This window comes from Macaca nemestrina, chromosome 7, assembly GCF_043159975.1.
Source record: "Macaca nemestrina isolate mMacNem1 chromosome 7, mMacNem.hap1, whole genome shotgun sequence".
In the NCBI taxonomy this organism is placed as follows: Eukaryota; Metazoa; Chordata; class Mammalia; order Primates; family Cercopithecidae; genus Macaca; species Macaca nemestrina.
In genome coordinates this window covers 47,835,253-47,896,200 of record NC_092131.1, presented here as the reverse complement: position 1 = coordinate 47,896,200, position 60,948 = coordinate 47,835,253, and the positions used below count along the sequence as shown (strand labels likewise).

Here is a 60,948-nt window from a genome sequence, read left to right as displayed (position 1 = left end):
TTTTAAAAATAATATACAGTTTAAGGAATATTAACTATATAAAATAGTCTTCAAGGTTAAAATAAATAATGTTAAAACGTGACAATAATATATACATTTGGTCCAGGAATTCTAAGGTCCTTACAATTATCAGAAAGATTATAAGTAATATTAGACTGCTGTGTCATCTATAGGGTAACCACTAAAAGAACAGCAAAAAGCAAAATAAATCATATAACTACAAAGCTAATATAGGGCGAAAGTGGAATAATAAAGCAAAAAGGAAGAGAAAATATAGAACAAATAGGACAAATAGAAATCAAATAGATTAGGAGGTTTAAACTTAAATATCAGTTACAACATTTATATGAATAGACAGTGTACCAATTAAATGCAAAGATTATCAAAGTGAAAAGAAAACCCACAAAGTACCTTTATGCAAGAGATGCCTTAAGTATAGGAGTACAAGGGTTGGAAGTAAACAAGAATGGAAAGAGTTATAGTATGAAATACAAAAACAAAAACGATAGGGCAGGAGGTATGGTGGCTATTGCAATATTATTTAATGTTGACCTTAAGGTGAAAAGTATTGTAAAGAGAGACAATTTGTAATGATAAAAGATTTGATTCACCAGAAAGTTTCAACAGGTCTAATATTTTAATGATTTAACAATATAACCTCAAATATATAAGCTTAAATGAACAGAACTAAAATGAGAAAAGACAAATCTGCATTTCCAGGTTTTAATACACTCAGTAACAGAACAGCAGCCATGCAAAAATATGTAAATATGTAAAGATTGGAATAATATTTTAAAACTTAACCTACTTGGCATATATAAAACAATACCCCCCAACAACTGCAAAATACACATTATTTTCAAATGCAGGTGGAATATTTATCAAAACTGACCATATTCTAAGTCATAGGGATGGAATATATTCTTTGGTCATGTTCATTCACTTAGAAATCAATAATAATTTCAAAAACAGAAAAATTCTATTAAGTCCATTAATTAAGAAATATACTTCTAAATAACTCATGGATCAGACAATAAATTACAATGAAAATTAGAATATATTTGAACTGAATAGTAAAAGTGCTACATGTCAAAACTTATGGTAGACACCTAAAGCCATGCTTAGAAGGAAATGTATAGTCTTAAATGCACATTTAAAAAGATTGAAAATGAACCTAGTAGTTATCTCAAAAAATTCTAAGAATAGCAAATAAAACCTGAAGAAAATAAAGGAAATAAGATAATAACAAGAATTAATAGAGTAGAAAATGAAGATAAAGTTGGATCAACTAAACCAAAAGTTGATTCTTTGAAAGGATAATTGATAAGTGTCTGGTAGACTGAAAAAGGAAGAAACAACCAATATCAGGAATGAAAGGATATTACAAATCCTACGGTCATTTGACAAAATATGTGCATGACTTCAAGCCAATAAATTGGAAATTTTAAATGAAGTGAACAAATTTTTTAAAATGTGGAAGAGCCAAAATTGACAAATGAAAAAATAGAAAATTTGAGTAGTTCCCTATCTGCTAAAGAAATGGAACCTATAGTTACTTTATTTGCTTTTCCATAGTGAAACAACAAGCCTAGATGGATTGATTCATCAATGGAAAAACAATCTTAAATTCTTACAAAGAGCAGCAGAAATGCAGGAACCCTCCCCAACTCATTTTATGATGCCAGAAAACCTAGATACCAAAACCTGGCAGAGACTTCCTGAGAAAGAGACCTATTTCATTCCCCCCAACATCAATGCAAAAATCCCGAACAAAATATTAGCAAACTAAACTACACACATACACACACACCTACACACACGGAATAATAAATCACAATCAAGTTGGGTTTCTTCCTGAAAAAGTGAGGTTGGTGTGATGGTTGCAAATCAATCAATATAATTCAACACATTAACAGAATGAAAGGAGAAAAATAATGTTTCAGTAGATCCAGAAAAAGTATTTGATAAACCAGTATCCACTCATAAAAAGTTTGCTTTTTAATATTCATCTTTATTATTCTTATCCTGAGTATGCACATAAGATGTTCTGGGTCAGAGATAGATTTCTTATTACTCAGGGTAAATAAGTGCACCTGCCTACCTTCACACTAGTCCATATCCCCCAGAGCAACCTGATAAGAACTCATGGGATTTTGGCTGTGTAAGTGGCCAAATACTGCCTAGGCAAGGGACAGGGAAAATTAATTTTCCCTACTTATAAAGACGAAAGAGGCAGCTGTCCTCTTCCCTGCCTGAAAGGGTCTCCTTTTACTCTAGTCTTGTGGTAGACAAAGTCTCTCCAAAAGCCAGATAGCCAGCCCCATGTGTCTCCTAGAGCTGTCTCCTACATCCCTAGGAAGATAGCATATTAGAAATGAGGAAAGATCTCAGCACAATAACCTAAGTTCCCACCACAAGAAACAAGAAAAAGAATAGCAAAATAAACCCGAAGCAGGCAAAAGAAAGGAAATAACAAACAGCAGAAATCTATGAAACTGAAAATAGAAAAATACATAAACAAAAAACTGGTTCTTCGAAAAAACATCAAGAAAATCCATAAAGCTGTAGAAAGACTGACAAAAAGAAAAGAACGCAAATCATCAAGAATGAAATGGCAAATATCACTACAAATCAGGCAGTCATTAAAAAGATAATGAGAAAATACTGTAACTTTCAGCTTATACACTTGACAACTTAGAATAAATAATCTGATTCTTGAAAACCACAAACTACTAAAACTCAACCAAGATGAAATAATCTGAATATCCTATAACCATTAAAGAATTAAATTCATAATTTAAAATCTCCTGATAAATCTCCAGACCCAGATGCCCTGGCTTCTTTGAGGTTCTTCCATGTTGTTGCATGTATCAATCATTCATTATTTTTATTGCTGAGTAGTGCTGCTCTGTATAGAATGTAACACAGTTTGTTTATACCATTCACCTGTTGGTGGACATTTGTTGATTCCAGTTTTGGGCTATTATATAAAGCTGCTATGAGCATTCATTTACAAGTCTTTATGTGGCCATAAGCTTTCATTTCTCTTGGGCAAATACCTAGGACTGGGCTGGCTAAATCATATGATAAGTGTATATTTAAATGTTTAAGGAACTGCTAAAAGTCTTTTTCAAATTGATTGTACCATTTGACATTCCTGCCAGCAGTTTATGTGTGCGAAGTCTGTAATTACATTTATGTAAAACTATAAAATGCAAACTAATCCGTAATAATGCAAGCACATCATTGGTTGCCTGGAATGGGGTGGGTGAGGGGAAATGATTACAGAAGGGCAAAGGGAAACTTCTGGGGCTGATACCTGTGTTTACTCTCTTGATTGTGGTTATGGTTCACAAGTGTAGCCATATAACAAAACTTACCAAATTGTACACTTTAAATATGTGCCATTTATCATATATCAATTATACCTCAGAAGGTGTCAGAAGTAACAGGATATTTATATTTAAATCTGCCTTTGAATTACTGATTGTGACTGAGGTCTCATGTGGCTTACTGGTGAATCCAGTAGCTGAGCAGACTAAAGCTGTCACTTCTGCTAACTCTTTTACCAACTCACCTACTGTCACCTTACACAACCCCAACTGTGTTTCAGCTTTGGACTAATGAACACACCATTTTCTTCCTACTTAAAAAGACCACTCAGGATAATGATTAAGAAATACATCGATGGTGAATAATAAATACTTTCAAAAAAGTTAAATGTGAACATTTGGCTTTCATAGCTCTTGACTGTCTTTGACAAACCTTGACATAAAGCTGCCTTTTCCATCTTGGGCTGTTGACAAAAAAAGCCTAAGAAGGAAAGAGGGTGTGTACAGAAAATTACATGCCATAGAAAAATACCATACACAGGCCAGGAGTGGTGGCACTTTGGGAGGCCAGGGCGGGTGGATCATTTGAGGTCAGGAGTTTGAGACCAGCCTGGCCAACATGGGGAAACCCCATCTCTACTAAAAATACAAAACTTAACCGGGCGTGGTGGTGCACACCTGCAGTCCCAGCTACTTGGGAGGTTGAGGTAGGAGAATCGCTTGAACCCGGGAGGTAAGAGATTGCGGTGAGCTGAGATGGTGCCACTGTACTCCATCTCCAAAAAAAAAAAAAAAAAAAAAAAAGCTATACAGATGAATCTTTAAAGATTTTAATTTATATATACCTCTTCTACCATGCATTGGCTGTAGTAGTTGAACAGACATCAGCAGGCACAATGCTAGGCAGGCACCGGAGATTCAGTGATGAATAAAACAAAACTGACCTGGAACCTGGCTTCCTGAAGCTTCTCTTCATCTGTCTAAATTCCTTTCTTTCAAGGCCCAGTGCAAGTGACACCATCAGAAAGAGCTTCCACACTATTCTATCTGCAAATCTCCCTTTTCTGAGCTATTATGCTTATAGTATGTACCAGGCCACATGACATATGTTATTTTGTGGCATTCTAAAATTATTCCAATCTTTTCATTTTTATAACTGGTGTGTTGTATTCAATAAATAATGTTATTCCAATTTTCATCACTGGTCACGCAAGAGTCCTCTCTTCATTATATTTTGTCCCCATAGTGTACCCCCAGTTTCCTCCCCATCCTAAGTAACCATTACAATACCTAAATATGTATCTAATTAGGTTGTATGTTTTCTTGCAAAATGAGCACTATCTTCTATGCACATGTATTTGTGTATGTCAACAGTATTGTGTTAGCATTGCTTCTCTATTTCTTCACTCTTTACTATGCCTCTAGTACATATCCATGTTGTTATGTATGCATTTATTCCATTGCTTCTACCCGCTATACCTCATGGTGTACCTCTACCACATGTCGTCTTCCCTCTTTTCCAAGGACAGCTACTTGGGTGGCTTCCAACTTGCCCAACAACTATTCTAGTTATTTTATGTATGTTACTTTGGCTCCAGCTTAGTTGTGAACTGCTTGTAGATAAGGACCATGTTTTTCTTTACCTGTTACTCCTGCTGATTTTCTATTAGTGCCTGTGCATGTTATCTGCTGTAAGGTGGTAAACATTAAAGTAAAACTAATTATAGAAGTAAGGAGTTGCCAGTGGAATCTTCCTGAGCTGAATCTAATCATGGCTTTACCCCTTACTAGCTTTGTGACCTTGACCTTGGAAAAGTAAAACCTTGTTGCTCTTTCTTCATCTATAAAGGTAGATAATACCATCCATCTTAGTGGGCCGTTATGAGGAATGAGTTAATTAACTAATACTAAGCACTCCAGTACAGCAGAAGACATACAACAGGTGTTTAATAAATAATAGGTACTATGAATCCTACCTACTGCTTCAAATTACAGCCATCTATACCTGTCAACTTTTCTAAGAATATAAGCATCCTGGAGGTAAGGTCATTTCAAATACTTCTTTATATCTGCTCATTACCCAGCACTCTGCTGTGTGTGAAATATTCTATACATTTATGTTGCTATGGTTTGGATGTTTTTGTCCCCTCCAAAATTCATGTTGAAACTTAATACCCAATGCAACAGTATAAGAGGATGTGGCTTTTAAGAGGTGACTGAGTAATGAATGGGATTAAATGATCTTTTAAATGCATTTTTGCCCTCTTTCCCTTCTGTCCCTTCCACCATGTGAGGACACGCATTCCTCCACTGTGGAGGATGCAGCAATGAGGTGCCATCTTGGAAGCAGAGATTAGCCTTCACCAGACACTAGTTCTGCTGGTGCCTTGGTCTTGGAATTCCCAGCCTCAAGAGCCATGAGAAACAGATTTTTCTATTGTTTATAAATTACCAAATCTGTGGTATTTTGTTATAGCAGCACAAACGGACTAAGACAAATCTGTTAACTCAGATTTTAAGCATATGTGCTAAAGTATTTTAAAAGGTTATTTTATCCAAGAATATAGTATGAGTTAATATCTTTTTTGCAAGATTCATGGCAATCTTTTATTATTTATTTTTTATTTCATTACATGTTGAAAACAAAATCATATCTATTAAAAAGTAAAATCACAAATTAGTCTTTGATTATTCAGAAGCATAAGAAGATTGCTGTTTCATGTTTTCCATTTCTCCCTCCAGTGGCTTGAAAAGTACAGGAGCTCTTTTCAGTCACGTTTTGTCTTAAAGATTTTAAAATAAGAAGAGTCTGCATCCTGTAAAAGAGGGACAGAAACATGAATCAGTACCTACTCCTATTTACCCCAGTTTTTAACATTTTAAGTCCTTCTGTTTTGAGGAGCTATATCATTATGGTTCACTATTAAGAATCTTCACAAAATTTGAGAAACCGCTTAAATTAGAATTAAAAAATCATAGCCAAAATTTTAGATGCACACAAAAGTACCTCTAATGAGTTTAGCATCATCTCTGGTTTAGAGGAGGCATAAATAGCATTGGACTGTAATGCTAAATTCTCTATAATGACTTCTATGGATCAGCATATCATACCTACACTGCTTTGCTCTAATAAATAAAAACAATAAGTCAGATTATGTAGAATTGAAATATATGGGAGATAACGCTTTAAAATTATTTGTGGCCAGGCAGGCACTGTGGCGCAGCTTGTAATCCCAGCACCTTGGGAGGCCAAGGTGGGCGGATCACCTGAGGTCAGGAGTTTGAGACCAGCCTGGCCAACATGGTGAAACCCCATCTCTACTAAAAATAAGAAATCAGCTGGGCGTGGTGGTGTGTGCCTGTAATCCCAGCTACTCGGGAGGCTGAGGCAGGAGAATTGCTTGAACCCGGGAAGCGGAGGTTGCAGTGAGCTGAGACAGCGCCATTGAACTCCAGCCTGGCCAACAAGAGGGAGACTCTGTCTCAAAAAAAAAAAGAAAAAAGAAAAAAAAATTATTTGTGAACTTTTTGTATATTGCTTAAGGAATAAAACAAGGCAACTTGATAATCCCCAAGATGTGATGTTTCTTTTGGGAAGATATGCATTTACTACTTCCAAAACTTTGCACTAAGAAAGACAAAATAATAATAATGATAATACAAAAGTCAGTGTAGCCACTGTTCTTGATCCCTAAAAATAATAAAGATTCATTAAAAACAAAGTTCCAGACATAATGTTCTTAGACTAAAGAAGCAAATTCTAGTTAACAACAAGTACTATTAGCTTGAAATAAGTTATACTAGCATTTTCTTAGATGCTTATCAATAAAATATATATATACACATATATGTAAAATATAATGGGAGAGAGGAAGAGTACAGACTATAAAGAATGAGGTATTATGTCCTACAAATTGCTTTGGGAGATGACAGAATGCCCAGCTTATCATAATAAAGAGCAACAAAGTAGTAAGACTATATAATAAGCAATATTTCTTTTTTTTTTTTTTTTTTTTGAGACGGAGTCTTGCTCTGTCGCCCAGGCTGGAGTGCAGTGGCCGGATCTCAGCTCACAGCAAGCTCCGCCTCCCGGGTTCACGCCATTCTCCCGCCTCAGCCTCCCGAGTAACTGGGACTACAGGCGCCCGCCACCTCGCCCGGCTAGTTTTTTGTATTTTTTAGTAGAGACGGGGTTTCACCGTGTTAGCCAGGATGGTCTCGATCTCCTGACCTCATGATCCACCCGTCTCGGCCTCCCAAAGTGCTGGGATTACAGGCTTGAGCCACCGCGCCCGGCCAATAAGCAATATTTCAAAGATGGTGGTAGGAAGAAAAAGGCTGTCATTTTTTTTTTTAGAAAAGCCTAGGTGTAAAAAACATGCGAGATTTGCTAAATGATGTTTATATTTTACAGTTAGATGTTCTCTAAACAAAACAAAATACCCTTCATATGGACATTTCTGAAAATACTATTACAGTGGGACTGAAATTCTCTAGTCCCTGGTCCCTCTTTCCTCTCTGAAAAAATCACTTCTATAATATATTCTTTATCTGCCCTATTATTTAAATTGAGGATGTGAACCAGTACACTCATGGAAAATATGGAAATTCCTCAAAAAATTAAAAATAGAATTACCATCTGATCCAGCAATTCCATTTATGGATATAAATCTAAAGGAAGTGAAATCAGTACCTTGAAGTGATATCTACACTCCCATGTTCATTTTAGCATTACTTATAATAGCCAGGATATGGAAACAACCTAAGTGTCCATTAGTGAATGAATGGATAAAGAAAATGTAGTGTGTGTGTGTGTGTGTGTGTGTGTGTGTGTGTGTGTGTGTGTATGGAATACTATTCCACAATGGAATATTTTTCAGCCATAAAACGATGGAACTCCTGGCATTTGTGAAAACATGGATAATGGACATTAATGCTAAGTGATAGAAGCAAGATACAGAAAAACAAGTACTGTGTGATTTCACTTATGTGGAATCTAAAAAGTCGTACTGAAAGGCAGAGTAGAATGATGGTTGCCAGGAGCCAGAAAAATGGGGGAAATGGGGAGATCTTGGTCAAAAGGTACACATTTTGGCCAGGCACAGTGACTCACACCTATGATCCCAACACTTTGGGAGGCCAAGGCAGGTGGATTGCCTGAGCCCAGGAGTTCAAGACTAGCCTGGGCAACATGGCAAAAACCCATCTCTACCAAAACTACAAAACCTAGCCAGGCATGGTGGTGTGTGCCTGTAGTCTCAGCTACTCAGGAGGCTAGGGTGGGAGGATTGCTTGAGCCTGGGAGGTGGAGATTGCAGTGAGCCATGATCACGCCACTGCAGACTCCAGCCTGGGCAACTGGGCGAGACCCTGTCTCAAAGAAAAAAAAATTAGAAATTTTCAGTTATAAGATAAATAACTTATGTTATTATAACTTACAAATTCTAAGGATCTAATATATAGCATGGTGACTATAGTTAATAATACTGTATTGCATATTTGAAATTTGCTAAAAAAGTAGATTTTAAGTGTTCTCACCACAACAAAAAAAAGGTAACTGTGGGTGACAGATGTGTTAATTAGTTTGGTCATGGTAATCATTTTACAGTGTATTAGATCATCACAATGTATACCTTAAATATATATAATTTTATGTGTCAATTATAATGAAAATCTTTGATCATTAAGGAAGCTGAATATCCTGCTATATCTGACTCAAGATGAGAAGGGGAAAAAAAGCACAATAGCTAACACTTAGAACACTCCCAGTTGTGTTTTAAGTGCTTTTCATATATTAAATTCATGTAATTCCCATACGATCCTGTGACTGGGCACTATTATCACTAATCTCCATCTTATATTAATAGATGGGGAGACTGAGTGATAGAGAAGTAACCTGCTTTAAGAGCGTGGGGCACAGCTGGGATTTGAACCCAGGTAGCCTAGCAGCAGGCTGCATGCGCTTTGCCAGGAGACTGTGCTTCCTCTGTAGTACAGTGGCCTGTCCCTCTCAACTCTTTCCATCACTGGGCACAAAGCTACTGCATCAGCTGTCCTCCATGTTTAAAACTCAGGTTTAATCTTTGATGAAGCTTTACCTTTAGAGCTTCTACCCACACTACCAAGTCCCAACAATACCAAAACACTCATAAGCGATTTGGCCCAAAGCAAACTGTTCCACATTACTACTTGGTAGAAAATGAAAAGCTCCTTTGTGATTGTTCACACTCTGGACATTTTAGTGTGTCATGACCCAGTCTGATAACCTTTTATGTCTCTTAAGCATTTTGTTGTGTTTGTAACTTTTTACCCCCTAATTCATTTTCACTGTCCTGCAAAGAGTTGGAATAAATTAAATGTCTAACAATTAGTGGATTACTTAAATATTTGCAGGTATGTATAGTATGATCCTGTTTTATAATTCTTTTTTTATCTATCAAACCCTATTGATTCATTTCTAAAAGAAGGTGGTAACAAAGTATATCAAAGGCTAACAATAAAAACTATCCTCAGCAATAATCTTTTGCTGCATAATCATCTATAATTTTTTGTTTACTTCATTACATTTCCTATACTGTCTATAAATTAAATTCTTTTGAGGGTCACAATTTCTCAGAAATGGTTAATAGTATTCCCCGACTAATTGCTATAAAGAATGAGTGCTGAAAGAATGATCATCAGCATATTTCCTTAGACAGGGGAATAGGCACATCTTAGATGTGCTGAGTACTTCAGGAATGAGGTAAAAGCGCATGCATCTGTTTTAACAATGCAGTAAGTGCTTTGACAGGAAAGCACAGGGGCTGAGGTGCACCTGGTCCTGGGGAGAAGTGGGAGGGAAGGCCAGGTACCATTCCAAGGAGGTAACATGGGAGTTGAGACTGGTAGGATGGGTAGGAGTTGGTGGGGAGAAACAGTAGGGAAAGAACATTTTGACACACACACTGGCCAAACAGTATGTACAGAAGAAAAAAATGGCAGTCTTTGATTTGATTTTACCTTGTAAAAAAACTTCTTTCTCCAAGACTAGTAATAATTTATACTAAACCAAAAGATAAGCATGGTGATAAAATATTTTTTATTTATTTTTCTTTATATCATGAGATTGGTGGAAGGCTAGAAAGGTTTTTTTGTTTTTGAAACAGAGTCTCACTCTATCACCCGGGCTGGAGTGCAGTGGCACCATCCTGGCTCACTGCAACCTCTGCCTCCCGGGTTCAAGCAATTCTCATGCCTCAGCCTCCCGAGTAGCTGGCATTACAGGCGAGCACCACCATGCCCGGCTACTTTTTGTATTTTTAGTAGAGATGGGGTTTTACTATGTTGGCCAGGCTGGTCTTGAACTCCTGGCCTCAAGTGATCTGCCTTGGCCTCCCAAAGTGCTGGGATTACAGACATGAGCCACTGTACCCAGCCAGAAAGTTTTTTAACCACTGGAAAATTCTGTACCTTCCTGCAAGATCGATACATATTATTAAGAAACTTAGAAATTGGTCTTACCACACCACTCTTAAAGTTCTCAATCCTTTTCTTCCCCATCTTGCTGGTTATCCACCAGGCCCAGGTTGGCATGTATTGCCACAAATATGTTACTAACAAGAAAGGTTGTTGTGAGATCCAAACTTCTTTCAAATCATTGGCCATGCTGATTAACATCAGCCGCACACAACGACTGGTTGCCATCTTGTGGGACTGGTCTCCATTATTGGCTATAGTCTAAGAAAATTTAAAAATTAAGTGAATTTATCCAAGCAATTTCACAGAAATTTAAGCTGGAAAGGACTCAAATGCCATCTAGTTGAGTGGTTCCTTTAGTGGAGCTTCATGCCCCTTAGGAGTCTCCATAAGTACTAATGGGAGTTTATAAACTATTTGTAATATTTCAAAAAGCCCAACAGAAACCATATGCTTACTAGATAATACAGCGCAGGCTAACTAAAAGGTGAAGATTCTTTGCTTTTAATTAGAATTGCATCACCCTAATGTGCTTAAAGACAATTACTACTTTTGTAATAAAAATCAAACTATTAAGACAATGCATTTAGCAAATGAAATTCCATAAACAATTTTCATAATGGCAGAAGTTGTTTTGTGAATAATTCACACAAAAGCAGTTCTAAGACAAAAACTGATATACAGTGATACAACACCAATATATAATGCCAATATGTAACTAGTAAACATTCAAATTATTCCCAACCAGAAATTTTTACCTTTGTGACTTCTCCAGCTAGGGAATTCTCCACAATATTTGATTTCACTGGTCCTGGGCAAATGTTAGAAACTATTATACCTGGGTATGCGGCAAGTTCTGTTCGAAGGCCATTAAAAAAACCCTAACAGGCAAAAAAAAAAAAAAAAAGGAGGAAAAGAAGGCAAATAAATACAGACACGTATCTCATGACTTATCAAAATATGTTCTAAAATGTGTGAGTAAAGAACAGGGAGTGTAATCATGCAAGCTTATTAGGCACTTTTAACCGTAGACTGGAGGCAATCTAGAACAGACATTCTCAGCTCTTTCCAGGTATAAATGGTTCACCCCCTTTGATAGTGATGGGTCTTGCCATCAATGATTTTTATGGTAGGCATGCACTGGATAGGTAAAAAAAAACTATCCCTGAAGATTCTGATATACCCTCTTCATACCAGTCCTCTCCCCACTCCAAAAGGGGTGTATGTCCTTCACTGAGAATCACTTAGGTCGGGTTTCTGTTTATTCCCCAAAGTAGTCTAAAGTGCAAATGTTTGGGACAAAGGTGAGGAAGATGGGATTAGTACTTTGCAGAAACTATCACAAAGAATGATTTCCACTTTTCCCATGTATATTGCTAATTTAACAGAATTAATTCATTTCAGCAAACATTTATCTTTTGGGGTAATAAGAGGGTACATGGCTAATTAAAAATGTAATATGATTGCCTACTGAATGACTTGTGTAAAACAGACTAGACCTTCTAGACTTAAAGATACTGACCATTTCTAAACCAATGGGGAGTAAACAGAAATCTGCCTCTCATCTCTTCCTAAATTAGGAAATGTTCCAAGACTACATTGTTATAAGGCTGGGTTATCTATTGAAAAGCCTAAACAGCTAACCCACAGTACATCTGTATATGATCCAAAAATGTTAAACCGCTATCAGCCCTGAATGCTGACCCCAACAAACAGAGGGGCTATGAGGGTTTACGATCAGAGACCAATACAGTGCCTGACTCAGAGATGAACCAAAAAAAAAAAAAACCCTTGGTAAATTAATGGAAAACTTCCATAACTTTAACCTTCTGCCTCTCTGTAGCAAAAGAGGAGAGAGGACACCAAGCAAGCCAATACATCAAACACTAAAACCTCTCCTTGTTTGAAATCACATCTAGCATTGTGTGTAAACTTTTCAATGATAAACAAGTTAATTCTGTAGCTTACTGAGAATCTGAGAAGGAAATGTGCTCTTCAAAAAGAGTTTCCTGGTAACTACAGTCTCAACCTGCCACATTTTATCATAGGATCAAATCCAGTAATAAAATAATGAGTGTTGCAGGGCAGGCCAGACAGCTCATCTGTGTTTACTGAAAGCATCCGGCATATCTTATGAGATACATGGTGCCAAACAGATGGGTGGCCGCCCTCCCCCATCTGCCTGCCTAAGGCTTGCCCAACTGCTCTCCAGGAAGTGACTGATGCCTGTTACTAAATATGAGGAAATCATCAGTGTAGCATTCTGCTTCATCACTGTCTGCAGTTGTCTGCACTTTGCTGCAGAAAAAAAAAGATGTCCTAAAGAATCAAAGCTTCAAATTTGCATGAAACCATGATAACCATGTAGCTATTGCATCTCATTATTCCAACAGTGAAACATTCTACTTAAACTGACTTCAACAGCATTAAATATAGATTTTGTGTCTTCTTTAATCATTCTTTTCCTATTGGCCTTATAATTTCTTTATATCCAGTCTTAAGCCACCATTAAAAATTCATCCATTTCTAATATTTATACCTTATAACTTACGCAGTCCAAATCAAGCTTTTCTCCTTGCCTCTGCCTTGACTAGATTTTCTTCTTCCAATGAAACCAGAGTGAATACAGTCAAAATTTTTCCCAGTAAGGATATGAGACCAGGACTAATCATCCTGTGGGAAGTACCTATTTCTGACATGCGTATATAATTAGACCAGGCAAAACACACACCAACTACAAGGGGCAAAGAAAAGAAGTCACAGAAATGGGGAGGAAAAAGTACATCCTGAAGTATATGTAGATGAAAGGAGAAGTGGACCCCCAATTTTCCATGAAGATGTGGTAGGAATAAGGACAAGGTGAAGAGTGACATGTTAACTAGATGATACACTTTTTCAGGGCAGAGACCCCATCTTACTATCTTTATATCCCCAGGGTCTGTTGTACTGCATGGCACAATGCAGTGCTTGATACATATTTATTTGTTCAACAAGTTAGAGGCATGTGTGGATCAAGTCTTTTTTAGCATCTACTGGGGGTGTCCTCTACCAAAGGTCTCCTTGGGTCTCTCTGTCTCCCCACATCACTTCCCAGCTCCAAGGACCTCACACAGTGATGGCCATATCCCCCACATACACATTTAAGTCCGTTCTATCAGAGTTGAGTTTGAGCAGCCTTACCCGGAGAGCATGCTTGCTAGCACAGTATCCAGTGGAAAGAGGTGCAGATATGATACCGAGGATGCTATTCACAGTAACAATCTTTCCTTGCTTCCTCTCGATCATGTGAGGCAGAACACATTTTGTCAAGGACACCGTCCCTAAGTAGTTAAGCTCTATTAGCTTTCTGTAGACATCCAAGCTGGTATCCATGCACAAAGAACGCTGGGATATTCCACCATTGTTGACCAGAATGTCGATCTAGTTAAATAAAATCAGAAAAGGGGTGTTTGGGGGATGTCCTGTGGATAGACTGATGGAATTCCTATAGATGGTTGGTTATATTGTTAACTTGAAGAATCAATGGAACAATGGTATATTTCCAGAAGTCAGAAATTAAAAAGATAAAACCCCGAATTTACCTGTGGAATTAAATTCCCATTTTAGGTGACTTTTTATGAAAGTTAATAATTGTCATAAAAATAAATAAAAGCAGCCAGCCAGGCGCAGTAGCCTGTAATCCCTGCACTTTGGGAGGCCAAGGAGGGTGGATCATGAGGTCAGGAGTTCAAGACCAGCCTGACCAACATGGGAAAACCCTGTCTCTACTAAAAAATACCAAAATTAGCTGGGCGTGATGGTGCACGCCTGCAATCCCAGCTACTCAGGAGGCTGAGGCAGGAGAATCACTTAAACCCGGGAGGAGGAGATTGCAGTGAGTCAATATCACACTACTGCAATCCAGCCTGGGCGACAGAGCAAGACTTCATCTCAAAAAAAATAAATAAATAAAAGCAGCTGTGAATTTTTAGCTTCTTTTGTTCTACATGGAGGAATTTGTACTTGTTAAGACATGAAAAGTACTAATTCCATAACGCCAAAGACTCAGAGATTAAGGGGCCCAACTCATGGGCCCTATCTCACTGCATGGACCCCACTTGCCTAAAGCCCTTTGTATGACAGCACCACGGATGGCAATCTCTTCTGCAGTTACTTCAAAGCAAGACTGTATCAATATAAGATGCTACTTACTCTACCAAACTCCTGGAGAACAGCTTCGGTAGCCGCTTCATGGGAACCGGTGTTGGTCAGGTCAAGAGGCAAAACAAGTATATCTTTTTCTTTTAAATTGCCATTCTCTAAATAAAGACAAAAATTTGTGTGGAAGTCATGCCATAGTTCAATCAAGCTCCTTGCTACTCCACTAACATCCACCCTGCAACAAACTCATTTCCGGGTGGCCCTGTGAGAGTTCCTCTCAGTGGTCAGGAAGAGGACTAGTGGTTAAATGATGATGTCTTACCAGACAAATGCTGGCTGGCCTCACAGGAAGCAGAATGGCAACTTGAATATGCAGTCTAACTTTACAACTTGATTTCTGGCAGAAATCAAGATTATACTACAAACTACAAACTAGAAAAGAGCAAAAATTTTGGAGCAATTTCTTTAGAAGTACAGAGGTACCTTTGTTTTGTAATAGGCTCACAAAGATGAGTTGCTCTTCTACACCCAAAACAGCTATTTGTGCTTAAAATCAGTAAGAAGCTTAGAGTCCTACAGTCAAATGACATATAGAAGCTTCTCTCCAGAGGCTAAGGATTCCTGGAAGCAAACAGGGAAAAGGACACATGCTTGAAATTCCCATCCAAGAAACATGCTGCTGAGTTGTGATTGGCTCTTTCTGTTCATGAAAAGAACAACTGAAACTAATTTTCCTGGACTCTAACTTTGAAATACAAGTAACATCAGTAAGAAAAACAAGCAAATATAGAAAATACAAGAGGTAAAAAGACTTCATGGGCAAAAGAGTTAATTGTGAAACATCAACCGTATTAAATGAAAAAGTGGGCACTACAGATCTGCAAGATAAAAGGAAACAGCCTTGTGCCAGGTAAGAAATGCTGACCTGGTTCATCTACTCCACCAGTACAGGACTTGCAAGTCACAGCAGCAGAGGAACAACTACTAAAAGAAGTGGCCCAGTGCAAAAACACAAGAGGCCTTTGAAAGAAGTATCATGAAAGAGGCCCATGGCCCTGCTGAGCACTACTGTGGCAACTAACTCTCATTTCCGGGTGATTAGCTTGATCAGCAATTAAATATTTAAAAGAATGACAGGTAGAGAGATGGCCCAAAAAATGGTCTGTTGGAAAATTCAAAATTATCTCAGTTTAGGTACTATTAATAAATGGTCCATGAAAAATAATAACTTTCCTGTTCTATGAAAAAAATAACTTAGGTACCATTAATAAATGTTGCATGAAAAATAATAACTTGAGGTTGCTTTCAATGTGAACATAATGGCTGGGCGCGGTGGCTCACACCTGTGATCCCAGCATTTTGAGAGGCCGAGGCAGGCAGATCACCTGAGGTTAGGAGGTCGAGACAAGCATGGCCAACATGGCGAAACCCCGTCTCCACTAAAAATACAAAAATTAGCTGGGTGTGGTGGTGCACATCTGTGGTCCCAGCTACTTAGGAGGCTGAGACACAAGAAACACTTGAACCCGCGAGGCGGAAGTTGCAATGAGCCAAGATCACACCATTGTACTACAGCCTGGGCAACAAAGTGAGACTCCATCTCAAAAAAAAGTGAACATAACTACACCAAAACTCAAACAAAAATATTAACACTGTTGCCCTTTATGTGAACACGAAAGTATTACCTCAAGTTCTATTTTTTAAACCTAATTCCATTCCTGTTCTTTTATCCTATATAATAAAAGTCTTATCCCATATGATTTTAATATCTGATACATTAATAAAATGAGTAAGGATTCTTCCTACTTTCTATGATCAGATACATGTATGTCATGGATAAGAACGCAACTGTTTTTTCTCTAAGACAAAAATCTAAGTCACTTGGTCACTAAAAATCCACCAGCATTAGATACAATTGTTGGTCACTCCCTAATGCCAAGAGTCAGTGCAAAAAAACCATAGAAAGGTGGCAGAAAAGAAGAAAAGGCAGGGGCAGCCAATTAAGACAAAAAGGAGAGGATCTGAGACGAAGCACTTAGAGCATCTGGAGCCAGGGGGCAATCTCACTCCTCTCTAAAAGTCCCAAAACTGTATTTGAGTTTGGATTCTGATTTATTTCTAGGAAGCACCTCTGCTATTTCAGATCTGCTTACCTAGACATCTTCTTTTCACCCTTTCCAGCTCGTGCACTCTTCTGGCTGACAGCACAAGAGAAACTCCTAGTTTAGACAACTGGTAAGCCAGCTCCTCACCAATTCCACTCGAGGCTCCAGTCACCCACACCACCATATCAGTCAGCTCCCATTCTATGGAAGGAATGACAATGGAAGGAAGAAACTAAGCAATGAATTACAATCATAAATCAAAGATTAGAAAAAAGAAAAGAAAAGAAAGCCTTAAACAATACCACTAAATATGAAGGCATGATGTATGGAGCTTAAAATTTGAACTATTCTAAGAAAGCGTCTCCTTAACTAAAAAAAAAGCATTAATACAAATCATACTAATAACAGTTATCAACATAGTATTCCTAGACTACAGAACCTCCATAACTTTTCCAGACTTTACTTCAAGGTAAGCCTTGTAACCCCATGTTTTCACCCCAAGGCTCTATTTATGACAAACAGATAAGATAAATATGATAGATAAGATAAACAGGCTAACTAAACAGGAAATCACTGCCTGGACTCACTTTCCTTAGCCATTAAATGAGCCATTCAGATTAGATGATGGCTGAAGGTCCCCTCCAGTTTTTAATTATATTATTCTAATATTTTGCAATGGAGGTTGATGAAGAATCTAAATATACCAAGTTCTGTGCTGTTGATGGAAACATCCTAGATTTTTAAAGTAATATTTTCCCCATTTGCCAATCATGCCTGATGCCTATCAGCTCAAGGTCATTTTGTAAAAATGCTCCCCAGATGCCTGAGCTTTCATCTTAGGAGAATATAGTAATTCACCCAAGAACAAATGCACATTACAGAGAGATGAAATATTGTACTCTGCTTCTCCAATTATGTTCCTCTTAACAACTAAAAATGTTACAGTACTAAAGCAATGACAAATGGTTTATTCTTTTCTCCAATGAAAAACTTGTTAGCACTGCAGGAGATGATATTCAGTGTCTCTCTGAACTCGTAAAGTCACTGTTATGCAAAGTTCCTGTGTACCTTATTTAATAAAATAGATGTTATTTATCAAAAATATTAAACAAGGTATCACTTAACATCACATTTCTGATTTTAGATCAGAAAAGTTAAAATCAGGAAATGATTGTAGTGTTTTAAACAGCTCTAAATCCTAACTGTGATGTTAACAGTACCATCCCTGGAGACTGCCAGGGTTCAAATGCCAGCTCCAACACACACAGCACTGAAATGTTCCCAGGTGAGAACTCGGTGCCTTAATTTTCCACAACTGAAAATGTAATGAATAAGAACACATCCTTCACGTGATTGTTGGGAAATGAGTTAAAACATAGAAAGCACTCAGGGCAGGATATATCCAGTACATACTCAGTGTTTAATAAACATCAATTATAATTATTGCTCAAGTTTTTTAATAGATGGACTTCGCTACAGCAAAACATAGAACAGTCACTTAATAACCTATGTCTCCTAACTTCTCCAGCCAGGGAAATGGGGTTACAAATTCTAATGGCTTAACATTTTTACATTACTTCCTATGTACTTAACACATTATCTATTAAAAGCCTCACCAGAACTGTATGAAAATGTATTATTATCTCAGTTTTACAGAAAAGGTAACTGAGGTTTACAGAGATTAATTTGTCCCCACTAGTCAGTAGATTCCATTAAGGGTAGGACCTTGTCTTCCTTGTTCATTGGTGTGGCCTCAGTGCCTAGCAAGGACTGGAATATTGAAAAGGCTCCATAAATAACTACTGAATAAACAAACACCCAAGAATCCTGGCAGAGCCGGGATATAAGCCCAGGTATATCTAGCTCCAAAGCCCACACTGTCCACTATTTCATGATATACATTTAAATATGATCAATAATTTAAAGCCCAACTGTTTCTTAGACATTCAAGAAAATACCACTTGTCCTTAGGAAAAAGGTTTCATGTAAATATCTCAACTAAGGCCAGGTACGTTGGCTCACACCTGTAATCCCAGCACTTGCCTGGAGGCCAAGGCAGGCAGATCACTTGAGGCCAGGAGTTCGAGACCAGCCTGGCCAACATGATGAAACCTGTTCTCTACAAAAAATACAAAAATTAGCCAGGTGTGGTGACGCATCCCTGTAATCCCAACTACTCAGGAGACTGAGGTGCGAGAATCACTTGAACCTGGGAGGCAGATGTTGCAGTGAGCCAAGATTGCTCCACTGCACTCCAGCATGGGTGACAGAGTGAGACTCTGTCTCAAAAAAAAAAAAAAAAAAAAAAATCTTAACAAAGGATGGAAACATCCCAAATACTATGTCTGGGCTACAATGCTTTCCTGTCATATAATGTGCTTTCGTAAAAGGCACAATTGGGCAACCTTCCTATAGGACTTTATGAAGAACAATATAACATCTATTCAGATAATAATTTATTCATTTATTGACTACTTGTTGTTCCCAAGTTCTGCAATCATCAGACTCTAAAGTGAATATCATTTTTTTTAGAAACACAGGATTTACTAACCAGCCTCAAGCTAACAAAGACTTCTTGATGTTTACACAACTAAGCAAATATTTAAAGCTGATGGTGTAAACCTTTAATGCAATCACAGTTCTGGCCTCTTCCTCCCACCCTAAAGAAACTTTTTTATTTAGCACCATTTGTTTCCCGATTCCACAGAATCTGGTATACATAATGGTCTCCCTTTAAGAGCCCCTGAAAGTAGATTCTTAGAGTTGAAAGGAAAGTGACAGTGCAACTCCCACTCCAGTTTGAGAATTCTCTTCTCAAGCCCTTGACCCATCTCTAATTCCCTCACAGGATGAGGAAGCTAATTATCTCTGAAGCTTCAGTTCCTTTTTTGGGGAAGTCTAATCATTCAAGGGATCTATTTTATACTAATGTGATAAGCTTGTAAATGCTATCAACTGGTAGCAGTATGCAGTAATCCTGCCTTGTGGTTTGACAAAGAAGAAGTCAAACTTCTGGTGTCGGTGGGTCCAAGTGTCTGGCCTGAGGCATCCTCCCCATCCCTCCCTCTCCCAGCGCCTCAAACATTCATCAAGGATTTTGTATCCAAGGCCCAGAAGTTTGTTACCCAAGATGACGAATATTGACATGGATGCACTTGATGCTGAAAATCATTTGGAACTGGAGGAAAAAACACAGCTTATTAATCAAGTGTTGGAACTCCAACATACACTTGAAGATCTCTCTGTCAGAGGAGATGCAGTTATGGAAGAAAATCTCAAGCTAACATCAGAAAACCAAGTTCTTCGACAATACACAGAAAATTTCATGTCAGCTTCTAGTGTTTTTCAAACAACTGACACAAAAAGCAAAAGAAATATAGAATTGAAGCCCTTCTGTTTTATGGAATTGCGGCTGATCTTTCTTTATATATTGGACAGATTTCAAAAGTGATAGTACCTTTGTTAGTGGTTCCATTGAATATTTATAAAGCTAATGTCAGATGTAGGCAACATTCATAGCATAACGGGAGACTTCCATAAGTTTGTGTATTCTGTTAGTCTATGAGAATGTGCAGATGTATTGGAGACGTGATTTAGAATAGCACACATTTATGAAACTTAAAGATGAATGTTTTTAAAATTTGCTCTGATTTGTGGGTTTAGCCCTGTCTTTTATTACAGGCTTAGTAAGATATACAAGAAAATAACCATCACACTGTGAAAAAGTGACCCAAATCAGGTACTGACTGTACAGCTTCATGTACCCTATCCGTCTTCTTGGGCCCCTTCTCCACTGGCTTCTTCCTTCCTATCTCCCCTCCCCTAGGGAAAAATTGGTTTCACATTTGTAAAAGCAATTTTAATACTTAATCATCTCTGAGAGTAACCTGAACTTTAATTGTTGAAACTTAACCAAATGAAGACATTTTCTCAGCTAGGGCTTCTCATTTGTGATATTTAATACTAAGATAGAATTGCTGGTTTCTCTTTAATCTATTGAAAACAAAAAGAGGCTATAAAAATGAAGATTTTTCATTGAAACTGAATTGTCAATCTGGGAAGATAATTTTTTGTTGTCAAAAACTTCTTTTTGGCCGGGTGCAGTGGCTCACGCCTGTAATCCCAGCACATTGGCAGGCCAAGGCAGGAGGATCACCTGAGGTCAGGAGTTCAAGACCAGCCTGGCCAACATGGCGAAACCCCGTCTCTACTAAAAATACGAAAATTAGCTGGGCATGGTGGTGGGCGCCTATAATCCCAGCTACTTGGGAGGCTGAGGCAGGGAGAATTGCTTGAACCTCTAGGAGGTGGAGGTTGCAGTGAGCCGAGATAGTGCCACTGCACTCCAGCCTGGGCAACAAAGCAAGACTCTATCTTAAAAAAAAAAAAAAAAAAAAAATCTTTTCTTTACAAAATTACCTACTTGGTATCTGAAAAGATATAAATTATGGTCGTGTGTGTTTAAAATAGAAAAGCTTAAGGGAAAATAGAAATAGGGTAGAAAAGTACTTGGTAAAATACTAGTAACCAACTCCAAATATTTTCACTCCAGATTTGTGTTATCTCTGGCACAGAGTAGATCTTTTGGGAAATAAATGAGAGTAGATTAAGCTCAACTAAGCTTTTTTTTGGCGGGGGTTTGGGGGGCGTGGGGGGGAGGTGGGGAGGGGACAAGGTCTGGCTCTGTCACCCAAGCTGGAGTGCAGTGGCATGATCTTGGCTCCCTGCAACCTCCACGGCTCAGGCTCAAGCCAACGTCCCACCTCAGCCTCCCAAGTAGCTGGGACTACAGGCGTGCACCATCACGCCCGGCTAATTTTTTTGTGTGTATTTTTTTGTAGATATGGGGTTTTGCCAGGTTGCCCAGGCTGATCTCGAACTTGTGAGCTCTAGCGATTTGCCCACCTCAGCCTCCCAAAGTGCTGGGATTACAAGCATGAGCCACCACACCTGGCCAACTTTGACTAATCTTAATATACCACATCTGGAAGAGAACAGTTACAAAGAGTTTGGTCTTAAGGTTTATTTCTCGTCAGCAGATTAACTTTTGCAAAATTCCTTAAGAATGTATTAGTATCAGAATTGTGAAAAATGGGAGAGTTTCAGATGCATACTTATTGAAAATCTTGCTCAGTTTTATCCTGCTTGTTCTCCCAGAATTTTCTGTAAACTGAACGACTCCGTTTAAAGAGTTTGTCACCTTTAACAATTTTTAAAAATTCAGTTTGTAGACGCCATTTGTTAAAGGAATCAGTATCAGAAGGAATACTTAAATGTTATATTAGGAAAAGGGATCCACTAATATAGCTTATGGTTATTAGAGCTGGGCTACTTTTAATTTATGGAAGTATCTTACGTATAGGTGTAAGAATGACTCACTATATGAATACATACTAATCATACTGCAAACATTTTGCATCTCTTTTGTGACCTACACAGACACTTAAATTGTGTTGCAATTCTGCTGTCTTGTTTTACAAAAAGCTCTTTAGGGAAGAAAAGAAAAGAAATCAAACCTGTCTTCCAAATAACAATCCCTCACAGTTGTTAGGGAAGACAACCATTATGTCTTCCCTAAGTCCTTTCATCTCTTACTCCTCTAAGGCTAAATAAACCTATCCAATTTCTCCACCTTCCCTTACATGACATGGTATCAGGTTTCCTCGCTCTTCTGCTCACGCCCACCTGCACCAATGCTAGTTGGTCAATGTTCCTGTTTATTAAAGGGTACTGGCTAGGGCAGGACACATGATTCGGTAGGGTCTGGACAGTGCAGAGCAGGATGAGATGACAAAAATCACTTCCCTTGTCCCCCAGAAGGTAGGGTCTATGAGGGCCTGGACTGTGACTGATTCAGTCACTGCAGTGTCCCCAGTGCCCAGCACAGAGGCTGGCACATACAAGCAGCTAGTCAGGAGACTTCTGTTGTTTGCAGCTGTTGCTTCAGACACGGAAGCCTACAAGCGCAACCCAAGGTTGCCTAATCTTTTCTGGCAGCCACTTCACAGCTGACTCCTATTGAGGTTACTGTTAACAAAAACGAGTTTTGCTCACATGTGCTGCTGCTGAAATTTTTCCTCCTCTAGACTTCTGCCATGGATTTTTCTGGACCATTTTAATGTCTAAAATTAGTCACCCTTAAATTTCGCCGTGTGTGGCTGGGCTTGATGGTTCACATCTGTTATCCTAGCACTTTGAGAGGCCAAGGCAGAAGGATCACTTGAGGCCAGGAGTTCAAGACCAGCCTGGAACATAGTGAGAGCCTGTTTCTACAAAAAGTTTAAAAATATCCAGGTGTGGTGGTTTGTACCTGTAGTCCTAGCTACTGGGGAGGCTGAGGTGGGAGAATTGCCTGATCCCAGGAGTTTGAGGCTGCAGTGAGCTATGATCATGCCACAGCACTTCAGGCTGGGTGACAAAGCAAGACCTTGTCTCTCTATTAAAAAATATATATATCACCATGTGAGATACATGCTTGGAAATGCACAGAATTTCTCTAGACTAATCCAGCAGAGGCAGGATGGTGGCTGCCTCCAGAGAGGCATACTAGGTAGCTAGGGCACAAGGGTCAGAGAAAGCTCTTTACTTTTTACTATATATCTTTTTGTATTTTTTACTTTTGTATTACGTAAGTGTGCTATTTTTTTAAGGGACAAAAAATAATAAACCTACAGAGAAGTCAAGAAGGATAATTTTTTTTTTCTTTTTCCATCTTGATAGAGTCTGCCCATCTCTCCAGTCTGAGCTGTTTTGGGAATCTGAGTCTATTTCAATTTTCCTTTAATCTTTTCTTCTTTCTCACTCCCTACCTCCACCAGGAATCTTTTTAGACATTTTTTTTCCCTAAAACTCTCCTGTGAAATGTTAATTCCACAGATATACTGTATATCATTTATGTACTGTACATATATCTGTGCTTTATACATAAAAGGAGTTCTGTAAAGTTTACTTCTGCCAGGCATGGTGGCTAATGCCTGTGTTCCCAACACTTTGGGAGGCCGAATGGGGTGGATCACCTGAGGTCAGGGGTTTCAGACCAGCCTGGCCAACATGGCGAAAACCCAGCTCTACTAAAAATACAAAACTTAGCCAGACGTGGTGGTATGTACCTGTAATCCCAGCTACTAGGGAGGCTGAAGCAGGAGAATCACTTGAACTCAGGAGACAGAGGTTGCAGTGAGCCAAGATCACACCACTACACTCCAGCCTGGCCAACAGAGCAAGACTGTGTCTCAAAAAAAAAAGAAAAAGAAAAAAAGCTTACTCCTTGGTTAATAAGCATATGACTAAATTTTAAGATTAAGTTAAACGTTAAATTAAAATTTAAAAGTTATTAACACCTAACTTTATAACTGTATTTGCTGAAAAACATTTTTATGGTTTTTGACACAGTGTCTCACTATGCTGTCCAGGCTGGTCTTGAACTCCTGGACTCAAATGACCCTCCCACCTTAGCCTCCAGAGTAGTTGGGATTGCAGGTACATGCCTCCACACCAGATTTTTGCTAAATAACTTTTATGTAACTTATTTACTTAGATAAATAGCAATTTATCAAACTACATGTGCAAATTTGCAAATTATATAACTACATAATAACAATGTAATTAAATTTAAAATCCTTCAAACTGTTCTTTTCCAGCAAAAGATAACCGAAAATATTAAATGAATTTCTTAAAATTGTCAGTGATCTTAACTTTTAACTTTTCCTTAATATAAGAAAATAACTTTTAGTAGCTTAGAGATATTCATTCAGATGTTGTCAACAATTTTCCTTTTTAGCACTTGACATAATTTGATAGGTTGAATATTTTTTGTAGGATTAAATTATAAAATATAATCTATTTTCATTTAATTCTCCAAGTCCAAGTGAACACAAAAGCACTAAGGATCAAACACAAACAACGTCTGCAAGGCAGCCAATGGCAGCCAATAGGCACACATATTCCCCCACTGGGATGGAACAATCAATCAAGAGAAAGCCCTTGGTTAATGAAGTTGTTCAGTATTTGGGATTCCGGCTTTAAAAGGAGAAAGCCCAATCACTTGCCATAGTTTCTTAGCACTGCTCTCGCGTCTATGTTGTGTATTTTTCGTGAACTCAATGTCAGTGCTGCACAGGCTATACCCAAGAAAACCCAACCAGAAAAATGAAATACTAAGGAATAACATTTTCTCGGGTGGGGTTAAGCTTTGGAGGGGCACAAACCACTGTATCAGATTTTTTATTTTTTAATTTTATTTTGGTCCACAAGAACCAATTCTCACCTTGGGATAAATATCACCCCCCTCAACGCCCAACTCATAGTGCCCCCACAACGTAGTCTATCTTTTGAGCTACTATCTCTTCCAAGCAAACTTTGTAACATGCTTCGAGTATTTTTATACCAGAAACTTGGTCTAGGGAAACCCCACTTCCCCAAGTCCTTAAGGATCCAAAGCCTAGCTTTTGGTAGGTCATTTAATTTCTCTGAACATCAGTTTCCCTATCTGGAAAATAAGACTAATAATGCCTACCTTGTAAGAGTTGGAAACGTTAAAGGTTATGGGTATAAAGCGCTGAGCACAGAGCCTACATATAGCAAACAAACACAATGTCAAATACGAAGCAAGACACAGATAAAGTGAGATGGGCAGTATGCCAACAATGATCTCACTCCAGCAAACTGCCATTTCAATTCTTTCTAGTGTTCAACTTTCATCCCAATAAGTAGGTAGGTGAGTGACTTCGGATTATCTCAGATTTTATTTCAAAACAGCAGGAGTGAGAAGTGGAGGCTAGACAACTTCAGGTAGTAGAATGACGGGGCTTCCAGTACTTACAAAGGAGGTTCCCTTACAAACGCAGGGGGACGCTCACTGTTCTCAAAGTATCGTCCTCTGAGGCAACACTAGAATCCTTTGAGTCCTGAGTAGGATGTCAGAGTCCTCAGGGGCCCCGCCGACTCCAGTGCTCTCTTATAGTTTGGCACTCCCTGGAGAGGTTTCCTAGCCTGAATGGCAAGTCCGTGCCATCTTCCGACCAGGACAGAAGACAAAGGGGCTTTTCAGCCCTCGCGTCCTCCTCCCCAACCCGCAGCCCAGCGTAAGGCGCAGCCAGGCCTTCGGGAAGCTCCACGCAACCCTCAAAGGACCCGGGATCACCGCGGAACCCCCGGAGACCCGGACACGCCTCGGCAGCTCCGAGCCCGGCCTCCCAGTCGGGAGCGGCTTTGGCAGTTCCTCACCTGGGCGTCGTCCCTGCCACTCGGCCCATAGTAGCGTCAGGTCGCCGTCAGCCCGCAGGAAGCGCAGCAGCTGCACCACTAGCAGGAGCAACGCGCACAGCGCCAGCAGCCAGAGCAGCAGCTCCCAGTTCATCGCGGCCGCGCACGCCCAGCTCCGGGGGAAGAAGACAGCCCGCACCAGAGTCGCGTCGCTGCCCTGCGGGATCGCAGCGCCACTCTTTCGGCCAGCCCAGAGCGGCACCGCCCCGGCTCTGCCCAGGGAGCAGGCCGGGAGGAGGAGCCGCTCGGGCGCCCCGGGCTCAGCACTCGCGGCCGCACTCGCCTCCCTGGGGCTGCCCGCGCCCTCTTGCGCCACACCCAGCGGGGCAGGCAGATTGCTTGAATTCAGGTTTCCAAGACCAGCCTGGGCAACATTGGGAAACCCTGTCTCTACCAAAAATAAACAAATAAAATTCCAGTATTTTTTAAAAAGCTGATTCAAACATAAGCTACATATTATATACTACATTATTTCCTCTCTGTACAGGAAAACTAGCAACAGCCAGGAGACAAAGAATCATTCTTGCCTGGCCCCTCTTCTCCATTCCTATTCAGAAAGAACATTCCCTTTTCAAGTTTCAGTATCTTTTCATGAGGTCGAGAGAGTGCTGAAGAGTGTGGCTATCACTCAAGACCCCACAAGTCAAGGCAATGGTCCCTCCATGGGGACAAGGTCCTTTTACAATTAGAGAAAAAAAGACTGAAGCCATGTGCTGTGTTGGCACCTTACAACCTGATTCTGACCACACACAAACTTACTCTCAGCTAAAGTGTCTGTTTGGCAACCAAAGCCTAGCTTGGTACCAAATCCTCCCCTTACCCAAGCCATGATTCACATCCTAATATAAACAGCAAATGAAAACAGAGAACGTAATGAAAATACCAAGGTCTTGCCTACTCTAATACACAAAAGAGTAAACTACTGTTCTTGATTAATTTCCGTTTGAAATGAGCTTCAAAACATTTCATTACTTCCCACTAAATACCTACATGTGTTTAAGGCATTAACAGTAGCATCTTTCTTGCTTTCAAGCATTTGAAAGCAAGAGGGCTTTCCATTCACAAGCCTCAGAGGGACCCAGTTAGAGTGCGTAGATACTAGGCCATGTATGAGAACGACCTGTGACCAAATGGAGAAAGTTCTGGACGTTGATGCAGTAGAACTTTCATCCTCTTTATGTCCTAGAATACCTTGTATGCTCTGATGTCAAAGGCTGTTCCTTGGCTGAAACTAAATATGACTTTAAAACAGTCATGGAAATAAAAGAAGCTGTGACTTCCTTCCCCAATGTTGTTTTCTTTTTCCAGTCTTGCGTGCCAAACTTTTGTTTTTCTTCAAATGTTTTGAAGAATGTTACTTGCAGTAATCAAATTTCCTTAAACAGCTCTTCCTTCTCTTTTTTTAATCCTATTATAAACCTCCCCACCCTCATCCTTCTCTAAAAAGCTTTTTGGAGTTATCTGGACTCACAGTCATCTCTACCCTAATCTCAGCTCTTTCCACAATTACTTCTGAACTATGTCTGATATTGTTTTTTAATTATTTTCAGGGTTAATATATTATTGTTGCAATAGAACTTTAGAATCCTTGAAATAGAGTAGCAAATCTGATGCTCCTTTTGAAGAGTCTGCAATACATAGCTTAGTGTTGACATGAGAAACAATAAGCCCACATTGGTTGAATTCTCCTTTCCTTGAAATTTAAACCTCCTTCAGAGAGAGTAGAAGGATAGTTACCAGAGGCTGAGAAGAGTAGTGAGAGGGTTGGGGGAAACTGGAGATGGTTAATGGGTACAATTATAGTTAGAAAGAATGAATAAGACCTCATATTTGATAGCACAATGGGTTGCCTATAGTCAATAATAATTTAGTTGTATGTTTTAAAATAACCAGAAGAGTAAAATTGGATTGCTTGTAACACAAAGGATAAATGCTTGAGGGGATGGATACCCCATTTACCATGAGTGATTATTACACATTGTATACCTGTATCAAAGTATCTCACATACTCCATAAATATATAGACCTACTATGTACCCACAAAAATTAAAAATTAAAATTCAATTTTTTAAAACCTCCTTGAAGTTCTGAAGTCAATGTTAAAATGAGAGTTGCTAGCATTAAATATGTCAGTCTTCTCTGAGTATTATTAAAATGCTTTGAATAAAGTCACAGCCAAGGGGTCCCAAAGTCTTTCTATAACTGGTAACCTTCATTTTTAATTGCAGATGTAATAGAATGGTACCCTGCCTTCCCTCCTTTTAGTAATGGCCACTTTTGATGGTCTGGGCTCAGGCCTATTCATGGCAGCTAAGGCCCATTCAGGTCAGCTAAGATGAAGGCAGCTGTGCTTAAGCAATTGCCACCTTCCATAACAAAAAAATTACACAAAAATAACTTTAAAAATCCAGATCCTCCAAGATTGGCAGTCCCTGGGTGGGGGAAAAAGAAAAAGTTAGTGGAAGCTGTGAGTGGAAATAGGAACCAAGGAAGTCTAGGGAGGGAATATTTTTCCTCAAGAACAAGAAGGGGTTTGTAGTTTTTGATTGAGGGTGTTTTCACATCCCTTAGATGCTTTTGGAAATGTGTTGGATGAACAGTTGCCATAGTGCCAGCTAGCCAGGGGTGCTAAAGGTCTGGGTACTATGTAAAGACATACCCAACAAAGAATTGCCCTGCCCCCAAAACTCACAACACCCTTACTCAGAAATCCTGCAACCTGGCTGGCCACAGTGGAGAGGAGGAGCTCTGCAATCTATTAGCTGCCTCCCACCACACGCTCCGGCTTACACCTGCCTGGCTATACCCCAGGTACAAGCATTCAGGTCATTGTCTAGTTTTCTGATATTCTTCAGGCAGACAAGGTCTTACCTAGAGTCTTATTTATAAGAAAATATAAGTTATTTTCTTATCTTTAGTAATCTCATGGGATCCCTCAATAAGAATATCTCACTCCACTATTCACCACAAGCAGTTCCCCATATCAGTGCGATTGTTTGTTTAGATTAGCCAATTTCCACAATATCTTGAGACTCTTAAACATAAGCAGTTTATGGCTCTCACTCTCTCTCTCCCTTAAATGCCATGTTTCAAACTTCCCTTTATATATCTTGGTATATGATTTAGTAGTGGTGGTGGTTATTCGAATCTAGAACTTCAAACACTCATACACACATGAGTACATGCAAAGCTGGTGAAAGTTGAATGAGGTCTGTGGATTTTGCCAATACCAATCCCCTGGTTCTGTTATTGTTTTAAAATTATGTAAAATTACTAGTGGGGGGAACGGGGTACAGGGTACACATCTATTCCATCTTGTCAACTTCCTGTGAATCTATAATCATTTTAAAGTAAAAAGTTAAAAAAATTAGGTTAAATTTCTTAAAATATGCGAATATTTTCTTAAAATTCTAAAACTGCTCAATGCTTTTCTCTCTTTCTCTTTTTTCTCCCCTCTCCAGCCAGAACCAGCCTTGGAGATAAGCAGAGTGAACAGAAATTTATGCTCTCAGATTTAAGGAAAACAAGATTCTTTCTTGCTTCTTAAATCATACTCCATCCCATCAACTTGCAAACATGCTGACACTTCTCATAATTTCACTCTTTATAAACCAAAGCGTAAGGTCAGAGGAGAACTTGACATATTAGAAGACTTAGGCATTGAAAGTGGTTAGTCTAACTAACCCCTTGAGGTTCTGGAGAACCTGGGACTCAAATTTTGGAAGATGTGACAGATGATGTGTTAAAATACATTGCACCGAGGCTGAAGTGGGAGGATCGCTTGAGACTGCCTGGAAGGCAGAGGTTGCAGTGAGCCGAGACTGACGGTGCCACTGCACTCCAGCCTAGGCAACAGAGCAAGACCCTGTCTCAAAACAAAACAAAACAAACAAACAAACAAACAAAACCAAAAAACAAAAAAGCCATTGCACCAAGTAACAGTCAACTTTTCAGCAGAGGTGAGTAATCAGTTAAGGCTTTCTGGAATGCCAGCCCACCTCAAGGCCTTGTACATATTGTTCTCTCTACATAGAGGGATGGCCAGAAATCCCCCAGATGGATCCACGAATGCTCACCTCTTGTGTGCAAACCACCATGTATTTCCCTCCCATGTTGTATCAGGGTTGGTCACTGCAACCAGTAGAATGCTGCAGAAATGATGAGTGTGTGACTCCCAAGGATAGGTCACAGAAGATATTGCAGCTTCTACCTCTGGCTCTCTCTTGTTTATACCTTTACTAAAGTATGATTCGAGTACAAGAAACTGCACATATTTAAGGTATACAATTTGATGAGTTTGTCAAATATATACACCTGTGAAACCATCACCACAATCAAGGTAAACATTTCCGTCACCCCCAAATGGGATGACCCTTTGAAATCCACCCCTCCTCTACCTTTTCCCTAGGCAGCCACTGGTCTATTCTCTGTCACTGTATGGAAGCACCTTACCTGTTTCCTCTGTGGGATGTAAAGTCCCATTTCTGGATCCTTTCAGGTCCCTGTCTAATGTCTATTCTCTTTGCCTTGCCCTTACTTTTGTTCAGACCAAATTTAGCCTTAGTGGGGAGTTTGGTTTTGTAATTCCGAACCCTAAGCAGTCTTGGATTGCTGTCTGCTGAGATGGTGCATGAGAGCAGTGAGGAGCATGATCTGTTTTAACAAAGCTGTATGCTGTTCCCAGCTAAGACCAAGGCTCATCTCTTTCTAGTAGGATCTTGGCAGGAGCCACAAGAAGTAACCAACACAACAGGAGTTAACCTGTCCATATGCTTTCTAAGTGCCAGGCCTATTCTAAGTGCTTTATATATATTAAATCCCTTAATCCTCACAATAATCCAGTTAGTTAGGTACTATTTTAATTCCCATTTCCCTGATGAGGAAGCTTAATTGTGATTAAGTAACTTGCCCTAGGTCACACAGCTAGGAGATAGGGTCTTTGAACCCAGGTAGTCCAATTTCAGTCTTTGCTCTTAAACCACCATATGATACTGCCTCTCACACCAGAGCAGCCTAACTTTGTTCTGCTGGATTCCCTGAAGCTTCCACCTTAGTAGGTACAGGTCTGAATCCCAAAGAAACTACAATAACATCTTAATGAGCTGCTTCATTACCATATCATAAAGACTGCCCACTTCCCACCCAGGGATGGAGGGAGATGGAGAGAGCCTCACTGCCTCCTACCCCACCTTGACACAACAGTTCACATTTTAGGATCTTTCATTTTTAGCACTCTACTTCTGGGTACTAATGTCTTAATCATTCGGTACTCTCAACTGCAAATGGCAGAGACCCACTCAAATTAGCTTACGAGAAATATTAAGGAATGTATTGGTGCCTCCATAGGTAAACCCCCTATCCTAAGGATGTGGCCTGCCTCTGCCCCCACCCTGAGGTCCAAGTGAAAACCACTAACCTGAGGGCCAGGAACCCGAGCACAGCAATGAGGCCTGTTACTCGGAGACAAAGTGCTCAAGCAAAGTCCAGGGTCATTACCCTCATTCGGTAAGAATTTTGATGTTGATTTCTAGTGTCTAGAGACCTCAATATCCAAAATAAACATTACTATATTAATTTGCTAGGGCCGCCATAACAAAGTATCACAGACTGGGTGGCTTAAACAGCAGAAATTTATTTTCTCACAGTGCTGGAGGCTAGAAGTTCAAGGTCAAGGTGCTGACAGGGCTGGTTTCCTCTAAGGTCCTCCTCCTTGACTTGAAGTACGGAAGACCACCCCTCTCTCCTTGTGTCATACCTCAGAAAAAGAAAGAGGAAGCAAAAGTTACAGAAAGGCAAAAATAAGATCAATAGTCAGATAGCCCAGCGCAGCACCTCCATCCTGGTGTTAAAAATCAACCCCTGACCTAGCTGCTTGTATCATCCATAGATTCCAGGCATTGTGTGAAGAAGCATTGCAAAATTTTCTTTTCTGTTCTGTTCTGTTCTGTCCTGTTCTGTCTTGATTACCAGTGCATGCAGCCCCAGTCCTGTACCCCATGCTTGCTCAATCGATCATGACCCTCACATAGACCCCCTTAGAGTTGTAAGCCCTTAAAAGAGGCAGGAATTTCTGTCTCGGGGAGCTTGGCTTTTGAGACACAAGTCTGCGGAAGCTCCCGGCTGAATAAAGCTCCTTCCTTCTTTAACCCAATATCTAAGGAGTTTTGTCTGTGGCTCGTCCTGCTATAGTGGATGGCCGTCTTCCTCCTGTCTTCTTATAGTCTTTTATCTGTGTGCATCTCTGTCCTAATCTCCTCTTCTTATAAGGACATCATCAATCATATTGGATCACGGCCCACTGACATGACCTTGTTTTACCTTAACCACCTCTTTAACAACCTCATCCCCAAATACAGTCTCATTCTGAGGTACTAGGAGTTAAAACTTCAACATATTAATTTCAGGGGAACACCATTCAGACCATCGCAATAAACAAAAAATAAAGCTGAATTTATTGTTTGGTTATATAAGGGAGAGCTATGCTGACCAGGCCCAGTCTCTCTAAGCAGATCAGGGAACTGATCTTAATACGGTTCTGCAGAAGCATGGAGTTTGGTGACTGGCAGAGTAGGTCAGTGTCAGCTGAAGAACTGTAGTTACTTGAGTGAGACTTTAGTAGATTTGTTGGCACTCAGTGGTATGTTCATTGAAGCAGTCCATTCCCAGCTGGTTTGCTTTCACAAGCAAGGGGTTGTCGCTGCTGGGATGGCTTCCAGAAGCATGCTTGCAGAGGTAAGTTGTTGACTGATTAAGTAGATTTAAAATCATTTCTGGTGGTTGATCTTGTATACTGGCTGTAAATCTTTCCTAGGAGTGTGGGAACTTTTAAAAGTTTTCACTAGTGTCAAAAATAATACTTAAGTTGGGCATGGTGGCTCACACCTCTAATCCCAGCACTTTGGGAGGCAGACGTGGGAGGATCACTTGAGCTCATAAATTTGAGACCAGCCTGGACAACATGGCAAGATCTCATCTCCATTAAAAATCAAAAAAATTAGCCAGGCATGGTAGCACACATGTGTAGTCCCAGCTACTCTGGAGGCTGAGGCAGGAGGATCACAGGAGCCCAGGAGGTTGAGGCTGTGGTGAGCTACGATTGTGCCACTGCACTCTAGCCTGGGAAACAGAGCAAGAGCCTGTCTCAAAAAATAATACTTCAGAAAGAGTTAGTTATTCTCACTCAAGTAACTACAGTTCTTCAGCTTACTTATATATATGAAAGAGAAGATTCAAGTAAAAAAAAGCAAAGCATTATTTAAAAGGGTAAAGAGAGAGATGAAAGTATAAGCAGCCAGGAAACAATACATCTTGTTCACACAATCTGTGGATAAACTCATTACCCGGCATGTAGCAAAGAGGATGTCCTGGATAGTTGTCCTTGGGCAGATGGATTGAGGGAATAAAAAAAAAAAATTGTTTTTTTTAAATGGAGTTTTGCTGAAAAGCACACATGACAGGCTGTGCCCGCTGTGTAATGTCTCCCCCTGTGTCTCCAGGAAACACTCCCTTAGCTAGGCCAGGTCTGCACCCTTTCCCTCATCAGCATCCCTCACCAATCACAGGGTTCCCAGGAAACAGAGTGGACTGCCTGGTAAGAGAGTTGTGTTGTCAGAGAACTTCGGGCCTACATGGCACAGTTGCTGAGGCAGTTCTCATATCCCTCACTGGCTCCAATAACAGTGCAGGGAAGGGAAGACAAATCCTTACCTTTGTTCCTTCTGGTGTACAGAGCTTACCATAACCAGATTGGCAATTTGCTGTCAAGGAGTGAGGCCTTCCTGTCTCTGCAGCGCAAGACATGACTATGCAATGGATCAGTGAGAGGTCTCATTGTAGTTGTTTTTCCCTCTAACATTGGATATTGTGTGTGTTGGAGGTTCTTACAGGTATTATTGAATATATTTAAATATGTTTGGACCACATCTGCATCAAAGGAATGTACATCAACAAGAGGTACCAGACTTGAAGGTGAATGCCAGTGACTTCAGGTTGTCTTTCTTTGGGAAGCAATGCATGGACTATATACAGAAGAGTTGCATTTGTCAGTAAGGGGCACTTTAAAAAATGCAAGGGAAGAAGTAAGTGTGTAAGCACTAGTCAGCCAGTGGCTGCATATGTCACCCACACCTGGCCAAAGAATGCTCATCCCCCTAGTCTAACCGATGAGTTCTGGGATGGACACATGAGCCCAGCCAACCATTCAGCATCCCTCCAAGGACTCACTGGCTAGTGCTGTTGGGGAAGATTTTTCTGTTGCTTTGGGAAAATGTGACCAAACTCACTGACCAGGTGGAAGAGGCACATTTGAACTATGAAAGAATGAGAACAACATGCAAAGAAAAGCAGAAGCAGACATGAAAGATGAATGAGGAGAGCTTGGTCACTGTTAAATCCCTAGTTTTTGAGCCTTCTCCCCTAGTTTTATGACCCATTCTGTATTCTCCCAATTGATATTTGTGTCAATAAATTCTTTCCTTTTTTTTTTAACTCAACTGATTTTTTTTTCAACTAGTTTGAATTCAATTTCTATTACTTGCAACCAAGAGTCCTACATGATATAGTGCTTTTTACTTTTATAAAGATCATCATAATTATGGCTTTATTATAATTTTGACCTTAATTATAATTGCAATTTTACTCATGTTATTTTCTCTCCTCCATAATAAATTTTTTCCTCTATAAATTTGCATCAGTATAAAACATGCACAATATGTTCCATCTTAAAGAAAAAACATTTCTTTGATCCCCCACATTCTCCTCCAGTTATTGTTTCATTTTTCTCTGTGCCCCTTTAAATCGAAATTCAAGAGTTTTCTATGTGCACTGTTTCCACTTCATCATCTTCATTCTCTCTTCAACTTACACCTGTCAGGCTTTTGTCCCCACTATTCCACTGAAACCACTCTTCTTATTGTCACCAGTGATCCCCATCTTGATATATTAAATGATCAGTGGTCAGTCTTCATCTTACTCAGCCTCTCAACAGCATTCGACACAGTTGGTCATTTCCTTTTTCCATTTTCCATTTTCCATTTTTCAAACCCCTCTTTTTACTTCATTTCCAGTGATGTCCCTCTTACTGATATAGAGGTTAAAAAGAAATTATTTAGGCAGATAGGGTAAGGAAGTCCTCGGTAAGGTTTTCCTTTTAATGAAAAGCAGCCACCAAATCATTTGCTTTTCTAAAAAAGAGCAGCCTGTAAAATCAAGCTGCAGATATAGACAAGCAAGCTGGAAGCCTGCATGGGTGAATGCCAGCAGTTCTGTCAATAGGAAAAGGCGACTTGGGACTAGGTATGATCAAAATGACGGCTCCATCTTCCCTTCTCTTTGCCAAACCACGTGTACAGTAAGGAGGAGAAAACATGGCACCAGCCAGGTGAAGACCCCATTTGCATAGTAAGATTAGGGTGGAGTAGCCAGCTTCCCCATGTGTTATGTAAATGTCACATCTGGTCCAACCAATCTGTGGGCCCTATGTAAATCAGACACTGCCTCCTCAAGCCTGTCTATAAAATCTGGTGCACTGAGCTGTGGGCTGGAAGTCTGATTCAGGTGTCCCTCTCTCTTGCAAGAGGCAGAGCTGTTCTTTCTCTTTCTTTTGCCTGTTAAACCTCAGCTCCTAAACCCACTTCTTGTGTCGGTGTCCTTGATTTCCTTGGCGTGAGACAATGAACCCCAGGTGTGTACCCCAGACAGCGATGCTACTTCATTAGCTCATAGGTGCTGGTTCCTTCTTAGTCTGCATTGTTGGGTTCTCCTTTTCCTTTTCCTGGCCTTTGAATTTGGAGTACCCCAGGACAGTCTTTGACCTTCTCTTTCTCCTCTATCTATTCATATATGCTGGCATTCTCTGTACTCTCCTGAGTCCCAAAAGTGTGTTTCTGGCACTGACCTCTCCCCTCAGGTCCAAACTCACATCCTTACTAGTTGCCTAATCCTCATCTAATCTTAAAATATCTAAAGCAGAACTCATGATTCCTACCTCCAAACTGTTTCTACCTGCAGTGTTCTCCCATCTCAGTAGATGATACTCTATTTGTGCAGCCCCAAACCTCAGAATCATCCCTAATAAGATGTTGAGTGGAAATTTTCTTGTGGCCTCAGAATTGGCCACTAGAATCCAGCTCTGAGAAAAAAGATACATCTTGCACAATCCATATTCTAAAAACAGCCAGACACCTCCTCAGACTTATTCATAGGAAAAGAACCTGTCATGCCACTCCTAAACATGGCCCCAGTGATTCCCTCTCCCATTTTTAACCTGTCCCAGAAGGAAATGTCAGAAAGAGTCATGGGAAATGAGGCAGTGAGTCAACAGCCTCAGAGAAGGGCTGTGGCTTTTTCCTCCTTCCTCATGCAAAGGAGGGAAGCTCACAGGAATTGGGATACCCGAGAGAACGGAGACTGTTGAGAAAGGAGACTGATATTAGCTCTTGCTCAGGCAACAGACTTCAACAGGGAAAAGAAAAGGGAGAAGTGAGATGGCAGAGCAGAGAGAGGGACCACAGTGGGGCTGCCGGTAAGACCATTACTGGGTGTGGCAAGGACTCTAGAACTCCCTGAGACCAAAGTGATGGGAGGTAACAAGACTTATGTCACCACATCAGGGGACTGGCAGCATGACAAAGGGAACCAGACAGTAAGACCATGGGGATGGAGCTGAGAGATTAGAAGAGGATGGATTAGAAGAGGTCCGATCTCCCCTGGCAGAAAACTAGGCAGAGGGAGGTCTCATTGGAATCATTCTGACAGCCTCCATATGACCACTCAAAAGACCAAAGAACTTGGATGTCCGCTGCACAGAAGGCATCAACAAAGTGGAGAGGTTTGCAATTAATCACACAACCACTTAAATAAAAGTGAAGGCCGGGCGCGGCAGCTCACGCTTGCAATCCCAGCACTTTGGGAAGCCAAGCTGGGAGGATTGCTTGAGCCTAGGAGTTTGAGACCAGCCTGGGCAACATGGCAAGTCCCCATCTGTACAAAAAAATTTAAAACTTAGCCCAGCGAGGTGGTGTGTGCCTGTAGTCCCAGACACTAGAGAGGCATGAGGATGGCTTCAGCCCAGGAGATTGAGGCTGCAGGGAGTTATGATCATACCACTGTACTCTAGCCTGGGCGACAAAGTGAGACTTCGTCTCAAAAAGGAAAAAAAAAGTGACTTGTCCCTTTTCATCTCCCCTCTCCCATTCCAAAATTGGCCTGCATGGGTAGCAATGGGAGATAGGGAGTGAGCATGTGTGGGTAGGGTGTAGAGAAGAGATGAACATGAAATTAAAATTGAGATAAAGTTTTACATTGAAATAGGCTAGATCAGGCATTATAATGCTTGCACATGATCAGATAACTGTGCCACCTATCAGAAATACTGTAAAGGGACAAGAAAGGAAGATTTAATAGTAACTAGAATAATATAAAACTGTTTCAAATGTATACCCCTGTGGGATTGAAATGGTCAAATAAGCCAGTTACTATTTCTAGCTCTAAATAGGCTTCTCTTCTAATTGACTACATCTCAAATCCTGCCATTATCCTGGTCCAAGCTAACATCACCTCTTCACTTAATCACTGCGATGGCCTCCTCACTGGAACTACGACTATCACTCTCCACTCCTCCTCCCCCATGTCTATTTTCTACTCAATGGCTAGAGTTCTCTTTTAAAAGCCTAAGTCAGTTACCTACTCAAAATATTTGGAATGAAACCTAAACTTTCACCGGACATGGTGGCCCACACCTGTAATCCCAACACTTTGGGAGGTTAAGGTGGGAGTATCAGTTGAACCCATGAGTTAGAGACCAGCCTGGGCAACATGGTGAGACACTGTCTCTACAAAACGGTAAAAAATTAGGCAGATGTGATGGCATGCAACTGTAGTCCCAGCTACTCAGAAGGCTGAGGCAGGAGGATCACTTGAGCCCAGGAGATCGAGGCTGCAGTGAGCCTTGATGGGGCCACTGCACTCCAGCCTGAGCGACAGAGCAAGATCCTGTTCCCAACAAACAAACAAAACCCCTAAACTTTGCTAAAGGGAGCAGCAGCTGGTGTGTTGTATTTCTGTAGAGTATCAGTAACCTATTATATTAATCAACAGTGATGAGTAATTAAAGAGAAATCTAATTCAAATAGGAAAAGAAAAATATTGTTGCCTTTTGTTGATTAGGTACAGAAAAATTTGTACCATATTGTAAAAGTACCAATTTCCTTATCTCACCCAAGTTGATACAAAACCATCATTACCGTTGTCTACCATCTCACAGAATCACACAAACTACTGGAGAATTTTCGTCTTCCTTTTCACTCCCACCAAAGCATTCATTTATTCATTTAAAAACAATTGCACTCACTATATACCAGCTTATGAGCTGTAAATACAACTATGGATAGAACAGACAAAAATTCCTTCCCTGATGGAACTTACATTCTGGTGAATGAGCCTTTTACTTTAATGATTAGATTAAAATAATGCTGTGAAGTAAGCATGTGGGGGGGAAAGTCATCAAAATGCTATCACTCATTTATTCATTTAGTTATCCATTAGGCAGTAAATTAGGAAGTGCATATTACATTCTGAAACTTACCTTTTCAGAAGTCAGTTGCCAGTATAATGAAACACTTGCTTTGAAATGATGAAAATAAGATTTCAGCTGGGCGCGATGGCTCACACCTGTAATCCCAGCACTTTGGGAGGCCGAGGCGGGCGGATCATGGGGTCAGGAGATAGAGACCATCCTGGCTAACACGGTGAAACCCTGTCTCTACTAAAAATACAAAAAATTAGCCAGTCACGGTGGCGGGCGCCTGTAGTCCCAGCTACTTGGGAGGCTGAGCCAGGAGAATGGCGTGAACCCGGGAGGCGGAGCTTGCAGTGAGCAGAGATCAGGCCACTGTACTCCAGCCTGGGCGACAGAGCGAGACTCTGTCTCAAAAAAAAAAAAAAAGATTTCAAATAAAAAACTTTTTCATTTTTATAAATTAACCTTAATAGATTTTTTAAAAATTTCAAAGATAGCAAAACTTTATTGCAATCCATGTAAATAAATAATGCAGGAAGGCTTAAGGAAAAGTAGATGATCTTCCCTGTGTGAACTCTCACCTACCACAGTAGGCTAACCATAGCTCAGAGCCTGGGATGAGCCTTCCTGCAACATTCCCTTTCTCATATAAACATTCTCAAATATTATAATGAATTATACGAACTTTCCATTTTCGTAGATTTAAAAATGATCAAATATCAGCAATATCCCTATGGATTTTTGGTTGAACTTATAAAAACAGTATTGTATTATACACTTCACACTGAGGCTTGCCTTTCCAGTTTACCAGTATCATGAACATCCCTCCAGATAAATTCAATAGATTTGACACTTTCTTTTTAATCACTATCCACTGCCTCATTGAATAGATATATCACAATTATTCAATCACATCCATTACTGATGGGCATTAAAACTCTTTCCTTTTTGTATTAAATAACTACAACCAATGGTTTATATCCTTGTGTATGTGTGTTCCTTCTATACTGATGCTGTTACTTCTATGAGCTGAATTTCTATGAGATGAATTCCTAAAATTGCTAAATTAAGACTATATTTAGATATGTTTAGATACACAAATACTTACCATTGTGTTATAATTGCCTACAGTATTCAGTACAGTAACATGCTACACAGGTTTGTAGCCTAGGGTATAGTATCTATCCTAGATGTATAGTAAGTTATACCATCTAGGTTTGTGTAAGTATACTCTATGATGTTCCTACAATGACAGAATCACCTAACAACCCATTTCTCAGAATGTATTCCCATCATTAAGCAACACATGGCTGTATTTGTTCCTTTGTACTCAATATTGCTTCATGCTATTTCAAATTTTATGTTCTTTTAAATTATGTTTTCTAGTTGCTTGCTGCTGGTATATGAATATGAAATTAACTATTATAAATTGCTTCTATAACAAGGCACTGTGCTAAATTCTACTATTTTTAAATTCTCCTATTTTTAAATTCTATATGTTTTCTATATAATTAAACCTATTATTTATAATATAATTATAGTCTAATTTCTTTTTCCCAATTCTTATGTCTTAATTTCTTTTTTTTTTTTTTTTTTTTTTTTTTTGCGCACTGTCAGGAATTTCTAATACGATGTTGACTTGAAGTTACAAAATGGGTAATTGCCTAGTCTCTCCTGCAGGACAGAGAGTGAAGGAAGCATTGGATGCTGGCATCTGGTTGGCTTCTGGGGAGGCCTCAGGAAACTTACAATCATGGCAGGAGGCAAAGGAAGAGTAGGTATGTCACATGGCCTGAGCAGGAGTGAGAGAGAGCAAGAGGGGAGAGGAGGTGCTACATACTTTTAAATAACCAGATTTTGCAAGAATTCACCCACTATCACAGGAAGAGCATCAAGGGGATGGTGCTAAACCATTCATGAGAAATCCACCTTCATGATCCAATCACCTCCCATCAGGCCCTAAGTATGACCTGTCACCCTCTACATTCTCTTCTGGTGAAAGAGCTTTTCAAGTTGAATATGCTATGAAGGCTGTGGGAAAAAGTATAGTGATTGGAATCATATATAAACATAGCATTGCTTTTGGGGTCTAAAAAAATTAGTGCTTTCAAAACTTTGTGAAGGAGTTTCCAACAAATGACTTATTAATGTTGATCAGCACATTGGATTGGAATGTTGGAATGCTGGCAGCAGGTTTGTTGGAAGTTGCTTGCTCTTTAGCAGACATAGCAAGAGAAGAAGTTTCCAACTTTAAATCTAACTTTGGCTATAACACTCCACTAAAACATCTTGCAAACACAGTGGACATGTATATACATGCATATACACTCTATAGTGCCGTTAGATCTTTTGCCTTCAGTTTCATGTTAGGATCTTACAGTATGAATGACAGTGCACAATTTTCCATGATGGACTCATCATGTGTTTTATATGGTTATTGGGGCTGTGCCATGGGCAAAGCCAGGCAAGCTGTAAAACAGAAATAGAAAAGCTTCCAATGAAAGCAATGACCTGCTATGACACTGTTAAAGAAGTTGCTCAAGTAATTTACATAGTACATGATGAAGTTAAGGATAAAGCTTAAGAACTCAGCGGGGTTAGTGGTTTAACTAAAGGAAGACATGAAATTGTTTCAAAAGGTATAAGGGAATAAGCAGATAAATATGCTAAAGAATCTTTGAATGAAGAAGACAAGTCAGATGATGATAATATGTAACATTTACTCCAGCATCTATTCTATTTTAAATTCCTATCACAATCCCATGTAACTATATAGCCCTGTGGATTACACATACCCACTGAACAATTTTTATTAAATTTTCATCTTGTAAAAGACAAAACAGAAACAATAACAAGATAATCTTAAAAATTAAAAATATTACCCAACTGCTTTCTGGCCTCTATGATTTCTAAGGAGGAACCCACCATCAGTCTTATTAAAGATCACTTGTACATGACGAGTTGCTTCCCCATCTTTGTCTTTTGATAATTTGATTATGTGTCCTGGCATGATTCTTTTTGCATTTATCCTTTTTGGAGTTCATTGAGCTCCTTAAATGTTTAGATTCATGTTTTAATTTTAAAAAATCAAATTCAGGAAATTTTTAGCCATTATTTGTTCAAATATTTTTTTCTGACCACTTTGTCCTCTCCTCTCCTTCTGGGATTCACAATATGTGTATTTGGTTTGCTTAATGGCATCCCATGGGTCTCTCAGGCACTGTTTGTTTTTCTGCATTCCTTGACTGAATAATTTCAATTGACCTATCATCATGTTTGCTAATCTTTCTATCACCATGCTCAAATATGCTATTAAAATTCTCTAGAGAAATTTTTATTTCAGTTACTCTACTTTTTAGGTACAAAATTTCTGTCTGGTTTCTTTTTATAATTTCTATTTTTTATTGATATTTTCTATTCAGTTATCATTTTCCTGATTTTCTCTCACATTTTGTCCATGGTTTCCGTTAGCTCTTTGAGCATATTTGAGACAGTTTGACTAGGTAGTCCAATGTCTGTGCTTTCTCAGAGATAGTTTTTGTTCATTTCTTCTGTGAATGGGCCATACTTTCTTGTTTCTTGGCATGCTTTATAATTTTTTGTCAAAAATTGAAACTTAAAAGCAAGATAAAGAACAGTATTATAATGTTTATTTAATAAACTCTTATATAGCCAGGTATTTTTCTGAATGTTTTACGAATATGAAATAATTTCATCTTCTGAACAACCCTGTGAGATAGTGTTATTATTATGTTCATTTTACAAGTGAGAAAACTGAGGGATAGAGAAGTTAATGTCATGCAGCTAGTAAATGGCAGGGCCGGGATTTGTAGGAGGTGAAACTCTAGAATCTGTGATTTTTGTCACTGTGCTGTATTTCATCTCTGTAGCTAGAGATTACTCTTTTTTTCCATTTATTCTTTATCATGGTAAAATATGCATAATAAAATTTACCATTTTAACTATCTTTAAATATACAATGCAATGGCCTTAAGTATAATCAAATTGTTGTGCAAATGTGATCCAAATTTGCAAACATTTTTTCATTATCTCAAACTGAAACTCTGTATCCATTAAACAATAACTCCCTATCCTCTTCCCCTGGCCCTGGTAACCACTATTCTACTTTCTTTCTCTATGAATTTGAGTATTCCAGGTACCTCATATATATGAAATCATATAATATTTGTCCTTTGATGTCTAGCTTATTTCATTTAGCATAATATCCTCGAGGTTCATCCATGTCATAGCATGTTTTGGAATTTCATTGCTTTTTAAAGGCTGAATAATATTCCTCTGTATGTATATGCTACATTTCGTTTATCCATTCTTTTGTCAATAGAAATCTGGGTGATTTCCACCTTTTAATGAATAATACTATGAATATGGGTGAATATTTGTGTGAGAGAAAGATAAATATTGTATACTCTTAGTCATATGTGGGAGTCAAAACGTAAGCTCATAGGAGTAGAGAGTAGAATTACGGTTCTTAGAGACTGGGGAGGGTAGGGGCAAGAGAAGGATAGAGAGAGGTCAGTTAACAGGCACAAAATTACAGCTAGATAGGAGGAATAAATTATCAGGCTCTATAGTACTGTAAGAACTACAGTCCGAATATAGTTAATAATAATGTATTAATTATTCAAAAAGCTAGAAGAGAGGATTTCAAATATTCCCCACACACAAAAAATATAAATGTTTGAGGTGATGGATATATTAATTACCCTGATTTGATCAATGCACGTTGCATACGTGTATCAAAATATTACTCTGTGTCCCATAAATATGTAAAATTACTACATGTCAACTAAAAAGGAAAAATATTTGTGTAAGTTCCTGCTTTCAATTCTTTTGGGTATAGACCCAGAAGTGTAATTACTGTAATTATATTAAAATTCTATGCTTAACTTTTTAAAGAACTGTTATGTCGTATTTCACAGTGGCTGTAGCATTTCACATCCCCGTGAGCAACACATAAGGGTTTCAATTTCTCTACATTATTAGCCACACTTGTTATTGTCTAGGTTTTGATAGTAACCATCCTAACGGATATAACATGGTATCTCATTATGGTTTTGATTTGCATTTTCCTAATAGTTAGTGATGTTGAGCATCTTTTCATGTGTTTATTGCCCATTTCTACATCTGCTTTGAAGAAATGCTATTTCAAGTCCTTTGCCCGTATTTGAGCTGTTTTGTATGTGTGCTCTTGTTGTTGTTGTTTTGCTGTTGTGAAGTTATAATAATTATATATTTTGAATATTAATCCATTATCAGATATATGATTTGCAAATATTTTCTTCCATTTGCTGGTTACATTTTTTCTCTCTTTGATAACTTACCACTTTTAGTTCCCTTTTTCTTCATTCAGTATTCACTTTTGGAGCTGTACATTTTTTTGTTTGTTTTAAGGAATTCTCACAAAGTTGATTCTGAGAGTTTTTGCTTGAGTTTTTGATTTTTCTGTGGAGAGACATGCTCTGGGAGCTACCTACTCTACCATTTTTGCTGACATTACTCTATCTGCCTTTTTTCTATAAATAAAGTTTTATAGGAACACATCTTTGCCCACTTATTGTTATACTGTCCATGGCTGCTGTGTCAGGTATCTCCTGACATGGATCGCTCTCCCTTAGTATTTACATCCTTATGCAATTCTCCTGTTTGAATGGGGGCTGGATCTAGTCACTTGCTTCTAACAAATACAATAGAGCAAAAGTGATGGGAAACTGGATATTGCTGCATGCATCTATAGTCCCAGTTGCTGAGGAGGCTGAGGTGGGAGGATTTCTTGAGCCAGGTAGTTCGAGGCTATAGTGCACTATGATAACACCACTGAATAACCACTACACTTCAGCCTGGGAAACATAACAAGACCCCATCTAGGAAAAAAAAAAAATGATGGAGTGTCATTTCTGTGGTTCAATCTGGAAAGACTGTGACCTCTTCTTGCTATTATTCTCTCACTCTCACCTTCTCAGCTTGCAAGCATGGATGCAGCAAGCTGCCATGTGTGCAAGGCCCACAGGCAAGGAACTGAAAGTGGCCTCTGCCAACAAGGAATCGAGGCTCTCAGTCAAACGCTCTATGAATCCAATCAACAACCACGTAAGTGAGCTTCAAATCATATCTTCTTCCAGTTGAGCCTCTGTAAGAGACCATACCGCTGGCCTACACCTTGATTATAGCCTTGCGAGAGACCATGAAGCAGAGAACCCTGAGAGTTTATGCCAGGATTTTGTCCCACAGAAACTGAGATAATAAATGTGTACTGTTTTAAGCCACTAAATTTTGCATAAATTGTTACAAGATATAGAAAAATGATACAGTTGTTTTTGCACGACAACACTAGAGTTGATTATTGTGACAGGGACCATATGATTCACAAAGAATAATATATTTACTATCTGGATTTTTACAGAAAAAGTTCTGTGTGAGAATGCAAGCAAGGAGGCTGGCAGGTATAGTCTTCCATGACTCAGTAAGGAGGGAAGAACCAGCTCCATGAGCACTCGTAACTAGATGAGCTACATGAGCACTAGATAATTCTTGCCCTCTGATGTCCTGATGTACATCAAGTGTCTATCTTGAACTCAAACTGCTTCCTTGGTATGATGTCAGAACTTCTTAAGTATATAAAGGTTGAAGTCTCAGGATAGCCAGTGATATACGCGTTCGTTCTCTCACACCACTTACAATCTAGTCCCCTTTATTTCCTGGAAAGTCCTGCAAAGGCTTTGGAATGAGACTACTTCAGTGATTCTGATGATGAGTGAGGATTGGAAATTACCCCTTCAAACTTCCCCAGAAAATCTCTTTTACAGAATTAATATATTTAACATACTGGTTCATAGAATAAGTGCTTCTTAAAGCAAAAGGGAATTTACCCTCTATCTGGGCCAAATGTGTCATTTTCTAGGTGAGAAAAATGAGGCTCGGAGAGCTTAAAGGCTATCTAAAGGCCACAGAGCCCCAGGTTTAGAGGAAAAGTGAAAGCGGATTCATTAATTCTCAGCCCAGGGCTTTTAAAAACTATTATTTAATTTAGTCTTTGAGCAAATTATCACAAGATCTGATTCAATTAAATGTTAATTAAGATGATTTTACTGCATTAAGAATAATCTGATCTGCATATTGGTTGAACAGTTTACATCTAGAAAAGTCTTTTATTACTTAATTTGCATTTTCTACTGAAGGCATCCATAAATAAGTCAGCATCGCCCTCTACTGGATAATTTGTATTTATTACTCAATAGTTGCGTACAACATGATTTACGAAGAATTTTGGATGTTTATTCTTAATTTCAATGAAAGGTACATGAAAACCAGGACATTCCAGCTGTTTGGATATTCCCCTATGCCTATTAATCTGGTCAGATAACATTTTCCTCTTCCAAAAGAGGCCTTGATTTTCTAGTTTTGAGAATTATAAGTTTAAACAATAAATTCCAACGTGTTAACAAAGAAGGAAAAGACAGAGTCAGAGAAACCAAGAGATGGAGATAGAGATGAGGAAAAGCTAGAGAGAGAGATATAGAAGAGAGGGTCAGTTCTGGTCAGAGTGAAAGCAGACTGTTTTTCTACTTTGGCAGCTTCAAAAAATAAACTCAAACAAATGCTTTCTTTGTGGCATCACCAGCTGCAGTTTTTATAATGCATATGCTAGTTCTAGCTCATGGGATAAACTTTTTATCTTCTTGAGACCACATTTAAGCTGTGAGCTGGGTTGACTACAATGATCGGTTCTTCTGCCTGTGAAAATGGTATGCTCCTATCAAAGCAGATTAAATTGTGGTTGGTTGGGAGTCAGCCAGCAAACTGTTAATAGCATTAAAACTGACTGAATTATGGCTTGAATTTTGACTTATAAAGTAAGAAAAAATAAACAATAATAAAAAGATACCACTGCACAATTAGCTCTTATATTACAAAAAAAAAAGAAGAAAGAATAGTATAAATTAAATTATGTTATGTAAATTACTATGACAAGAACATCTAGATGCAATTGTAACAAGGTAAATGCAAATGCAGAGTGACCCATCATTTCTGGCTTAAGTATCCCCAAACCAGATTCTTCAGCCCTGACCTCTATTATGTAGCCCAGAAGCAGCTTCAGATCCTGGAAAGAATATGGGCTTTGGCATAGACACACCTGCATTCAAATTGCAGCTCTGCCACTGTATGGCCTTGAGAAAAGCCTTGCTTTCCTTATCTGTAAGGTGGAGATAATTGTATATAATTCATACAGTTTGGGGAAAAGTAAATGAAATAAAACATAGAAATCATTTAATACAGTATCTGCCATATATGGCTACTACACAACTCCAGGTGACACACACAGGCCATCATTTCCAAGCTGCACATCCAAAACTCTCTCTCTCTACCTCTTCATCCCTAATGACTACCCCCACTATTCACGTGGTTGCCCAAGCCATAAGTTTGAGCATCACCCTAGATTCCATGTTCCCACTCACCTCCATATATGCTTGCAAAACGTCTCCTCTGTCTTCAAGACAGTTCAGGTGTCACCTCTCTTGGGAGAGGAGTTCTGGATTTCTTTGCCCCTCACAGACTAAGTTCTTGTTCTACTCTCATGTTCCCAAGCGCCCCATATATATGTCTATTAGACAGCTAGTTACACCATGTTGTTGTGACTTGTTTCTCTTTCCCACTGGGCTGTAAGTACTTTTAGAGCAGAGAATTATATATGATCCAAAGTTTTATCCCTAAGTTATACCATTGTACCTGCCACATGAAAATGCTGGAAAGCATTTGTAGTATAAATGAATCAATGACCACATAAACGTGTTGGAGTTTCTTTTGTTTTATTTTAGCTGTATTTATGTATTTGTTATTTATTTTTTAGAGACAGGGTCTTGCTGTGTCGCTGGGCTGGAGTGCAGTGGCCTCATCATAATTCACTGCAGCCTGGAACTCCTGGGTTCAAGCCATTCTCCCAGGTCAGCCTTCCCAGCAGCTGGGACTATAGGAGTGTGTTACTACTCCCCGCTAATTATGTAAAAAATTATTTTGTAGCAACAGGATCTCACTACTTTGCCCAGGTAGGTCTCAAACTCCTGGCCTCCAGTCCTCCTACTTCGGCTTCCCAAAGCACTGGCATTACAGGCGTGTGTCATAGTGCCTGGCTTGGAGTTTCTTAAATGTTCATCTCACCCCTTTCCTCTATAGATTCTGAACCAATTGAACAACAGTCAGGAATGATATGAAGAATGCTACATGGGCTGGGTGAGATGGCTCATGCCTGTAATTCCAGCACTTTGGGAGGCTGAGGCAGGAGGATCACTTGAGGTCAGGAGTTTGAGATCAGCCTGGCCATCACGGTGAAACCCCATCTCTACTAAAAATACAAAAATTAGCTGGGCGTGGTGGCAGACACCTGTAATCCCAACTACTCGGGAGGCTGAGGCATGAGAATCACTTGAACCTGGGAGGAGGAGTTTGCAGTGAGCTGAGAGCACACCACTGCACTCCAGTCTGGGTGATAGAGCAAGACTCCATCTCAAAAAAAAAAAAGAAAGAAAAAGACCTTTTTCTTGCTACATGGACCTTCAGGCAAGACCAAGCTTCCTATTCCTTCCCCAAGGTTTAGATTTCTTGACCCTGTAAATCAGCTAAGATTTGCTCAGCAACCACCTTCCCACTAGGCAAACAGCTACCTGCCTCATACCTACTAGCATGGAATAAAAAACAAGCCTGCCTCTGGAAGCCTGTCATTGGATCTTGATCCAGGTGTGATTACCCCATAGAATCAGGAACAGAGGAAAAAATATGCCCTTTGCAGGCAGGGCAGTTCTGAAAATGAGAATGCCTATGTCAATGTGGGTTGTTGCCTGCACAGGGTGCCAGCCAAGGAGCAGGTAGGGATTGAAATCCAGCACACATTTCACTAGCTAAGCTATACTCACTGGTTTGAATCTATGTTACATAAAGATACCATCTGTCCATCAAGCCATGTGGACAGAGGGCTGTGTCCACCCAGAGGGAGCCCTTTTGTGTCATCTGTACAAAAGCTCCATGTGAACTCATGGGGCTCTTTTCCCCAAATCTCACCAATCAAATCTTTTCTACTCCCTTGTAGAGGAATATCATAGCTGGAAGTAAGGCCAGAACTTCCCTTCCGAATACTTGCAAGAGTCCAAGTTTTATTTTTATGAACTAGGAAAGGAAGGGAAGAGTTCTACCTAAGAGAGATAAGCAGGGAGAAGACAATTGGCATTAATTGAACATATACTGTATGCCGGGCATTGGAGAGCATATGATATGGATGAGCCATTTCATATTATTTGACGAAGTGTGTTAAGATTGATATCTTCATATGAGCGTCCTGAAGATTACATTAAAGAAAACCACACATCCAAAAATGATGACACTTGAATCCAAAGTCCATCATCTTACTACCACTCTGTGGTACTTTGTACTCTTTTAACAAAAGGTCCTACTGGCAATGCCTATTCTTTAAGATTTCCAGGAGCTGAGGAGCATGAAGTTGAACCATACAGACACAAATGTTATCCCACGATCTGCAATGAGAAACACAAGCCAGGCAGTGAACTCCAAAAGTTCCTCCAAGATTAATGCTTAGCAAGTATTTTTTCTAAGTTATAAGTAAAGATTAGTTTTCTGAGTTAGCTCAAAAAATTGTTTTTACTGTGGTTTGAACCCTTAACCCCTGAGATAGAGCTTCCCTGATTCTCTCTGATCATTGAGTCCCACTGGGTGCCTTTGTGAGCCAGTAAACTCCCAGGTGTACTAGCTGTCTAAAAGGGGGGGCTTATAAAGCAAGCAACATAAAATTAAGGGTCTATGTAAAAAGTCCTACAAATATAGCTTTGAAAATCTCTATTGCAGGGTTTCTCAAACTCAGCACTATTAACATTTTGGGCCAGATAATTCTTGGTTGTAGGGGGCTGTCTAGTACATTATAAGATGTTTAGCAGCATCCCTGGACTTAACCCATTAAATATCAGTAACAACCTCCCACCATCACAAGTTATGATAATCAAAAATGCCTCCAGACATTGCCAAATGTCCTGTGGGGGACCAAAATAGCACTCCGTTGAGACTTTGGAGTGCAATGGCTTCTGAGCGATGGCTTGTAACCATTTAGGTATTCCGTAACTCTCCAAGGCTTAAAACCCATGTTCTGTGAATAAATTCGCTAATGTGTAAAAAAGCATAACATCTTAAAAAGTAAAACACAATTTTGAGGGTTGTGAAGGCTATTTAAAAATTTTTTGAAGATTTAATACCTCTAAATATCTAGACATTTGTAATTTGTAGAAAGATTTAATACTTTTTCTCATATAAAGGATGACTGAAGATTGTTTTTCAATCTCAAATAAAATATAATGTTCCCCAGACAGTGTAAGACATTTTAGATTAAGAATTAATTAAGAATTATGATACTCTTGTTTTCAGGTGGTGATTTAGTATCAACAACAGGCCTTTCCTTTGGCTATAAACAGAAAAATGTGGGTGTGGACATAATGAAGCAATTGCACAGTTTGAAACAGTGAATAACTCACATCCCTCATAGAGAAAGGGTCATGCTACCTTCACAATGCAGACCAAGAAAATTCCCATGATCTAAGCCACATAGAAGAGTTTCAGATTCCACAAAATACTTTGAGTCCCTCCTTTATTCTCTCATCCCACTATTCTCTGTTTTTGAATGATCAAAAAGTGAAGTTTCCTTCACTTTTGGGCTAATGCCCAAATGCCCCTGGGAAAGTTCAACTTCTCTTTTATTTGAAAATTAAAATTCTTATCTGATGAACTTCAAAATTTCCATCCAAAGATGAATACAGAGGTTGTGAGTTGCTCTAGCTCTCTAAGTGCCACACAAAACAGACGAAGGAATAGAATTCCAGGACTCTGCCTTCCCAGTTCGCTATAGACATTATTATAAATTCTCCAACTGAAAGCCAAATTCCAGGAGCTAGCTGTTACTTAAACTGACTTCTCATCCCCATTTTCTAATACCAATACTTTCAAAAAGAATTGAAAATGTTGTATATAGGCAGAGTACAGCGACTGAGAGCTGGCATGCTGGCACCCAATGACTTCGATGCAGAATCTTGGATCTGCCACTTACTAGCTTGTGACCTTGACACCCTCCACCTCAACCTCTGTGTGCCTTTTTTCTCTTCTATCCAGTGGGGATAATAAAAGGGTTCATGCCTTAAGGTGGTTATAAGGAATAAGTGAGTTAATATTTGTAAAGTGTATAGATTGGTGTCTAACACATAGTAAGTGCTAAAAAGGTATCTGTTAAACAAAATTATACAATAAATAGAGCAACACTAGGCCTTTGTCCCATTATTACAATCATGAAATGCTCTAGGGGAAAAATGAGAAAATAGGCTCTTCGTTTTTGCTACTGGCACTTCCTTTTTCCAGTCCCTTCTTCCTTTTTCTGTGTCCATCTCATGTCTTCTTTCCAGGTTCCTACCAGGGTCTTAGCAGAGAACAACTGGTGATGCTTCAGGTGCCAGTCTAAGTTGCCTTCGCAGAGGGACCTTTGAATTTCCCCTGGAGACTCTGAAACACTAAAACGTCCGCAGAACTTAAAGAAGTGAATCTCTATCCCTGCAGCATCAGTGAGCAGTTGTATTTTCAGAGAGGGGGACCCTCCAGGCCTGGTTTGCACACTCCTCAGGCTGGCCCTGGGGAGAAGAATAATGCAAATTCATACCCTTAAGCTAAAAAATTAAATTAAAAAAATAAGCAACCTCAAGTTTCTGCATTCCAGCATATGGCAATTGTGGCACTGTCTTGAAATGAGTCATCTTAAGCCCAAGTTAGAAGCAGACATAATTTCCAGATGTCAAAAAAAATATTTTTCCCTAAACAGAAAAGCAAGCAAGATGGAGTGCAGTTTTCAAAACTGCTTATTTTACTAGCTGTTAATGTTTACTCACTTCTGATTTTCTCAAGATTATCCCCTTGTAAGCTGTGGCCTAAATGCATTTAAATTGCCTTTGAATATCCCAAGCAATCCTTACTACCATGGAAACAGAACCAGCGATATGCAAGATGACTCCTCTGGGGCATAATTTGGTGCTCTAGATAGTTTTGATTGGTTGCTCCCTGCTCTGTCACCTCTTCTCTGAAATGTAATCATGTTGGTTGGATTTATTTTTATTATCCACAGGAGCACACAATTCACCAAGTAGTGGAAAATGCCATTCATTCATCAAAGTCCTTCCAGAGAGACATGGGAGGCATTAGCGAGCAAATCCTTATGTGTCAGAAAACACGGGCAGATTGCTCCAGGATTTGGGCCTTTTCCCAACAGTCTAGTAGGTAACTTGCATCTTTAAAATTTTTATTGGTGTAGCAGAAAGGACTACAGATTGGTGCCCCAAAGAATGCTGCCTAATGCCCTGGCTCTGGAGAATGTAAGTGGGTAGTTGTATACTTCTCTATAAATGGTATATGAAATAGTAATAATAAGGGACCAAAACAGAAATATCCAATTCTTGGCTTTGTTGTTAAGGCATTTATAACCTCGATAAAATTACTTAGCTCTGCTTTTTTATGTAAAATGGCCATTTGTAGAGTGGAGTGGACAAATAGGGCTTGGGTTCAATTTGAGGTCAATGTTTGTAAACTAATGAATCCTTTGGGTGAAGGATCTAGGCATAAAGAAAGAACAAATAGTATTTCCCTCGCCTATCTCATCAATCCACAATGAAGATGAGAGAAAGATGTCAAGGTCAAGTCTGTTGTTTTTGTTTAAAAAATACCATCTGAGACGAGAGCATCTATCTTAGCCACTTGAAGAGATAATGTCCTTATGCTTCCTACAAAACTTGATTCATGTAATGTGCACAAACACAAAACAAACAAATACTTGTGATTTTTGGATTCATATTTCCTTCTCTTTCTGGAGTAACTTGAAATTATCTGGGCATATGTCAATGCAGGGGAACAGAGACCAGCTGCTTCTTGGAATAAACAATATCACAGCAATGAAAAGATGCAAAGGCCAGAGTAGGACGAACTGAGCCTACCTGACCTTCACTCTGCACAGAAATGATTGTGGCATTTAGATGTTGATAGATGTTGAAAGATTAAAACATTGGCAACCAAGTTTCAGCTCTATAGTACAGAAGAGTTCCTGTATATTTCTAAGAAATACATTAATAAATACATTTACAGATATTTCTAATAGAAAAATTGGCAAGGAAGGTGGACTGATAGTTTATGTAAATGAATATAAAATTAGTTCATTAAAAACTTGAGGGGAAATATAATTAGTAATCAGAAAAATGAAAAAAAAACCCTGTTTTATAACTGATTCGCAAAAACAATCATTTAATGCTGGCAGAGTTATGGAAAGTGAGGCAGACATATGTCACATTTGTGGCCAACAGCATCTTTTGAACAATGTTCTTATATTTGGAGAAGTTCTTATGAGTTCTGCCTCTTAAGGAAAAATAAATAACTTATTTTCCCAACCTCTTTTGCAACAGATACACAGACATGTAACCTAGGCTCCACCAATAAAATATAGCCAATTGAGATTTTGTTAGAGAAGAAGGAAAAGAGAGGGTGCAGATGCTGCACAGAATTTATTTTCTGTTGGAAATGACAGCAGAGTTCCTGGCATCAGCCAGTGCCCAGACTCAGCAGATAAGCTGTGGTGGTATTTCCTGATGGCAGCAGCATGGTTTTCTCCAAAGCAGTCCTGGAGAGTGACGTGAGCATTCTTCAAGGCTGTGTAGTCTTCCAAGACTTACTCTCTGGACTTCTGGAAGAACCAATTATTTCCTTAGTTTTCGACTAAGGACACTGGTTAAATACAGTATGTTAATTTGTATATCCTGGATGCAAATATAAATAAGAATGCCACTTTAGTATTGTGTATCAAGTTCCAGAAAAAAATTATCTTGCATTTATTAAGCCTTTTTATAAAAATGTATGCCAAGGAAGTAGCCCAAAAGAAGAAAAATGGCAATGTGAATGGACAATTTAAAATTTCAAAGGATTAGAAACAACCTGCAGGCTCACCAACAGGGTAGGAGTTAGTCAGTCACGGCACACTCTTGGTAGTCAGTAGAATGCCAGCATTTCTACGTGGTAGGGGCTTGGGGTACACTCTTTTGTAAGACGGAGGACCGGGGACTTAAATCTGCATTTAGATAGAGTAAATGCTCTTTTTACTTAGACGGAATATTTATTTGGGGTTGCTTGTGGGTAATGAAGAATGGGATTGGAGGGCATTAAAACCTGCCCCAACCATCTCTCTACTGACAAACTATTACATGGTGAATAAAATACCTACTAGGAAGTGTTTGGGTTTTTTTAAGTTTTTAATTTTGGGGGTACATTGTAGGTGTGTATTTACAGGTTACTTGAGATATTTTGATACAGGCATGCAATACTTAATAATCATATCAGGGTAAATGGGGTATCCATCACTTCAAACATTTATCTCTTGTGTCACAAACAATCCAATTATACACTTTAGTTATTTTTAAGTTTATATTTAATTTTTATTGACTATAGTCATCTTGTTTTGATAGCAAATGCTAAGTCTTATTCATTCATTCTATTTTTTGTACCTCTTAACCATTTCCACTTTCCCCCTTCTGACATTCCAGTACCCTACCTAGCCTCTGGTAACCATCCTTTTACTGTCTATCTCCATAAGTTCAATTGTTTTCATTTTTAGCTCCTACAAATAAGTGAGAACATGTGAAGTTTTTCTTTCTGTGCCTGGCTCAGAAAGAAAAAGTGTTATTTCACTTAACATAATGACCTCTAGCTTCATTCATGTCGTTGCAAATGACAGAATCTCATTCTTTTTTATGACTGAATAGTACTCCATTGTGTATATGTACCACATTTTCTTTATTTGTTCAACTGTTAATGGACACTTAGGTCCAAATGTTGGCTATTGTGAATAGTGCTGCAATAAACATGGGAGGGCAGATATCTCTAATGTACTGATTTCCTTACTTTTGGGTGTATACCTGGCATTGGGATTGCTGGATCATATTGGTAGTTCTATTTTTAGTTTTTTTAGGACCTCCAAACTGTTCTCCATAGTGATTGTACTAATTTACATTCCCACCAACAATGTACAGGTGTTCCATTTTCTCTACATCCTCACCGACATTCATTATTGCCTGATATAATGAATAACAGGCTTTTGGCTTAAAGCCATTTTAATTGGGGTGAGATGATATATCATTGTAGTTTTGATTTGCAAGGAAGTTTTTGTAGGAATATAGAAAAATATTCATATCTTGTTAAAGGAATAGCACAAAACACAAAATTATATCTATGATGTGACCTCTACTCTTATGTAAAAAAATTGAAATAGTTTTCTGCCAAGCTTTTTCAATGCAATGAATATTTTTGTGCTTTGCAAAATTATTGTAAGTGTTCAAAATTGTATCTTCTCTTTGGCAATGTCTCACTGATGTTATGGTATTATGGCTACCTGCTCAGTGAGGATGCCTTTGACACCTACTGTCTTTCGGCAGAGTTAGACTCAATCTGAGCCTTAGGTAATATGGCTTCTTTAGGCATTCATGGATCCACAGGGCCAAAGGGAAGAGAAATCACTATGTAAAATCTCAAGCCACATAGGCATTTCCACCAGAATTGTAAACATGCACCTGCTCACATGGGGAACGGGGGACTGCTGGAGGGGGAGTAAATTGGCAAACCTCTCTGGCATTCTCCAATAAAGTTGGAGCTATCCATACCTTATGACCCAGAAATGCCACTCCTAGATATTTATCCTGGAGAAACTATTGGCACATATGCATCAGTAACTATGCCCAAGAATATTTATAGCAGCACTATTCCTATTCAACAAAAACTTAAAACAACTAAAATGCTCGTCACTAGTAGGATGGATAAAAATGGGTAAATATATAGTGTAATCATGTAATGCTATAAAAAAATGAGTGTATATATAAACTACACTTAGACTCAACTGGAGGCTCAGAAACATAACGATGAATGAAAGCAGCAAGATATATGGTATGATTCCATTTGTGAAAAGTTTAAAAACAGGCAAGATTAAGCTATGCTATTAAGGTATGAATATAAAATTGGTAAAACTATAAAGTAGGAAAATGATGATCACAAATGTCAACATAGTGGGTACCTCTGAGGAGGGAAGGAAAGAGGGAGCTGTGTTTGGAAAGGGGCACACTGGGGCTTCTGGCCTGGCAATATTCTTTCTTGATTAGACAAGGTTGTTTGTTTGTTTGTTTTTTCAGATGTTTGTCATTTTGCATCAAACAGTGGGACAGTTGTATTTTATACGTTTTTATGTGTACATTATAGTTTTGTTGTTGTTGTTGAGACAGAGTCTTGCTCTGTCACCCAGGCTGGAGTGCAATGGCGCGATCTCAGCTCACTGCAACCTCCACCTCCTGGGTTCAAGCAATTCTCCTGCCTCAGCCTCCCGAGCAGCTGGGATTACAGACGAACACCACCATGCCTGGCTAATTTTTATATTTTTAGTTGAGAAGGGGTTTCACCATGTTGGCCAGGCTGGTCTCAAACTCCTGACCTCAGGTGATCCACCTGCTTAAGCCTCCCAAAGTGATGGGATTACAGGTGTGAACCACTGCGCCCAGCCTACAGTTTATTTTTAAAAAATGAAAAAAGGAGACTCTAACAAAAAGGTCTGTATGTCAGGAGTTAGGCAGTGGAGAAATCACATTTCTAGAAACAAAAACCCTCTTCAGGTCACTGAAGTGGGAGTTGAAGAACTTAGTTTAAGATCTTGATTAATAAAGCAGAGCCACCTCGGGGATTTGGTTATCAATGAGGAGAAGGGTTCAGAAGCACTACTTAATGAATAAATATGATCTTTTGAATTCCTCCATGGGAAGTCTAGATCACCAGGAATTGTGCCTTTGAAGGCTCCAGGGCAGTGGAAAGGAGAGCTCTGTGGGTTGTGGAGGCTGGTGCATGGGAAGGAGTCCTCACTTAGTTTATTCCTGTATCCTCTCCGGCTTCTGCCTCTTCATCTCATGCAGTGTTGACTGACAAACTCAAGAGGGAGGCATGGACCTGCCAATAGAGAAGTCAAGGTTACAGTTTTTAGATCCACATTAGGGTTATCCATCCCTGTCATAAAGTCATGGACACAGGGGTGTTTATTAACTGGCCAATCCACACTGGGCATGGTGGCCCATGAGAGGGCTCTGAAATGAGGGGGAAAAGCATTTCAGGGGCTGTTAGACTGAAAGCATGACTCCAACAACCTTTTTTTTTTTTTTTTTTTTTGAGACGGAGTCTCGCTCTGCCGCCCAGGCTGGAGTGCAGTGGCCGGATCTCAGTTCACTGCAAGCTCTGCCTCCCGGGTTCACGCCATTCTCCTGCCTCAGCCTCCCGAGTAGCTGGGACTACAGGCACCCGCCACCTCGCCCGGCTAGTTTTTTGTATTTTTTAGTAGAGACGGGGTTTCACCGTGTTAGCCAGGAGGGTCTCGATCTCCTGACCTCGTGATCCACCCATCTCGGCCTCCCAAAGTGCTGGGATTACAGGCTTGAGCCACCATGCCCGGCCGACTCCAACAATCTTAAACGGAACCCAGAATAGCATAGTAGTGAAGAGTGGAGAGTACTTACTACAGTGTACTATGGCCAGTGAGGTCACCTGACTCACTCTCCTGCTTATAAATTGCTGCCCAGGAAAGTTTCAAGCTAAGTCTTATCAAGCCCTCTTCAAACTGACATGGATAGCAAAATACCTAGCAATTGTTCAGTTGATTGATCAACCTGGGCAGTCCGCCCCATACTAAACATTTTACCAAGAACCAAAAGATTGTGCTGATTACCTGTGAATTTGAAATCTATCATTTACAGCTCAAGACCTGAGGATTCTCACTGGTTTAAGTTTAGTGTTGTGTTCCTGGCACACTATTAAACTGGAAACTTGGAAAGAAACAAAAGAGATTATTTGGTGCTCTTGCAATGTAGTACTGAGCTTAACTTTGTATTGACTCGGTTATTTTACAACTCTGTGGGGTAGAAGTGAACTTAAAAGTTCTCATCTAGTAGAGATGCAGATAATTTATTTCTGATAGAAGAGATAACCACGAAAGTTATAGTTATGGCCCTACTGGACCATAACTATATAACCAGCAATCTTATGCTAGCACCGTCAAAGACACCTAGTTTCTCAAATGCTCTTTACACGGATTTGAAACTCAACTTGACATCCATAGGCTAAGAAAAGTCCTTTCCTTTGTGAAAGACCATGTGAATAACAAAGAATATGAAGAAGATAAACAGACAAACTACAGACTGGGAGAAAAATACTTGCAAACTACATATGTAACAAATTAAAACTCAAAACCTAATACTAAAAAAAATAAACAAACAATTCAATTAGAACATGGACCAAAAGCATGAACAGACACTTTTCTGAAGATGGTAGATAAGCCCATGAAAAGATGTTCAACGTCACTAGCTATCAGGGAAATTAAAATTAAAACCACAGTGAGTAATCACTCTATACCTAACAGAAGGGGAAAATTAAAAAAAAAAAAAAAAAAAGGTAACAGTACCAAAATGAAGAGAACTGAATCACTCATACATTGTTGGTGGGAATATAAAATGGTACAGCCACTTTGGAAAATACTTTGGTAGTTTCTCTAGAAGCAAAAAAACAAATACTCATATGATCCAGGAACTGTACTCTTGGGCATTTATCCCAGAGAAATGAACTTATACCCACACCAAATGCTGCACACAAATGTTCATATCAACTTTATTCATAATAGCCAAAACCGGAAACAGTCCAGAGGACTTTCAATGGATGAATGGTTAAATAAACTGTGACATATCTATACCATGAAATACTACTTAACAATCAAAAGAAACAAACTATTGATACATGCAATAATGTGGATGAATCTCCAGGGAATTATGATGAGTGGGGGAAAAAGTCAATCCTAAAGAGTTACATACTATATGATTCTACTGTATTTCTTCAACAACAGTTCAATGTTAACATTTAACATATTTTATCATTTTGAGCATTTAATGTTCCTTTATTTAACATTCAATATTTAAAATTATTTAACAAATTTAAGCACATATTTAACATATAATTTCAGAAGTGGAGAACAGGCTAGTGGTTTCCTGAGTTAAGAACCAAAGTTGGAAAGTGGGACAAGAGAGAGGAGAGAGGCAGAGTAAGGTGGTCAGATAGAACCTTCCAGTAATCATCCTCCCAGGAGGAACATCAAATTGAATAACTATCCACAGAAGAAAGCACCTTCATAAGAACCAAAAATCAAGTCAATAATCACAGTACATAGTTTTAACACCATATCAAGGAAAGAGGCACTGAAGAGGGCATGAAAGACAGCCTTAAATTATCAATACCACCCCTCCCCAATCCTCAGCAGCAGCTACATAGCGCCGAGAGAGAATCTGTGCATTTGGGGGAGGGAGGACAAAGTGATTGTGGGATTTTGCATTTGAACTCAGTGCTGCTCTGTCACAGAGGAAAGCAACATGAGGCGGAATTCACCTGGAGCCCATGCAGAGAGCATTCAAACCAGCCTTAGCCAGAGGAGAGTTGCCCATCCGAACAGTTGGAATTTGAGTTCCAGCAAGCTCTGCCAGCATGGATTACAGTGCTCTGGGGTCCTAAACAAACTTGAAAGGCCATCTATGTCTACAATTTCTGAGCAAGTCCTGTTGCTGTGCTGGGCTTGAAATCAGTTGTCTGGCGGTGCATATAACCTAGTGAGACAGCCGCCCGGGTGGCCAAGGGAGTGCTCACACCACCCTTCCCCCAACCCCAGGCACTACAACTTGCAAATCCAGGAGAGACTACTTCCTTCTGTGTGAGAAGAAGAAGGAGTAAAGAAGACTTGGTCTTGCAACTTGGATACCAGCTCAGCCACAGAAGAACAGGGCACCAGAAAGAGTCCTGATGCCTCCATTTTAGGCTCTGGCTCTTGGATGACAATTCTAGACACATTCTGGGCCAAAAGAAATCTGCTATTTTGAAGAGAAGGACCCAGTTCTGGCAGGATGCATCACCTGCTAACTAAAGAGCCCTTGGGCCCTGAGTAATCAGAAGTGGTACCCAGGCAGTTCTCACCGTAGGCCTTGGGTGAGACTCAGAGCTGTGCTGGCTTCAAGTGTGACCCATCACATTCCCATGTGTGGTGGTCACAGGGACAGACTCTTTCTGCCTGAGAAAAGGAGAGGAAATAACAAAGGGGACTTTGTCTAGCAGCTTGGGTACCAGCTTGACCACATTGGACTACAGCACCAAGCAGGTTCCTGGGGTCCCAGATTCTAGGCCTTGGCTCCTGGACAGCATTTCTGCACCTGCCCTGGGCCAGAGGGTAGCCCAATTCCCTGAAGTAAGAGACCCAGGTCTGGCAGCATTCATCACAAGCTGACCAAAGAGCCCTTGGACCTTGAGTGAATATTGATGGTAGTCAGGCAGTATTCACCAGGGGCTCCTTCTGGTTGAAGAAAGAAGAAGAAGGATTGTGAAAGATTTTGTCTTGTAGCTTAAATGACAGTTTGGCTGCAGTAAGATAAAGCAGCAAGTACATTTCAAGGCTCCTGGCTCCATGCCATGGCTCCTAGATGGCATTTCTGGGCCCACCCTAGGCTAGACGGTGGGAGCTCACTGACCTGAAAGCAAGGACATATACCTAGCTGGACTCACCACCTGCTGACTGAAGAGCTCTTAAGCCTTGAGTGAACATCGGCAGCAGCCAGGCAGTGGTTGCTGCCGGTGTTGGGTAAGACCCAGTGCTGTGCTGGCTTCAGGTCTGACCCAACATGCCCCCAGTGGCAGTGGCCACAGGGGGGCTTGTGTCACCCCTCTCCCAGCTCCAGGAAGCTCAGCACAGACACAGAGAGAGACTCAATTTGTTTGGGGGAAAGTAAGGGAAAAGAGCAAGAGTCTCTGCCTAGTAATCTGGGGAATTCTCTCAGATCTAACCCAAGACCACCAAGGCAGTACCTCTATAACGTTGCAAGAGTCACAACTTTACTGGGCTTGGCGGGGGACCCTAATGCAGATACAATTGCAGTGACCAAAGACTTACATCACAGTAGTCAATTCTCTTTGAATACTTGGAGAACCTTTCCAAGAAGAG

The 60,948-nt window shown here is 39.5% G+C and overlaps 1 protein-coding gene and 2 pseudogenes across 2 annotated transcripts; 2 read left to right on the top strand and 1 right to left on the bottom strand.

Moving 5' to 3' along the window:
• Positions 1–5,925: 5,925 nt before the first annotated feature.
• LOC105473645 (dehydrogenase/reductase 7) lies at positions 5,926–26,537 on the bottom strand. 2 transcript variants are annotated; one of them, XM_011727542.2, is made up of 7 exons: positions 26,258–26,537; positions 17,081–17,233; positions 14,979–15,085; positions 13,968–14,207; positions 11,546–11,668; positions 10,833–11,048; positions 5,926–6,148 (listed from the first exon to the last, which is right to left on the bottom strand). In XM_011727542.2, the coding sequence occupies exons 1-7, from the start codon at positions 26,388–26,390 to the stop codon at positions 6,101–6,103; spliced, it is 1,020 nt and encodes a 339-aa protein (XP_011725844.2). In that variant the 5' UTR covers positions 26,391–26,537; the 3' UTR covers positions 5,926–6,100. The 2 variants fall into 2 exon arrangements, with proteins under 2 accessions (XP_011725844.2, XP_011725845.2); XM_011727543.3 differs by lacking the exon at positions 26,258–26,537 and adding an exon at positions 25,854–26,074.
• On the top strand, positions 19,368–21,176 carry LOC139364279 (short coiled-coil protein B pseudogene; annotated as a pseudogene).
• A 7,209-nt stretch (positions 26,538–33,746) lies between the features above and the next one.
• On the top strand, positions 33,747–41,529 carry LOC105473729 (proteasome subunit alpha type-3-like; annotated as a pseudogene).
• Positions 41,530–60,948: the final 19,419 nt, after the last annotated feature.

What these genes read in the sequence shown, in the direction of transcription:
- LOC105473645 (XM_011727542.2), bottom strand. Translation starts at nt 26,390, where the DNA reads ATGAACTGGGAGCTGCTGCTCTGGCTGCTGGCGCTGTGCGCGTTGCTC. An exon ending in GGTGAAAAGAAGATGTCTAG is followed by an intron (nt 15,086 to 17,080) that starts GTAAGCAGATCT and finishes GTCTTTATTTAG; the next exon opens with AGAATGGCAATTTAAAAGAA. An exon ending in AGAACTTTAAGAGTGGTGTG is followed by an intron (nt 6,149 to 10,832) that starts GTAAGACCAATT and finishes CCTCTTTTACAG; the next exon opens with GATGCAGACTCTTCTTATTT.